Genomic DNA, 72,089 nt, shown 5'->3' on the forward strand with positions numbered 1-72,089 from the left:
GTAGATATGAACACAGCGATGATGACTATCTCTGCACAGTGGCCTTCAGGCGCTCACATCACGACAATCTCCCGCTTAAAGGAGAGACGATTACGATTTTAAAGAGTAAGTGGATAATCATGGAACACAAATGGAAATAGGTAGCCAACACAAGGCGCTCCATTCATGTTTTTAGTTGACGTTTCTTCTCAAATTTACAGGATGCAATAATAGAGTTAGGGTCTATAATATGCACGTCCTATACTCCATCTCTTAAACATACCTAGCTTATTCGTAGCTACATACCGAGTGTAATGCATCTACAAATGGCAACAAAACTACGGGGGAAAAATACACATTTTTCCAGCTCCATTCTTGATATCACTCAACTTACAGCCCTGGGAGCAATGAAAAAAAGCTTTGAGATTATGAAATTAATCAAAATGTCCGTATTTAAAAATGTTTTTTTTACATTTATCCTAATTTCATGCCATTTCAGAAGCGGCTGTTATTCAATTCGAACTAACAAGATGTGCAACTTCAGTCAAAAAAAATCACCCAAATTTTTTTTGGGGGAGGAAATCCTGTTCTGTAATTTTCCCTGAACTCTAATTTCCTCCGATAATAGCAATCTATCGTGAACTGGCAACCACTGTAATGGAAAAGTCCATCACACAGTTTTGGTTGCTGAGCACGTTGCTGCTGCCCCATCATTATGGAGAGTGGAGCAGATGTACTGTATCCTGCCTCAGTGCCCAGCACCAGCAGCAGCAGCAGCAGAAAAAAAACTACAACAACAATAATGCAAAGTAGCAGCTACAGCCTCCAGTCAACACAGCATCCCCATCCAGCTTGACGTTTCAATTTTGTCGGGCAACAATTCATCAGCTGACAACGCAGGCAGCGGTCTGGATACAGGACGGAGCCGACAGTGTTATCCTGATGACGAATGAGTTCAGATGGATTTGTTGACTTTCTGTTGATCCGACTGTTAAACAAACTCTCCTCGTTCAGCCACAGACGAGTTTGCTTTTTGTCCGTTTACACAGGAATTACATCGCTCACAGAGTCAATCACATCTAAACTGGTTTCAGCTTCTTAATTGGTTTTGATAGTGGGAGTATCACTGGCTTCATTTAACATTAACGATCTAAAACTTGACTTCCTCTTTTGAGTTTTGGCTGCGTGGTAGTGGGCGGGGTTTATCAATTAACACAGTGGCCCAAGGTGGGTTAAGTGTGTGAAGTAACAGCATGCAGGGGATCTCGACGCCGAGCCATTAGGTGACCCGACGTCGAAGCAACAAGTAGACGGATAAACACTACCTCCCGCTTTTGTTGACCAACTTGTAAGAACAACAAAACTTAAGACAGGGACTGTGTGCTTGGGCGCCGACTGCTGACAGGAGGTAAGCCGACCCCCTACACCACCAGCCAGAGTTTGTTTGTGTATGCACCTTGTGTTAGAGAATGAGCATCCCCTACACTCCATTCATTCTCTTAACAACTTCTTCATTTGATTATGTACTTTATCAAGATTCAGATGATATAAAATGTATAACTTTGGCCTTTATTTGGAGACAGGACAGTGGATGGAGTCAGAAATCGGGAGGAGAGAGTGGGGTGTGACCTGCGGGAAAGGAGCCAGCGACAGGTCGGACTCAAACCCCCGGCCGCCCCACCATCGAGGACCCCGGCCTCCGTACATGAGGCGTGCGTACCAACCACTGGTGCCCCATAACTGCTAATCTTACAAAAAGTAAAAGCACTAGTTGTTTCTTTCATTTGAAAAAAAAAAATAATAATAATAATATTCTGACACCTTGTCACAGGCAGTTTGACCTTTGACCCCGGTCACTGCCTGTTTTTAAATCAAACTTTGAATACCCTTTAGCTTAGCTTGAGAGTCGCCTTTCACCCCTTTTCCTTTTCATTTGAATGCAGTTTTTAAAATTGGTCTGAGTTGTTTTATTGTGTTGTGTTTATGACTCTTCAGATGATTTAGCCAACTTTTGTTGTTTTTAAATGTGATTTAAACATGTTTATATTTATTTGGATTGTCTGTCTGTAAAGGACGAGTATACAGAGGTCAACCTGAAACGACAACGCTGCTTCAAACCCACGAGTCAGTTACACCAGCGATGTGGCTTGTGAACAATCCTGTTGCGTTTCATTGTGATGGAAACTTCAAAAAGGCGGCCGCGCGTACACACACAGAAATGCATGAAGCACGCACACACACACACACACACACACACACACACACGCAGTAACCGGTACATGATCACACACCATGCTGACACCTCAGCGTGGCCACACTCTCACCTCAAACCTTTCCATTCACTGACTTGTCGGGCCAGCGGATGTTTTTTGAGGCCAGAGTTTCTTTGAAAAGACAACAGGCGGCACAAAACCTGCTTGAGCTATTCTAGATCGCCTCATTGAGGTAGATTACCTGTTCTCCTTTTTAAAGACATTTTAAAGCGTCACCACTGAAACCTTTTGTTCTAGGCGGTTTCCTGTTTGATCGTAGAAAATGATACGTCTGTAGAGAACAGGCTGTATAGTCATTAAACTATTCTCTGATATGGGTAACAAAAAGCAACATCCCTACACCATTCAAGTCAAAAAAATACAATACAGGTTCCTCTTTCCTTAAGTAAGACACTCGATCTAAACACAAAAAAAGCACACACACACTCCAACAGGAAGAGTGTGGGTGTTTGGGAGCAGCTGCATGGAGAAGCATCAGACCCAGCTTCCTCCTAGTGCAGCCAGCAGCACTATCTCTCCCCCCCCCCCCCTCCCCTCCCTGCTCTGTTTCTCTCCCTCTATCTACTCATTTCCTTCACATCTTTAGCATAGACGGGAAACATATTCAATCAGACGCAGACAGTACTGTCAGCACATCACCACGTTGAGTGGCCTCTCCACTGAAAACTGAACTCAAGACAAAAAAAAAAAAAAAAAAAGGATTCAAAGTGTTGGTAGAAATGAGTCGTCGGTGGCAACCCTACAGAAAACACCGTTTGTGCATTTGGCAATGAGAAAGGTGAACGTGTGTGTTTGGATTCTTTTTCCTGCTTCCTCATAAATTTCACACACAAGCACATCAGCTCTTGAACAAACCCAAATGTTGTGGAACACACTGTGCTGATCCCTAATCAAAGTCTTGACGGTGGCGGTAAAAGAAAAAGACCTGACTCCACTGACGTGTGGCTCAGATGAATCAGAGTGCAGACAGACGCTGCAGATTGAGCAAGAGAGAAAGACGTGTTTTGGAAATTTCACAGTTACATCTGTTCCTCAGCTGTAAAATGTCAATGGTTCGTTGTTGCACAATCATTTTTTTGTAGCGGTTTGATGATTAAACAAAATGACAAAACAGGATATGCTCGATATGTCAATGAATACATGAACGCATTTGGTTAAACATTTTGTGAGAGAGATAAAGGCCAGTGGAATCTTCCTCTTATCAAGGCAGCACAGGTGCGAGTGCGCCCTAAGCAGCTTTGTGTTTCATTTTCCTTTTCCAGTTTTCTATTCTTAACACCCTAAAGCCATTGTCTCTCCTATCCCAACCCAGCGTTCCTTTAGTCTCTGTCTTCCCCTTTAACCCCCCTCTCTCCTCAGCCTTGTTCTGTCAGCAGCACACCTCCAGTCAGTGGTTACCGTGCTGAAGACACTCAGCAGTTATTTCGGTGTTTCCTGTGTGTCATGTGGTGTTAGCTCGAGCGAGCTAGCATGGCTGACAACACACCAGGCTCCCAGGTGCAAGAGAGAGAGTGTCACAGTGTGGGCCCTCAGCCAGAAAGCCATGGGGGCTTTAGTGGGTGAGCGAGCGAGCCAACCGGGACCTGCCGCACGTGCTGCCCTCCAACCCCTACGCCCACCCTTAACTCATCGCTATTCCCGGAGGAAAGGAAAGGAGTGGAGGAACAGTCCTGGGACAAGTTCTCTGAGTGTGAGAAAAGAACAGCTCTGCGTGTATGAGCATGCCGTCATTGTCAAAGAGGGTATTGCACCAAACTAACCTGTTTGAAGACACTTTGAAACGTCTTAATGCAACAGTGATAACATACACTGTATCATACTGTAGTACTCTTCTATAAGCTTTTTGCTAGAGTTCAGGGTCAGGCCACACCAATGGAGGAAAAACCTTGAAGTGAAACTGACATTGCAGGGGCACCAGGGTTCAACTGGCTTCCCCCGGCTCACCCCCCAAGGCTGCAGATGCACCGACCCAGACAAGGCTGCATTTCTCTGGGACAGCACAGAGAGACTGCTGTGCTCACGGTTCCTGGAGCCCTGATGCTCTGATTGAGACCCTGAAGCCCATGCAGGAACCAGAGGGAGGGGAAGGGAGAGCAAGGGAGGGATGCAAACACATCTGGCATCTAAAAAAAAAAAAAAAAAAAAAAGACGCACACAACTCACTTAACATCACGAGAGAAGTGCACAGGCCGTACTGAAAAGAGCGTTTTGTTTTCCATCTGCTCTCAGAAGATACGCACACCCACACGTATATCGAGCACACAATTGTGCGCCCGCTACCTCGACATTCTAGAAAAGTAATTATGTGTGGAACAAGACAAGATGGCAAAACAATTCTCCAGCTGGTAGGATGGCACCAGAATACAAACACTCTGCTGCTGTTCTATTTCTGTGGCTCGCCAAACAATGCAAACAAATTTAAATGGCACCGCATTTGAAGAAGAACTCCCAGCAATGGCAGTCCACGATGATAAATGTATACGCATTGGGGCTGTATGTACACAGGGTGAGATCTATTAAGGCTGTCAGGGGCGAGACAAATGAAAAAAGCTGCGAAAAAGGAGGACACAAAAGAGAATGTATCAAGAGAGAGTGCAAGAAAAAAATGTTGTGTGGGTGCACGTCTCTGCAAGGTGTCTTTTTGGTGTGTTTGTTTCTTTTTTTTGCGTGGGCGATGCCTTCTTGCATTAGGCAGCGGTACAGGACGGAGGTAGAGGTGGTGGTTGGGATGTGTGTGTTTGAAATGTGTGCATGTGAAGGTACAAACAAGCGAAAAACCTTCAGCCCACTCGTAAAAACCCATTCTTCTTTAAATTTGCTAGGATATCTAAGTGGAAGGAATACGGAGAAATGACACACGGAGCATCTTTTTAAAAAGCATATTAGACGAAGATATCACGCGGCTGTGCACGGTGGTGTTGGTGCTCTCGTCAGGGTGACTGAGGATAGGCCATAGCAGCGATCTGGAGCGGTGCATGCATGCTCTTTGTGGCCAGCTGTGGGGCCATTAAAGGCCCATCTGCAGACAATAGGCTCTGTCTGAAGGGCACACACAGCCTGGTTCCTGTCCTGCCCTGCCTCACTGTGTTTGTGTATGGATGCGTACATGAGAGTACCATGCATTTCCACGCTCCATTTTTTATCTATTACAAAGGAAGACAGTGAAAACATACACTCTCTCTCACGCAGTGCAGCTACTTATAAATGTCAGACATTTTAACGCGACTACATTAAACGTGGAGATGTTAGGATCTTATCTTACATTTAATGGACTCATAATGTCAGGGTTGCCTTCTCAGAGCAATGCTTTTGGTTCAGTGAGGTGTCTCGTGAAGTCAAGACAGACGGCAGGAAAACGTCTGTGACGAGGCGATCAAACGCTCTTCAAAAAGATTATTAAAAGGTTATCTCCTCTATAATGTTTGACAAAACAACAGCACGCAAAAAATAAAGACAGGCAATGGAAAACAGCTAGCTGGCTCGACCGCATACCACTCTGTGTAGTTCGATCAAGCAAGCCACAGCTACACACACGCACACACACACACACTCACACAGATGCACACAAAGCGGCTGCTGCATGCAGACACATGCAAAAAATATCTGCCCCAATACTAAAATAGGCCCTGAGAGGTTGCACCTGCACCTGTGCCCTGGTCCACACCTACACACAGGTGTCAGGATGTGACACACACACAGACAGAGAGAGAGAGAGAGAGATAGCAGAGAGGGAGAAAAAAGCGGGGTGAATCACACTACTGCGGTCGACCAAAAAGCTTTTTCTAGATATCATCTGTGTATTTCGGAATGCTGTGATGAGTGTGATTTTCATTTTGAAATAAAGACTATCAGGTTGATGTGTTTAATAATAGCAAGAGCTGGAACGCTGCCTGTTCAGAAGTTGTCGTTTGTAGTGATATGATCTCTTAAAGGACTTTTTTTTTTTTTTTTTTTACTCATAATTATGTGTTTAGAGGGTGAAAGGAGAGTGTGTATCATATTGCATACATGAGTGCCTCTGATGTGTCACTCAGTGATAAATGACTGGTCCGAGAGTGTATGTGTGTCACAGTGAGTCATGCCTGTTCGTCCCCCGAGTGGTGTGCCGTGTCCCTTTTTGTCAAACGGGGCAGGAACAGTAGCTAATCTTTAAGATACACAAGTGCACAAGCAGAGGCATGAAAGATCACACCTTTACACCTACACACACAAAAAAACAGACATCGTACAAAATCTAAATATTTAAAAAGGTTTGTTTTAATAATGAGTGAGAGACAGTAAAAAGGCAGAGTACAGTGGATTATGATCAAGGAGAATTCATTCATATACTTTATTCCCACTAAAAAAAGAAAGAAAAGGTTGCATAGATTCAAGCTCGTATCTTTGTTTTTGCACTTCACAGAACTATTCACCATTTAAACTTTCTGCATATAAGCACTCTGAGGCATTAACAGTCAAGAGGTAACATTGTTCTGGATTTAGGATGGTCGTATTAATATGTTTAGTTGATGTTCTTTGAGTCAACCAACTTCATAATATAAACACTTATAGGGTTTCTTAGCTTAAAAATGCCTCACTAAAAAGGGAAGAAATACTAAACAGCTTGAGCTGATGTTTGATTTTGGGGAAACATCACCCCCTTGTGGTGGCTTAGTGTCCCTGCAGTCCAATAGGCCGCTGCACTGCTGTGACAAAGTTTCATCAAACCATCATGGCCCCTTTCTGAATAGCCACAGTTCAGTAGGCAGTACGTACTTTTCAGTAGGGAGTTTCAGTATACTGAACATTTCAGTATGGATACTAACTTCCGGGTTTCATGCAGTGTAAGGATCGGATGCATCCTTTCATGAAATTAATTGTATTTTACCACCCACAATGCAGTGCGAAGTTAATCGTAAATCGTCACTTCACGTGCGCCTCCAAATCAAAACAAACGAGCGTGGATTAATTTAATCTTCATTTAAAGTCCCGACTGAAATCACTACTTTTAATTAACAACAGAAAATATAACAAATGTCTGCATTATTATAAAACCTTTCCCCCTCTATTTAAATCATGATTTCACTATTTAAATGTGTCTTTATTGGTTTATTTTATATTCTGTATATTACTGTCTTTCATTTGTACTTTCCTGTATGTACTGTATGTTATTTAGTTATTTAATCTGCCTTTTACTTGTGATATTGTTTTTTTTTACCTGACTGTATATGTGCATTACTCTTCTTGAATAAAGTTAAACAAAAAAACCAAAAAACGAGTTAATGCAGCCGGTTCGGGTAACATAAATGACGCCACTTCCATACTGAATGAATCAGACGAAGTAGGAACAAATATCTGCCTACTGTGTGTGCATACTGAATAGTAGATACTAAACAGTAGACAGCATGGATAGTAGGTACTGCCTACTGACAGATTGAGTAGGTACTTTGCAATTCGGATGCAGCCCATGTCATCTTTCTTCTTATCTTTAAAGATTCTATTTTTCCAGTGTTCATATAAAGCACATACTGTTGAACAGGTGATTTATAAAGAGACAATGTTGGTACAGTAATGGTCTCTAAGGCTAAGGAAGGATATCTGCTTTGTTTTATAAAAATAAAAACTGCATGTGATTCTAGTTTCTTTATAAAAAAAAGAGTAAGAAAGATAAAGACCCGTTAAGAATTCCCTTTTCTTGCCCCCTCCCTATCTCACCACAGACCCCTCACAGTTCATCCTTTGCAGGGATCCTGGAGTAGGAGATGCAGGTTCCTTTGAGGCCGCAGTAACCTTTGGGTACCTTCTTCAGGTACTGCTGGTGATAGTCCTCAGCGTAGTAAAACTGCTGCCCCTCCAGGATCTCTGTAGTGATGGGGCCGTAGCCTTTCTTATTCAGATCCTACGGACAAGACACAAAAAAAAGAACAATCCAGAAGGGTGAAAAAAATCGTTTACGTGTAGGCGGGTATTTTTGCATAACATAGCTTTTTTTGTGTGTTTTGGCCTTTTGTACATGCAAAGTGCAAGTTTTCCCAAAAGGTGCATTTTCAGTGACCTTAAACGCATTTTAGGTCACTGAAAATGAACCTTTTTGAAAACTCCTTCCAGGGTGAAGACTTGAAAAAAAACTCTGCTTAAGGTGTTAATGTGTAGGCTGGGAAAACTGAGTTAAAGGTCACACTGTGCGCCGGTTTCTCCTCCTTTTGACGTCATTGTTTGACGCTGTACCTTTCGTTTACATGAGATAAGTGTGATGGCAGACGCAACCAAATTAGTGCTGGTGTGAAAGTTGGACTTTATACACGCTCACACATACATAAACAGTTACTGTCTCCCTCTATGTTGACGAGCAGAGACGCCTGATTGGACAACTTTGGGAAATGAAATGGTCATAGCAGAGGAATGGCGAGAAAATGTTCTCATGCGAAGGACATCATTGTTGACTTAGCGTGCTCATGATAGTGCGTTATTTGTTCCCATGTGGATGAAGATGTTTTTGAGAGTGTGTGTCGACGGGATTATTTTTTTTAAATCAGAGGAGGAGGAATCCCTCCTACGTTTGAACTCAGCCTTAGGTATTTCAAAAATAAAGACACTCATGTTCGTATTTCAGATGACATGCAGTTTGGGTTTAGAGAAATCTCCACATTTTAAGATAGTTCAGCTGATTTGTCTTCACTTCCTGTGCTAGAAAAAAAAGCATTCAGCAGCGTTCAGATCCTGCTCCCACCAACTCAGTCATGACATACATTCAAGCACCTTCTCCTCTTTCTTCTGTAACTTCCTCAAAGCGAACACACCTCTTAAATGGTTGTTTTTATTCTGCTGTGTATTGGCTGTGAACTTTTGATACCTCTCGCTAATACAGTAAAGAGTTTGTGCTCGTTTCGACGAGGAAGCGGGGTGACTGAGGAGTGACAGAAGAAAGGAGCATCTTTTTCCCTTTTCGCAGCGCAGCTTGCCTCTGTGGCTCTCTCTGTGGGACAAAGCATCAAAGGGTATCCGCTCTCTTTGAGAACTCCTTAAGACACTTTCATACTTACACTTTTAAAACACCTTGAGAAAAGGCTTCAAAGACACCAGGAAAAAAAAAGAAAAGAAAGCACGCTCGCTGACACACACACACACACACACACACACACACACACACTAAACACCTTTGACAAATATATCAAATAGCTTCTGCGCTGAGTGGTTTTCTCTATCTAATAATACAAGCACTCAGTCCTCCCTAGATCAGTGCTCCTGAGAGCTGACAGAGAACAACAAGTTCGTCGTGCACGGGGACCGGCTGAGGGCAACACGTAGCTCGCATGTAGCACGGTACACCTCAGGACGGCGTGCAGCATGAAGAGCCGTGCCTTACGGGGGCGTCGATTCACAGAGTTGAGAAGGCGACATGAAACAGAAGCTAAACGTCGTCGATCCTGGCTCAACATGTTCTTATCTGCTCCTGCGCACGCCCTCTCTCTCTGTATGACATCGCCATGGATACGGTTAGAGAATTTAAAGGAGGATCAGACTCTTCTTCTACGTGTCAGCTGGCTCACATTCAGAGATCGACGTTCAACTACAATAACCAGTTTTTACATTCGATAGCTCAAATTATAAGTGATATTTAGGTGATCGACTCAAACGCTACCGGCCCAGCATCAAACCGCAGATAAGACACGTTTAGCCATTTTGAATCCAAATGGAGTGCGTCCTCTAGGTTAGCTGCTGTGCTAACATGAGAGCTACTTTACAGCATAATGAAGTCAGTGTTCTTATTGTAGGATGATCACAGGTGTGTCTGCTGGTCCTTTTTACCCAAATTATTTCAGGAGTATTGATTAGATAAAATGTAAATGTGTAGGGCAAACACCTTTTTGTTGTTTTTTTAAAGAAGGAAGCTTCTCGAGCAGCTGCATTGTGTGCAGGCATCGATTTGAATATGAAAATTGTTCTTCCAAAAGTTACTTCCTCATTTCTATATTAACACTAGTTGATGGGAAATGTCTAACATGCCATTTAAAACACGGGTATTTAACCAGACTCATGACCACAGTTCATCATTTACACTATTTTCATCCTGACAACAGGCAGCTGAGGTAGAGTCAGTCGTCTCTTCACCGAGGGTTTGAACCCCAGCTCCTGCAGCTAAATGTCGATGAGACCCTGAGCAAGACACTTAACCCTAAAATGCTCCTGCTGCTTTGTTGGCGGTGTGTGAATGGGATAAGTTACTACTGATCACTTTAAAAACTCTACCATCAGGGTGTGAATGCGTAGGTGTGACCTGCGGTGTAAAAGTGCTTTGAGTATTCAGAAGACTAGAAAAGTTCTGTACAAGCTCAAGTCCATTTACCATTAACCAAAAGATCCAATAATCCCTCTTAATCTGTACAGAGGAGTTTGCGTTTGTTATATTTCTCCTCTCAATAATTGATGTATTCACTTTGAATTGTGAGCCCTGCACCTGTTTCAGACTGCACATTCATCTTTCTGTACTCTTTAATGAAGGTGACACTCAGTTTCAATGAGTCGTTTTTTAATCAGGACAAGAGTTGGAAATTAGCAAAAGCTATAAACTCTCTGTGCAGCACATCAGTCTCAGGCTCTGGATTGAAACTATGTTAAATTGCATTGTCCCTTTTAAATAAATACCATTCTTATTCTAATTAAAATCAGTCTTAAATATTGTTTTTGCATCAGAAAAAGCTTGATCCAGAGTTTTTTTTGTGTGACATTTCTGCTTGATTAGTGATTATAATTGAAGGTTAATTTTTTTTAGGCTTGAAAGTTTTGCGAACAATTAATTTTAGTGTAAAAAGAAAGACTTTTTAACTTGAGCATCTGAACTCAAAGCAAAAAAAAACAAAACACGAGCTAGAAATAAGACATTTTCCATGAATAAAAACATTTAGGTCATCGTCAGGTGAAGGATAACGTCAGTTTAATATAACACACAGATTAATAATCTGATGTCAATGAAGGGCAGGAGGGGAGGTAATAATCTTGTCCACATGGAGGCAGTGTGGTACCAGCTGTGCGTGTGTGCGTGTGTGTGTGTGTGTGTGTGTGTGTGTGTGTGTGTGTGTGTGTGTGTGTGTGTGTGTGTGTGTGTGTGTGTGTGTGTGTGCTGGAGGTGATGCAGTGGAGTCAGTAAATCAAAGCTCTGCGCCCCACAGAGAGAGGCTGAGGCAGCAGCTGACCTCTAAGTCCTCAGTGGCTGCCGCTACAATGTGAGGGCTCTAATCTCCCTGCAGGAAGAGCCCGAACACATCCACACACGGCAGACACCCCCGCCTCAACGCAGAACCGCCAAACCCTCAACAAGCGTGGAAATATTTACCTTTCAAAATGTGTGCACTCGTGACATGTGAGAGCGGCGGCGGCGGCGGCGGCATTATGGTGAAACCAGCCGCCGACACAAGCGTGGAGCCGTGGACATCATGGCCTAATTAATCAGTCAACAACACCAAACCAGTGTGTTAGCGAGCGCTTCGGGGCAGAGGATGCTTCATGTGCGCAGGACAACATGTCCAAGAAAAGGTCTGCTATTCTGGGCAAACATACACCCCCCCCCCCCCCGCCCCCCCCCCCCCCCACATCCCGCATGACTCCCTCGCTCTCCGTCCAGCCCTGTACAGCAGTCACAACACGGCGGCCATTTTAGATCTATAAATCAGAATGCACGGCGTCATGCCACTGTGTATAACCTTATGTGGCTTCACACTCGCGCTCTCTCTCTCTCTCTCTCTCTCTCTCTCTCTCTCTCTCTCTCTCTCTCTCTCTCTCTCACTGCAGCAGCAGCAGCGGCGGCGGCAGAGGAATGAAGGGAAGGTAAAAAAAAAACCCAACAATGGAGGAGAGAATATTTAGGAGTAGATGTACAGACATCCAAAATCTAAACATTTTGATACTGTCGAAAATGACAGATCCTGTAAAATGACGACTACTTGAGGGGGGGAGGGGAGAAGGGGGGGAGGGGGGGTTGAAGATGTGTGAGTGTGCTAAAAAAAATGGATTCTCGGGGTCATGAGAACGCGACACGCAAGGTGTAGTTCCACCGTGGGGACGAAAATCACATCAGACAGCCACATTACGGAGACCAAAACGTCCATTTGACGACAAAACGGAAACCTCAAAAGACTAAATGTTAAAATGTGAGGCTCGGAACGCGTAATTTATTTGAGAGTATGATCAGGATTAAGGTTAGCCGTGTCGCTCTTATGGTTGATGTAAGGTCAAAGGATGAGCGAATGAATGCAAGTCAATGCAATATCCTCCTTAGCGACAAAAAACATGTACGTGTGTGTGTGTGTGTGTGTGTGTGTGTGTGTGTGTGTGTGTGTGTGTGTGTGTGTGTGTGTGTGTGTGTGTGTCAAGGGCTGAGTTCACTCAGCCCAGTCAGCCCTTCCTTTCTTCACGCCTGTCGGAAAGACTCCCCTGTCAAAGACATGGCTGAACGGGTGCATCTCTCTCTCTACCTCTCTCTCTCTCTCTCTCTCTCTCTCCATGTTCTCTCTCTCTCTCTCTCCCATGTGAGCACAGACCACCGCTTTCGTGCTACCAAGTCCTTCCCCGCTCTCCAGCCAAGCGAGAGAGCGCCTCTCGCCATCGCCACCGCCAGAGAGGCGGCCTCCGGACACAAATAGGACGTGACACCCCGAGAGAGGGTGGAGGTGGACGAAGGAAGAGGAGGAAGAAAAAAATGTACTCCCTCTTCTCTTTTTTAACCCCACTGTCTTGTCTCCCTGTTAAGACTTTTTTTTTTTAACTCTGAAGGCCCTCGGCTGCGGAGAAGAGACGTGCGTTGACATCGAGTTTGTGACACCCGATGAGTCATGGCGGAGACATTTGAAGAGGGATATGACCTCAATATGACGATTTATGTAATCATACCTTTAGTCCACTCCTGAGACCGGTGTGTGGTCAACACTGTTTACCTTTTCACTGTCGACGACACTAACTGTTGTTTTATTAACATGCTCATCTCAAACGTGCTTTATAGGCTTTGCCATCATTAAACACAGCAGCTACAGCGCGTCCTCCACCAGGTGTAAATATCATCGTTCAGCAGAGGAAGATCGCAAATCGACATAGGAAACATCTTCCTCCTGCTCTAAAGACACAAATAAGTCCTCATATTCAAACTTTGACTTGAGTGAAAGTGCTAAACTATTTTTATTCTTGAAATTGAAAATGATCCAAGACACAGGAACTCATCAGAAAACAGAAGACTCTCGTTATAGGTTTTAAATTAGGAGGTTCTTCTCCATCAGTGATGAAAACTGTGACTAAAGTTTATATATATTCTTTGAGGTAATTTAACCTTTAATCCTTTGTAATGCATATAATATTACATATTTCATAAAGTGCATAATCTGCACTTTATGTTCATTTTGTAAAGCATGGCAAAAATGTGAATTTAGCAAAAAGTAAAAAAGGAAGAAATCCCTGTTGAGTAAATTTAAAGTAAGAATGAGACATTTTCTGATTTTTTTAATTGAGCTAGACTCCCTGCTGCTGCTGCTGTGGTAAGAACATAAAAGGTTGGTATTAATAGTTATATTTCTACAAACTCTGGATGTTTTTTCATACCTGAAACCAAATACTCTCTGCATCAGCACACTCTAAGGCAGAATCACCAAAAAAAAAAAAAACCTCAACAAGTTCAAAATGTACGTACACCCGAGTGCTGCAGACAAAAAAAAAAAAAAGCGACGCTGCTCTGTGGTACAGTGCCGGGTTACAGAGAGACTGGAACCTCTGGCTGAAAACACATGAAATAGTCTGACATGATACTTATCGACTAGTCCACGGCACCACGCTTGCCCTCGATGACCTCGGGGAGAGAGAGAGAGTGATGGGAGGCGAAGGAGGAAGACGGACAGGGAGAGGAAGAGACAGAGAGATGGTGCAGAGACACGCACAGGGAAGGAGAGCGTTGGAGATTATCGAGAGTGTGAAGTGAGAAGGAGAAAAAATAAAATATAGTCTGAAAAAAAAGAGAATTTGTTGCTTCTTGCTCCTTTAAGATTCAATAAAATTCATTTTTTTTGTCAAATATCTGCAGCTGTAAATATGTGAGGTGAAGGATGTGTCATATCTTGATGTGTGTGTATGCACAGAGGGCCGTATAAATATATATATTTTTGCCCTCTTTGGTTGATCTCTGTGCCTCAGCGCAGGGTCAGGCATCCATTTTAGCAGGGCTCTAATCTTCAGCGAGCGCTCCTACATTTTGTGAGCGAGGAAGCCAACACTCCTACATTTGGAGAGGAGAGGAGAGGACGCACACACTTGTGTCTTGCAGCGAGGCGGTGCGCGCACTCCTACATTTTATTTTTTTGTTGTTTTTCTTTCCAGGGCATGACGACGACAAGTAGCTCGACATCTGACGACGGGAGAGGCAAAAAAAATAAAAAATCCTCCCTGCGTTTTTTTTTTTTTTTTGTTGTTCAAAGTGATCACCTTTAAAACATTTAAGGTGCTGTGACATGGAAGGGCTTGATGTTCGCATTCTGCCCATGAGGAAAAGTTGTTTTATGAACAATATACCGTCTTCTCCGTCTCGTGGTTACATAAGAATTCTAAATACATTGTTAGATTTTCCACGTAAAGCACAAACTGTCTAGACTTTCAAATTGTAAGACCTGGGAAATGGTCCGGAGGGTAAATCTGACTTTTGAAGACTTTCCAAAAATGGGATCCTGTGTGACATGCTGCACCCCGTTTGAACAACCCCTGGGCTTCTCCTCGAGACTTACAGCCCTAAACAATCCCCCCCTGCTTTCCTTTTTCTTTTTTTTTTTTCAACCATCATCTGAACCCCTGTGCAACCCCTCCCCCCCCCCCATGCCTCCCCCTTTTCAAGCTCATTAAGTTAGGATGCCTTATCAGAGGGCACACTCACCCCTCCAAGGCCCTAAACACATGCATGTGCGCGCACACACGCAATATCCGAGCTGGCTTGATAAAACCTATTGTTCATACATGCACACACACACAATCACCGATCTCTCTCTCACACGCATGCACGCACACACACACACACACATATATATAGAAACCCCTGTTCTTCCACTTCTCCCTCCAAACCCTCACCCATCTCTAACCCTCCTCCACCTCCACCCTGAACTCTCCTCCTAATCAACTCTTCCCATCCCTTCTCCATCACCCTCCACTCACCCAAACCCCCCCCCCCCCCCCCACCCAGCTCTGGGGGGACACATTTTAGCAGAGAGGAAAAGGATGGAGAGAGAGAGAGAGAGAGAGAGAGAGAGAGAGAGAGAGAGAGAGAGAGAGAGAGATGGGGGAGACAGAGAGGGAGAGAAAGAGATGCACTCCTCCTCTCTGCTCGGCTGCCACAGCGGCTTGGCTACAGAAGCCTTTGATGTTCTGCAAATTTCAAATTTCATTATAGAGAACCCCCTCCCCTCCTCTCCTCTCCCTCTCTGCTCTCTCGCTTAAACAAGCTTTTCTGCCTCCCCCCTCCCCGCCCTCCCTCAACCCCCCCCCCCAATGCTGAAGTTAAGAAACTGAAAGCCCTGCAGAAGAGACTCTTCGTATGGGTTAATTATTCATTGGGCTGGGCGTGTATGTGCCAAATGTATGTCTGAGTGTGTGTGTGTGTGTGTGTGTGTGTGTGTGTGTGTGTGTGTGTGTGTGTGTGTGTGTGAGTCATGTGCTGGCAGTAGGGTGGAATCTGGATTTTTGTGATGCCTGTCTTATCTCTGATCGTCTTAGATCGCCTCCTCCTACTCTCTCATGTCACTCTAACATGCACCCACTTCTCCCGATATAGAGCATCGGCCTTTTAGGATAAAACACAAGCGCTAACACACAACCTCGGGCGCCCGGACGGACACACACACACACACACACACACACACACACACGCACACACACACACTGCAAACCCCTTCCTGTGTTGAGATGCCATTTTCAAGCCCTGGCGTTCCTCAGACTCAGCATCAATGCGGCAAAAGGCAACCATTTCAGGACAGGAAGCTGCCATTTTGGTTCAGAGCGTGTCAGCGGCTTTTGAGGAGCAACGTGTCCCAGTGGCCCCTCGGATGAAACTGGGGTGCCAGTGAAGTGGTTGACAGATCGACGGTGTCAGCACAGCGATGCCGGGGTGAGAGAAGGAGGAATGAGACGGAGGGCTGTTTCTCCTGTGGATGTTGGTAGACGTTGGTGTGTTCTGTGAGCGCCGGCTGTAAACTGGGTTAAGGTTCTCTGCCGTTTTCTTGGCACAGAGGCGACAAGAAGACGATATTTCAAGCCTAGGCTGTCGCAAAAAGATAATAAGATCATATTTGGCGTAGTTGGTACATGTCAGACAGACATGCATGCCTATATCTTTATTTTCAGGATATGATGATCTACTCCTTAATCCCACTAGAAGAGACGTTTCAGGACATTAGACGACAGAATATTTTTAGAACATTTTAATATTTTTGAGGTTTTATTTGAAATTTTCAAATATTCTGAACATGCAGCATATATCTGTATACTTATTAAGATAAATCATAGATGTAAGAGTGTACCAGGGATGTATCAACCACATACACACAACATTGTGAGCAGTTGTGGATTAAAAAAAAAATACTATAAGGGCACCTGTGGTCTAGTGGTTAGTTTGTGTGCCACATGTACGGAGGCTACAGCCCGGGTTTGAATCCGACCTTTGGTGCCTTGCCCGTCTTTCTCCACTCTCTCTTTTTGATTTCTGACTCTATTCACTGTCATGTCTCTCCAATAAAGACACAAAAATCACCAAAATAAATCTTAAATAAACTATTGATAGAGTATTAAAAATAATTTTTCAAATATTGAAGGACTCCGTTCCTTGTATGCTCGTCTCTCTGTGAATGAAAGAAATCACCTCAATGTGCATAATGGTGTGTTTGTTGACGTGTAATCGTAGATCGTTTATCATCACTTATTGTCCTGTTTGCTCATAAGTGGATTACAAAGTCTGCTCAATAACAACCTTCTTTTAAAATCTAACAAGTTACTCCCGTCATAAATGTAGTTATATTATCCAATAACATCTTTATATAGAAGCAGGTGAGATGGTTTTATGCTCTCGTCAAGTCTGAACTTTGAAACGTTTTTATAGCAACATCATCAAATCTGAGCGACGTGTACAACCAGATTATTTAACTCAAATAATTTACGTTTAAGTCCTCAACAGAATCTAGTAGGTAAAATAAAAATGTGTGTGTGTGTGTGTGTGTGTGTGTGTGTGTGTGTTTGGGGTCACTGTCAGTTGATGGCCTGTCAGTCATGGCCTGGTGATCTGATTGCCCTCCTCGTTTTCTCTTCCTCCCCCCTTTTCAGCACCTTCCTGGTCCCAGCTGCCACTCCTCTCTCACCTCTGACCCAGGCCCAAGGCCAAGGTTGGGAGGTTGTTGCCATAGCGATCCGAGAGCCCTGTGGACCATGATTGCTGACCTCTGGGGTCCCTAAGTAACCATGACAGTGATAATTTGCCTCCCCCCTTTCACCTCCCGCCGGCCTCTCCATGAATACCATGAAGAGAGTTATGAGGCGAACAAACCAAAGAGACCAAACGGATAGATGGACTAATGGACAGACGGACAGAGGGATCGGCTCAAAGAACAAAAGAGCGGCACGTGTGCCACTGACGGCTTTAGAAATGAGTTTTGTTGACCTCTCGACCCCGCCAGAGAGAGCCACCGATTGGATGTAGATGGGATCAGCTTAACAGAAGTGGCTTTTCTTAACTAAACAGCATCAAACTCTGAGAGGTCACCACTCCAGAGACGGGCTTTGAATTGTTATTCAAATACCTGGGACAACTCCAAGCCCTGCTCGGCTTAACGGAGAGAAAAAAGTCATTTGAATTGATCACAAAATAATGCTTTGTTGTGCCAATTTGTTTTATGTTTCCCGTCAAGACTAAACAGCAAATAAGAGAAAAACAAAAGTTACACTTTTTCAAAGGATGCTGCAGACTGTCTTACACTTGGTGTTTGTGTGTGTTTACCTGCTGAAAGGCCTCTTTGGACTTCAACACCAGCTCCTGTCGAGCAGAGCTGGATGTGTAAACGACTGAACGATACTGGGTACCATGGTCAGCGTGCTGCTTCATACCTGCAGAAAACACACAAAGAGAAAATGAGACACTCCACAAACAGGAATAAGAACCACAACCACCAAAGACACAATTTGCATGTAAAAGGTTTTTTGATGTCATCATCCTGCATCTTGAATTCATGCAGCCCAAATGAATTCAGAGATCACAGCAGATTTGGGCTTTTCATTAGGGGAGGCCCTGCGGTGTGTAGGTGTATGTGCTTGTGTAGGTGGGTGCATTTCCTCCTTCTCGTTCTTTGTCAGCCACGTGGCACTGTCGACATTTTTCGTCAGCTTTACATCAGTGTGTGTTTTGGAAGAGGCCCAGGTCTGGAGTACCTTGATGAGGAGGCCAAACAGCTGCCGTCACTTTGCTGCTTTTCAGAAGATCTGGCATCCACAGACCACTACATGGACAGGATTCTATCTCTCTTTACGTCTTACTTTCTCACCCACTCTCACCCCTTGTTTCTAATATTTACTGAACAAATCTGAAATCAGCATTATGTTGTTCTTGTATGTTTTTACAATCTCCTTCTCTACTAAGGGTTGTGTTTGCTCTGTAAGGCTTTTACTGCTCTGCCTTTCTGATCGCTGAAAAAAAACATATTCATTCAAAGAAAGGACAATGAGGGAGCAGTGGTGAGTGATTGAGGAATAAAAAGAAGGAAAGAACATCAGCTGTAAAAATACCATCACTAGTTTGATCTGCAGTGTCATATTAAACTATTTCTGTTATTGGTGTCATGTCTGTTTCTTTCTTGATTTTCAATGGACTGTCGTCAAGCAATAAAACAAGCTGTCAACACACCTATCACCTTATCAAACTGATGTGTGAAGGTATAAGCGTATAAGACTTGTCTTTGCATGAGACTCAGAAACAACCCCCCCCCCCTCCATCTGAATCATTCACGATCCATTTGGCTTGGTTTTGGTCTCTACCAACACCAGAGGGAAACGCTGTATTCGTCTCTTTGGATGCCAAATGAATGCCAGGGAGAGTGTGGAGTGTATTTTCTTTCTTTCCCACTGCAACTGAAAACAGGGGAATCTGGAAAGATTTCAGTGACATAAAAAATGTTTTAGGCTGCAGGTTGTTTGCACCAAAACAATGAGCTGAAAGATGCCAAAATCACTTCATGAGCTCAGGCCATGTGGAGTCGCAGGGAAACCAAGTTTATACGTATGAAACTGAAATGATATCCTTAAAACAACCACAGAAAAAAAGCATCGTTCACCAGGGACGCTGCTTTGGCTCAGTTGGTAGAGCAGGCACATGGACTCGTCCTCTTCACACTGAATGCAGGTTTGACTCTCGGTCCCGACGCTACAGTATTCAGTGCATGTCACCCCGGAGCCTGACTCTCTCTCTCCCCCCATTTCTCCCCCCACACAGGCAAACCCCATACGTATTTTCATGAATTCATTCATTTTGATAATTTTGTGGATATATATTTGAATTGTGTCAACCATCTGAGAGTAATTCTTCTTTTAGGTTTGTGAAGCTGTAATACACATGTTTAAGAGACCTCATAGCAGCAGAGTTATATCTGGATTGAAGTGTCTGTTGTGAGCTGAGAAGGAAATGTGACTCTGAGACTGAAGAAATGTACATGTCTGATATTTACGAGTCAAGGTGATGTCTCCTTTCTAGCCTTTTAGAGATGAACCGAAGCAGCCAGGAATTTATGGGCTGTACCTTCTAGCAGAATATAAGCAACACTGTGAAGATGAAGATTTGGCCACTTTGTCAATGATTGCAAACAATTGTGAGATCTTGGTCAGCGATGGTCCGCACTTTGTCAGCCATGTGTGTTGTGTTTCTATGTTGTCCGACCATGGCTGAATAAATCTAAGATGATCCACAATCTGTTTCACGATTTCAGCATTGTTCATCTACTATAGAAACAACCCCCACCTAACAAATACCCAAAAAGTGATTAAAAAAAAAACACCAAATCATTATTATTAACCAATCACACAGGCCACCGTTAAGCCACATTGTTCCTTAACCAAATGCGTTGCATTCGCCTAACTGCTTGTGAGCTGAAGTCTGTTACACTGTTTTACATTTTGTCCAGATACATACTCTCTGTTACACTCACAAGTTGTTGTTTGTTACACATTGTGGGAGACCTGAGTCTCAATAAATATGCATCTGGCATATCTGAAATAGGCTTGTCTTCTCCCTGACAGTGATCAGCATATCTTGTTCTCCTTAGATGAAATGTTACCTTACATCATGGAGTGTCACAACCTATCTGTGACACAGTCAGTTCAGATGTAATGGCTGTAAGTATTCATCTGGTCCTCATTCAAATCAGAGCAGACAAGCAGACGTCGCCCGCTCTCCAGCACACACTGAACGCCTCAGAGAATTTGCTTCACTGAAAATTTCATCAACAATATTAAATGCTTGAGTTGTTCAAATATGATTTTGGAGAAAGAGTGCTGTGGAAGATTACCCCGTCGAACAAAGTACATGCATACGAGTCTCTGTTCAGTGCAGAGCTTTTCCTGGAGTATCATTTAAATCAAACCATGCAATATATGTAAAGAAATCTTTCATGACAGCCTTTATTAGACTACTGGACGGAGAAGAAGATTACTCTAAATTTGACAGATAAAAAGGCCACAACATCATCCAACCCTTAATGTCTTTGGCTTTTTAAAAAACGTTTCCAACTCTCTTGTTGGTCAACGGATCTTAACCTCCAAAATAAACTAGATTTAGACTCCATTGTCATGTCATTGGCTTTGCTGGGCCAACACCAAGCACAGCATCATTTGCCAACATGCTCATGAATGTCAAAATAAGTAGCCACTTGTCATTTGTTAATGTTGCAAGGCTTTGATTTGGTCGCTTTCACATGTGAAGTTTGGTGGACTCGGTGCGACTAAGGGATGAAGTTGCAATGCACCAAAGCATGTTGTGTAGCGTAGCAACCGGCCGCTAGTTGAGGCTGTATCGCCAATTAGCGGTTACTGCCGTCTGGCTGATGCTGCACTATGACCTGAAAGTAAACAACAGGACAGTGGAGGAAAGGCATCCTGTATTGCGTCGCAGTTCGGCAGTATTTTGATCTCTAAAAATGTAGATGAAGTTTTATGTCGGCTGTGTCAGGTTAAACTGGTATATCAACCTGAGCGATGTGTCACCACGCTTTGCACAGGCACATGGACGTTCACCAACAAGAAGGACTGGACTGAAGCAATGCTGACTTTAGCCACGCTAGGCAAACCTAACCTTGACATTGTTTACAGACGGCCAAATTCAACCCACAATGCACTGCTTTTGATTCACTTCCTTTGTTTGGTTCGGATTGCGTTCTCACCCACGACAAACCAAACTCTGTTGCACTTGGAGGCGAACTGAGACCCCCGTTTTCAAGTGGATCAGAGTTTGGCTCTTAAGTCAGCACAAGAGTTTTGTTTGAGCATTCACACCACCCCATTCAATCGGACCCCCTCACCTTTACCGTGTCAAAAACTCAGCAAATCTGTCTTTCCATCTGGCTCTATTTTCAGAACGCTGTGCTGCAGCTTGTGCTGTGCCTGAATGCATCGAACGTGCTCATATCTTTGGTGAGCGAGTACATCTGGAGGTCATGAGTGTAGTTCACTCTGGAGAATGTGAAAGACTTTCTCCCAGAGTTGTCGAGCACTGTGTGCCAAAGTCAGACATGCAGCACCCGGCAGGTATCAGACATGGCGACGGTTTGCTTTTCAAAGTAAAAGCATACTCTGTTTTTACTGAGACTACCCGCGATTTCACACAATGCTTTTATTCTGAATTTTGTCCAGGACAGTTACTCGGTGAACAATACTATCGCAGGTGGTTTAGCCATACTATCATTTCCTTATATGCTAAGTAAACATATTTCACAAAACTTGTACTTCTTCTAATCGATTTTCGTCCATCAATTGAATTAGTCTAACTCTCTGCATCCATCTCTACTCTCGCCTTCTTGCTCTACATCTCTGCAGTGTTGGATGTCGGCCATCTTGCCCCCAGCACTGTTGTTCAGTGATGAGGCTAATGGTGGCCCCTTCATCAAAGGCCACCAAGCCACTCTGCCATTGGCCGCCTGGCAGAGCCTTTGCTCTGATTGGCTGGCCGGCATGGGTCTTGTGGCTTTGCTGTTCCCTCTGACCTTCCCTGCTGACCCCTGAGGTTCTGACCATCCCAACAGCGCACACACACACACACACACACAAAAGACACACAATGCAGCTATGATTGAGTGTGTATGTGTAGGATCATAGAAGGGTGAAATATGTAACTTATTAAGCGTGTCATTAATAAGAGAATCATATTTCATGGAGCTTCTGGTTTGGCTGCTTTTATTTGATTATAGCGACAGAAAAGCAGAAAAATAATTCATTCTCTACTTTACAGTGAAAGGTAGTCATTTAGTGTCCTTTAAAACTATTAAAGCTGACAAAAAGAAGAAGAAACGTTTGAAATATCAGAGGAAAGTCGAGTGAAAAACCCTTGAGTGGTGGGAGCTGCTTCCAAGACAAAGACAATTAGGATTCATCACATCTTCAGAGATCCTTTAACCGTCTGAAGACGAGTTACTCCCTAATCAAAATATGAACATCATCCAAATCATCAGCCTAGCTTTTGACTATACTAAGTCCAAATCTATCCCAGCAGCTTATGGTCCTCAAAGAACTACAACAGCAACAAATCCACTCCAGAAAAATAAAATAAAAACTTAGATTCCCCCCCCCGCGCCTCCGCCATCTCTCCCTCTCTCTCTCGCTCTCTCCATTTTTAACAGCCCTCTTCGTTATTTTCTCCATCCATCAAAGGCAGCAGTAATTATTAATGAGAGCCTCCCCATTCTCTCTGCATTATGCATGAGAGCCTTGCCTCTGAAAGCAGAGGGTAATGGGGGGTGGACAGAAGGGGAGGCGCTACCGGTCTCACACGTGCACACACGCATACACACGCCGCCTCTCGGGGTCGCTGACCTACGCCCACAAAGCCAAAAAATATTAATTAATCGCTCCCCTCTTAAATCGGATAATTTAAAAGACGACGCTTCAACGCAAACGGAAGCACAAACCAGACAAAATGGGAGGTGTGGCGGGGGCAACTCGAGTCTCAGTGGGAAGTCTCTCCAACAGACATTCATGCACAAACCTGCACACACACACACACACACACACACACACAACATATATGGATTCACTTTTTTTTTTTTGCCTTGTTGTGTTTAAACCCGCTGAGATTTCTAGCAAGTCTGTTAAATCTCTTCCAGTGTTTATCCTCACATGCAAAAAAAAAACGTACCACTCAGCTTGTCCCTGCTGGCTGTCGGGGATAAAAGCTTACCACTTCTCCTGCTTGGAAACTTCACCTTCATTTCTTCCTTCTACAAATCGTGCTCATTCACCTTTTGTCATTGACTTTGTTTCCTTACTCCCGTCTCACTAATTTGCTTCTTTTTTTGGGGGGGGGGGGGGTACCAACGTCTATTCTTTGTTCCTTCAAGCAGAGTGTGCACATTTTTGTGATCCAGGATGTGGTCAAGTGACGGCGAAACACCAGGTGGAGTTGCACAAAGCAAAGCCAGGCTTTAAGTTGCAGGGGAACAAATATAATACATTATGAAGGTACCTTAATTAAAATAAAGAAAATCCAACACTGAGGCCAGAAAAGCGTGAGAGCATTGGACCAGAGCGTGTCCAGCTTTAAACATGTCCTCCCTTGAAACCCGCAGCCTGACCCCAGCTTATTCCTACCTTGCATCTTTTTTACACCGTGATCCTTGATCCCTTTAACAACTGTAAGAGCTGAGATTAGCTTCACCTGTCCCACCTCTTCACCTCTGTCCCGTCTTACTCTCCCTGTCTTTCAGCCTCCTCCGTTTTTCTGCAGGAGGGCGTTCGGTGCTCGGAAAAAAAAAACTTCAAAAGGAAAAAAATAAATAAAGATTGCAAATGAGGCCCCAAAAACCAAAAGTATTTAATAACAGAGAGAAAGGAGTAAACATTTCACCAGTCAAGCTATTGTCAGTGTCCGCAATTAAGAAATGTTTCTGCATAATTGGTGACTTTTTTTGCTTCCTTCTGGGCGTCTAGAAAAAAAAAAAAAGAAGAAGAAGAAGTGAGTTGTTAATTATTGCAGTTGGAATTGCGTCCCAATTAGACCGCATCCGAGTGAGGTCTCATGAACAACCTAATTTTGTTCTTTTCTGATTCTTCACTCCTTCTCATAAACTGCAAATGTCACAGTGTTATACTTGTTCCCCCTTTTTCACATACGGGATTATTTGATGTGTTCATGGCTGATCGAGTCTGCCCATCAGTCGTTGCTTCTACAACTCTGTGGAAAAAGTGCAACACAAATTTTAAAAGAAAAGCTATAATGGCTGATAACTGCAGTCTTTCCTCTGTGTGTGTGCGTGTGTGTGAGTGTGTGTGTGTGCGTGATAGTACTCGGGATTGTGCTGTGCCCCGCGGTCCCGTTACGACTGTGTGCGTGCCAGCAGAGCCCTCTCCTCCTCTCCCCTCTCAGCTGCTATTTTTGCCCTGTTCTTATGTAAGCCACTCCTGACGCGCTGGAGACAGAGGCAGAGTACGGAGCGGGGATGGTGAGAGCATCCCCAGCGGACACACACATACATACACATACACTCTTCCCTGCACGTGCAAACACACACACACACAGATTATATATACTAAGGGGAGGGAATGTGTGACATATGCAAACATACAGAGCAAAAAACCGCCAAGCGATGCTCTGCTGGCTGTCAGTTGGTGACAGTACACACAAGGAGGCATCCTTAAACCAACAGCAGAATGGTGTGTGCCTTGGCAACAGCACTGTGCACGTGTGTGCGTGTGCGTGTGTGCATGTATGACTGTAAGGTATACATGCACATCAGTTAGATTACTGCAGTAACTATCATCATCTCAAAAAAAAAACCAAACAAAAAACAGCTTTATCTCCCGTTTTATTTCCTCCACAGGAGCGGTGCTCTCTAACATGATCACTTCATGGTTTTTGGGCATGTTGTCAGAGCACTGAGTTTCTGGCCCTTACCATGTTTATTTTTAGCTGCGTCTAAATCGAACGAGAAGAGCTCGTTCTACGGTTCAGCTCAAATAGTGGCGAGAGAGTGTTTGTATTTCCCTGCATTTAAATCTGCAATCAAATGTGAGAATATTTGTCCGAGAAATACTTAAATTCTCATCTCATTCACATCAGCTGATGGTGAAAATATATGTGGAACACTTCAATCATAACCTTATATATCACTCTTTGATTTCAGGAAAGAGTTCAACATTATTTTAAACACAAATCTGATGATCAATGCTTCAAATTCTGTAACAATATTACAAATAATTTCTTGGATTTTATGTCAGGAGTTAAGTCAGGGGTGAGTTGTACTTCCATGTAGTCAATGCATCTTTAAGTTTGTGTTGCACATTTTATTACAGAGCAAAGGTCATTTTTATACTGGTCATTTATTGTGATGGTAACCCAATTTTCCAAATGCTCAGAAATGAATTTCAATAGTCTGAAACTTGGTATATTTCTTAACGCTGTGCGTTAAGAATTTCTGTGTTTTATCCATCGATCATTATTATGCTAACACCCAATATAAGAGGCGGGAAAAAAAATCAATTCATGTAAAAATTTAGATTCTTATCTTCTGAGATTATAAATAGATTCTTAACTTCCAAAAAACTTTTTTATTGGTTATCAGTCACTCTCTGCTAAGTGCTAAGACTAGCTCTTTAACTCAGTAGTATGCCAAACGGAGCAGCAAGAAATTCAGCCAGTCTCACAAATGACTGAAGTACATCCTGAAGTCTGCACTGATTCATAAATAGACTTTGAATCATGAATCCAGAATCGTTTTGAAGTGAATCGTGACCCCAAGAATCGAAAGCGGATCAAAGGGTGAGACACCCAAAGTTTCCCAGGCCTACCCAATATGCCATCTCTGTCTCTAATCAGGTATCAAAGCTCAGGTTGGGATCCAATGTTTTTCTTTTCTGAAGTTGTTACAATGTTTTTGGTTTTTGCTCCTACCTAACACTTCTTTAAAAATAAATGTTATTTTGCCAATTTTGTTCCAATGACGTTCATATCTGTGCTCGTAAATCTATTTCCAAGCAAGGTGAAGGAGAAAACTGAAGTGCACAAAACATGCTGAGTTGTGTCTAAAGAAAGCAGAAAGACTTGTAAAATAAGACCGATGGGTTATATAATATATACGGTCGACGTAATCTAAATGACACACAAAACTCAACCCCCACAGCGTCTCACACGTGCCGCAATCTCCATAAATTAGGGCCATCAGTGTGTGGAAGGGTGTAATAAGTGACACCTGGTAATGAGCAAGCCTTTTGCAGCCAACCAGTGCAGAGGGAAGGGGTTTGGTTAGGAGTGTGGGGGGTGGCAGAGGTCACAGATCAGAGGTCAAGGTCACCTCCTGGGAGGGTTTTTGGGCTTTAGCGTCACTAAATTGAGGGATGTGCTGACACAGAGGGGGAACCTGGGGGTACCCCATCAGGGAATTGACGTGTGTCGCAGCCAGCTGGGGTGGGGATTTGAAAAAGGAATAATCATGCTCAATTTAATTGAAGAAAGTAACCGCAAACAGCATGACTTGGCAGGTGGAAGATGGATGGAGTTTTGTCTATTTTGGGATCTGAAATTAAATCTCTCACTCTATATATATATACGCATGTGTGTTTGTGTGATAAGCAGTTTTTAAACTCCATATAATTAGACAGAGAATACATTATATGTTGCATCTAAAAACAAAAAGGGCAACTTTCCCTGACTTTTAAATGACTTGTGAATATTTTCCACCAACATGTACACCTACATTTATACCTACATGGGTGGGCGTGCATGTGAGAAGTCACTAAATGAACACAGCTTTGTATCTGAGCGTTTGTGTCTATCTGTGTATACATGTGATGCCTCTTCACTGACGCAGCATCAGCAACCCACACCGTGAAAACTGCACGGCCTCAAAACAGTGAGGATGGAGGTAACAAGGGAAGAGGAGAGGAATAAGAGTGCGAGGAAACAAAGAGGAAGGGGGAAAAAAAGCCTCGGTTTGTTAAGAGGAAGGGCGGCGGAGGGGAGGAAGGAGGAAGGGAAGACAAGGAAGAGATGGGAGGAAGGGGAAAGGGGGGGGTAGGGTGAGGTGCAGGGAAGAGAGAGTGACTAAGAGATAAAAGTGGAGCGAGTGGATGCGAGTGCGTTTGTGCGATGAGCGGATGGCCTCAGGGAGCGGTCGACTCACTGTGCTGCTCTGCGGATGTGCAAGAGAGGCTCCGGGCCGTTAGCTTGCTCTCTCTCCCCCTGCCACTCGCCTGCTAAGAGGACAGGGGTTGATGGGATGCAGGTGAGACAGTTGAGGTTGGGAAGACGGTTTATTGGGAGTCATCAGGGAAACTGAAATAATGTGGGAAAAACTATTTTGGGGAAAGACTGAAAGAGGAAGACGGCAAATCACAAAAAAAGAAGAAGAGCTGATGTAACCGTATTTCAAATTAGTTGAGGAGCAAAAAGGGGATTGATGGGCAACAAAGGGAGGAAACTGAGTTGTAAAAGTGGCCACATATGATGCTTCTATCCTCCACCAGGACACAAGAGGATGGGGGATACGGGGAAGGAACTGGGCCTGCATTTTGTAGCAGGGATCTAACGTGCCATTGGTGACGCTGTGTGCATCCTCTCCATGCCCGGTGCACGCGTGTGTTCAGCTCATCTGCATGTACGCACAAATGGACTAAAGCAGCGCTTTGAGTAGGCATGATGAGCACTTGGGCATAATGTGAAGTGAACAGTATGCTTGTGTATGGAAATGTGGGGGGCGCAATTGATCTGCAGTGTGTGAAAGAACAGCGAGTTGTGTTTGCAAATCAAGAGTGAGCGTTCTAAATACATCATATTGTTTTTTTCTTTTTAAGCCCTGACGATGAAACAAGAGCTGCTGTTGCCCTCTGACATGCAGATGTCCCTTTGACTGCTGAGAGTTCTTCTGTGCTCAAGTGTTTCCACACACACACACACACACACACACACACACACACGCACGAACACACACACACGCTTCGAGGTATGTTACCGAAGAGTTACTTTAACGCAGCTGTAAGGAACTTATAATTTTGGGGAGAGCGTTGAATGGAGGGTCTTTATGCAACATCCCAAGGAAGCCAGCAGATTGAGACTAGCATTGCTGAATATGGAAAGAGGGCACACAGCAAAGGCTGCTGGGAGTTTCTGATTGGCTGCTAATGTTGCTATCCAGGCTGGGATTGGTGGAGCTGACGCAGCCCGACATCACGTTGTCGGGACTAAACCCTTTTGAACTGAGGAAAAGCAGAGAGGCACAGATCTCAAAACACACACACACACACACACACACACACACACACACACACACACACACACACACACACACACACACACATATGTGCACGCACACTTGCAGATGCACACCCACATACACATATTAAAAGAAAGCATTGCATGAAACTGAATATGCATCTGTACATGATAGCTCCACATGCACATTGAGCGCATATAAATATAAACCAGGATGTGTGTTGATCACGTCAGGAGGAAAACAGAATTCCTAATGTTCCCGGGCTCGTCTACATAAATGATGATCTCTGGTGACTCTGCTCAGTTGAAAGGGAAAAGAGCAAACTTCCCTAATTTCTCCATTCTCTTTTAAGCCCCGCTCTAAAGGTGGACAGAATAAATTGGAGCTTAAGCATGCGTGAAGGCACAGCCAACGGGCCCCCTTTCCACCGCTCCACGCCACATTTGTCAAATCAGAGGAGTTTTTCTGCTACACGTGAAGCGAGCACCGGTGGAAAAGAAACGCACGGATTCACAGGAAAGTCACATTTGGAAGAAGCAAGAGAAAAATGTATATCTGAGTTTGTGTTTTTTTTTTTTTTCTGTATATGTCGCCTGGACTTAACTGTGACCATAAAAAAAAAGAAAAAACAAGTAGCGGAGTGCATAGTCAATGAGCTGCATGCTATTAATAATACATAAGATGAGACAGGGCGGTGAGTCAGGGGAAATGCATGACTACTCCTTTGGACTCAGTGCCTTTGCCCTGTGGCGGGTCGGCTCCACTCTGCTTGTGCCTTTGCCCGTAGTGAGACGTGTCTCTGCCCTCGACTACGGAGAACAGGGGTAGAACCGCATCTGATGGTTCTTGGACGAACCTCAGGACAGTCAGGGTCTTTTGGATTGTGCTCCTGGTGAGGTGGACAGTGAAGACAAATCAGAAACAAACAGCTGATCTGCTGTTTTTTTTTTGTAAATGTACACCCATGGCTACTATCTTAGTGTGACAGATGCTAAAGAGATGATATGGGTGATGTCACCGAGTGTGTGTGTGTGTCTTTTAGAAGACTGAAGTCCAAGCCCATGAATCTTTGATCCATCTCTTCCCAACTTGTCATGCCCCCCCTCCCTACATTCAATATGAGTGAGCAGAGTACCTCTTTGCCTGTCCTCTCTCTCTCCCTCACACACACACACACACACACACACACACACATACACACACACATCCTCCCTGTGCCCTCCCGGTGCATTAATGTTCTTACATCACCTCCTCCAGTGAGCACAGAGAACAAGAGAGCAAAAAAAAAGACTGGAAGAGATGGAGTGATGAGTTATGGGGGGATGGGGTTCTTGTCGCTGCTGGGTTGAGAGGGGGGGGAGAGTTAAGAGGCTGGCTGGGAAGAGACATGTCATTAAAAGAGGAGAGGTAAGGGAGCAGGATTCAAATGCTATGAAGCTGAACATATGTCGCATATAAAGAGCGGGAGTAAAAAATGTAACTGATATATAACACTGTGGAATTATTTTGTGGTAAATGTTGCACCTTGAAAGCAAAGATTTACAACTTCAAAAATTGCCGTGAAGCGATAAAACCCAGTGATGGCATGCGCTTTGCATGATAAAGACAAAAATACACTCACATTGTTCAACCCAGAAAAGATTAAGGATCATCCAGGAGCTGATATTTGAAGTAAATAACAAAAGGCCTGGTTGACATTGGATGAAGACGCCATGCACATGCTCCAACGCCGCAAGAGTTTTAGGGCTTGAACATACACCACACTAGTGTGTCTCTCCATGGATGGCTGGATCTCAGACACATTAACACTGTCTGGCGTTGACTTACACCCATGAGACCACCCCCCCCCCCCCCCCCAATACCACCTCCACAACGCACACGCAGGCACACGTCTGGGCATCATCCTTCTGCTCTAATACACCCTGTGCCCTTTGGGACAGGTCTTATTTGAGGGCAACTTTTTGGGTTCTGTGTGTGTGGATATATGTGTGCGTGCTTGTTGCTACCTTGTGTAGGATCATGGTTCTCCCAGAAGCTTTTGAGCAGATCCTCAAGGCTGATGTTTGCTGTGGAGAAGACCACCCTCACCACCTCGGTGTGCCCGGTCAGACCTTGAAAAAGAAACAAAGAGGCATCAATAAAGATTAATGTGTATAATGTTCTAGCTAACCCCCCTCCTCAAACCTATAAATTGTGTGCTACAGTAAACCTTCTTCATGATGTCTGTGTGTCTTTTCAACGAGTAAAATGAAAATAGGAGAGAAAAGAAGGATTATGAATAGCCTCCTTGTGAATATGTCACTGAGTTCATGTACCAGGAGTAGAAGACACTCAGGTTGAATCCACACAGAGCTTTGTTATTGCTTGTGGCACAATGGTAGAAAGAGAGAGAGAGTGACAGAGAGAGATAATGTGTGAGAGTGAAAGAGAGAGGTAGTGATAAAGAGAGAGAGAGAGAGAGAAAGAGAGAGAGATGGCACAGTAAAGGATGGAGCTTATGGTGCAAGTTGCCAAAAGCACAGACACCTGCTACTGTCTGCAGCTGCCAGGACCCCAAAGCTTCAACATGCTGCCTGCAGGCATTCTTAAACTTGGGCATGCTTTGGGTCCCACATGCTAGTACATGCATACACACACACACACACACACACACACACACACACAAGAAAAGAACAACACTCACACACTTCAATGAAAACATGTGCATTTGTTAAATATAAATACAGAGGTGTTGTTAGTTTAGGATTGTATCAATAGTAGCCCTTCTCTTTGTCATGCACATACACACACATGATGCATGACGTGCATTGCAGACAATAGCAGAGGGGCTGCCAAATGTATGCATCTGGCCAAAGACCCGCTTTGTCTCTGAATGAAGCCCACAGGCTCCTCTCATGCCAAATGAACATGGAGGACTTCACCTGTTCAAACAGTTGTTAGGCATACTTTCACATGGTCACTAACAGTGTTTCATGAAAATCTGATGGATACCCTGTGTGTACCGTAGCTGCCTTTAATAATAGACTTGACTTCTAGTGAGAAAATATTAGAGGATCAGTGTCTGTCTGCATCTTTTTATGATGTATAAAAGGGAGTTATATTAAAAAGGACACTTCAATGTGGATGCATGTGCAGGGGAGGTGATGAATGTGCAAAAAAGCCAGCTTATAAAACCTAACACTTACTTGAGCTCTCAATCAACAGATGATCATTCTCTTCACTTCTTTTTGTGATTCACGGGGTCTACTATGTCAGCGAGTGCAAACATTTGGCTTTGGCCACAGTCAGCAGTGAGTTGGGCTGTAGGCACGCACACAAGGTGGAAAAAGCCAACAAGAATGGCAGGAAGGGGCGCTGGTGGCCTCGTGGTTGGTGCGCAGGCCTCATGTATAGAGGCCTCCAAGTGGATAGCCCAGGTTAGAATCCAACTTTTGGCTACTTTCCCACTCTCTCTCTTTATCCCTGATTTCCGACTCTAACCGCTTTCCTATCTCCCCAATAAAGTCATAAAATAAATCTTCAAAAAAAAAAAAAAAAAAGACTGGCAAGAAGCAGAACCTGAAAATCAGCTGCAAAACTGGCTGAAATGTGATGATCAAAATCATGAATTTACCCCCGAGTCCCACGAGAGGGGCTAAAAGGTGATGCTGTCCCGACACTTCAGCAGTATGGATGCAATAACCTCTTAAATCACCAGTCAGTTTTGTTCTTTTTGTCAAACTGTCCTTGTTTTGCATCTTTTGGAAACAATCATACGGGTCATTTTGTAAGCCGCTAACATCTTTAAACCTCATTTTCAGGATGAGGATTGTTGAATCCCATGCAACACTGTAGAGCAAAGTACAAAAGGTCACTGCTTCAGCTCTTGATTCTGTTCTGCAAATGCATCACAAATAAGACTACAGCGTGAATTAGTCAAGCTTAAATATGCCGATTGATAACAACATCTTCTGTCAATCTCTCAGTGTCTGTATCATGTGTCGTGTCAAAACTGATTTGACGGCACCTCGGCCTCTCCCACATATCTGTCTGTATGTCTGTCAGTGCATCCACCTATCTGCCTGTCCTTCCATCCTTCTCTGGCTCGGCTGACAATTCAATCATCCCCTTCTTCCTGTCCGTCCGTCAGTCCATCCAGCCGTCTGTCGTGCCCTGGCTGTGTTGACAGCTCCTCGGTCTCATGCCGTCGCAGTGTTCTGCTCCGTCATGGCCACTGGAGCGACGCCTGCACTCTCTCAGCCGATGGACAGGCAACCGTTCTCACACTTTTTTTTTTTTTTCTCCCTACAATTTTTCTTTCTCCTAGAAAAGTTTATTTTTGTCGTTTCCCCTCCCTTGCTTCGGCTTTCAATCTTCTCATTTTCTGTCATCTGTCTCCAACTCCATCCTCCTCTTATAGCTGACCGTCGTGCTTGCTGGGAAGCTAACAGAAAGAGAGACTTGGAGACGCATAGGAAACATAAAATCCCTTTAAGGGGCTCTACTCAGAAAGTCTGCCAACAAAACCCAAACACTTTCCCCCCCTCCACTCCATATCCCCAGTGCTGTTCCTGCACCTAGACTCCATGCGTGCCTGTACTGACACTCCTTTCAAAAAGAAAAAAAAAATCCAAAAAAACGAACAGCTCACGACTCCCAAAACACGGGAGAGGAGTACAAGACGAACTAGACTGCTTCATTGGAATTATGCACTAATGCCCTACATCAATATATTTGATGCAAAAAGAAATACATTTGGAAGTAGACGGGGGCTTTCACAGAAATTGCAACGAATTTCAAGCTTTTTATCGGCAAAATCATGTTTGCGTAATCATCTGCAAATTTGTGCCGCTTCATACACGGTAACCTCTGTTTGCAAAAAAACGCCGCAGTACAGCACAGTACAGAGCCCAATCCTTACAAGTAGGTCATGGGGGGGCGGGGATGGGCGGGGGGGGGGGGGGGTGCAGCCCATCTGGAGCAGTGCATTCTGAGTAGTTGACTGCAGATGAAGGGGAAGACGGCGAGAGGATGTGTGAGCGCTGTACTTAAAACGCCCTCTCCCAAAAAGACGCATCTTTTTCTTCCTCCCTTTGCTCCTTTTTTGGTCTCATGAACCCGAGATCTGATATCTGACGGAGAAATGTCCTGCCAGCCCCGCTTCAACCTCTGCACAGGGACGGGCACAATCATGTAAAATATATCAAAGAGAAGAGGGAGTGCGTTTACCTGTGCAGACTTCTTCGTAAGAGGGGTTTGGTGTGAAGCCTCCAGCGTAGCCCACCTGTGTGGAGAAGACTCCTGGAAGCGTCCAGAAAAGTTTCTCCACTCCCCAGAAACAGCCCATGCCTGCAAATAAGAGACAGCATGCAAAACACACAGATAAACACGTGCAGCATTACTGCTTCTGAGCTATTATAGCAGTCACAGAGAGGGCAAACACTTCTCCAAAATGTGTCAGTAACCACAAACTGCTAAAACAGAAATACATATTGGGCTGAATCGGATTCCAAAAATGTGTGATTGTGCAGTCTCACCAAACATGATGGTGTCCATGCCGTCTGGAAAAGGCTCTATGGTGGGATTCCCATTGACTGCATGCTTGTCTGTGAAGGGAAACAGTGTACAAATGTGAAATATGATCATAACATAGTGTTCAGAAATTACAGTATGTAAGAAAAGAAGGGCCCATTAGCGGCCTCGGCTAGGCCTCACAGGTCTACAGGTCGTTACAGGCTGACCCGGGCCAGCGGATCAGAGGCAGAGGCTTCAGCACTGGAAGACATTTAAGAGATTACACGGCTTGACCGCCATTCTCTCCCTGCTGTCCTCTTCTCAATACCCACAATTAAACAGAGCCACACAGTTATTTTCTGATCTCTCTTCTAAACCTACTGCTCGTCTTTGAATGCGAGTATATTAAGCACAAGGCTTGGCACCGCTAAAAGCAAACAACTGAAGACCCACACCCTGTATAACCTCAAGAACAAGCTTAATCTTCTGCTTGGTTTAAAAAAAAAAAAATCCATAAGTAAAATAAACTGGAGTACTGAGAGGTGAGGAAGGGGGTGGGGGGTGGGATGGCACTCTACTGCCAACTTAGCTGCGTGGAATTAGAGCGCTAAAAAGGAAGTGTATGTGTGTATGTGTATCCCCACAGATGTGTGAGGAGGATTAGGGTTTAAGAAGACTGAGGTGACTTAGCGTGCAAATCTCCACTAAGCAAGGCTGGTTTGTACTGCAACCACTAATATTAGTCGACAGATAAACAGGCCACAGGGCACACTAAGGGCTTAGGCACGTACCGTTAATGGATGCTTGCTCTAAGTTCAGCGTGTAAATGCTCTCTGGCTGTAAGCAAAGTGATGCGTGACACTGACGAGAATCTAAAAGAAAATCTAAAAGTGCTGTTCTTGTTACATTTGTGGATCTATGATTTGGAACATTGAGTGAAAACTGTAAAAGATAATTGGACCACAATATTGAAATGAAATAGTGCCTGGCTTGGTTCCTAAAGAACCAGAACGGGTGAACGGGTGGAGAAGAAGTTCAGAATACTCTGAATTTAAGCCCATCCAACACAGGAAAAAGTCCCTGTGTTACGATCAGTGACATGAAAACCTACTCCTGCACGTTTTGTTCTTCTAAAAATGGGCCTGTAGTGTTATCACATTGTCACTCAACTACTTTTTCTCGACTTGATGGAAGTTAGGATCACTATGAAATCCACATTAGCCAAAGAAGAGGTGCAGATTTTACAGTCAATACCGGCTCACAGACTATATTTCTATTCCTTATTCCATAGCAATGTTTAGGGTGATGTGTCCCAAAGTAACCCGTTGATGTACTTTTTTTTTCTGTATAATCGAGTAACACAGCTCTTTCAAGTAGTAGTAGTAGTGAAACAAGTCTTTCAATTCAAGTAATCATTTATTTAGTTAGATTTTCCAATAAGCAATCTGCCTGCTAATCAGATGTATTCCCTGCTCACAAAAAAACAAGAATATCTGTTTCAGTCTTAATCCTATGATCTGGTCAGTGTGCATGTGGAGCTCAGGCTGAGATGGCGGCGAGGACAGGGACTGCCGTTACGTCGAGGAAGTATTTACAACCACATCAAAGCAAATTTAATTTAGAGGTGATCACTTCATCTGTCCTTCCAACCTTCATTTATTTCATTACCAGAGAGGGGTGGCCATATTTTGTTCACGTTATTATCAGCCAGTTAAGGCAGGCAGAGCGCAGGCAGCTCTTTTCTATTTGAGTATGACCTGTCTTACTCCACCTCTGATTGGCTTACCTTGATATTTTTACCCAACCAACCAAGGGACCAATGAGTACCAACCTATTAGAGATTAGAGTAGGGCGGACCACGCCTTTGCCATACTATGAATTGGTTTTTTTGCAGCATACTACTGAATGATACGAATGAGAGGGGGTTAGGAAATTGGTATTCACAATGAAGACTACAAAATAAAAAGGTATAAGCCGTATACCTGCATAAACACTGTACTACACCACCGCCTATCAGTATCTGATACTATTATTGGTATTGGATATCTTCTGATATGGGTATCCAATACCGGTCTGCAGGAACCAGCCAGTCAACAGTGCATACCCCAATCATACCATAATTTAACAGCTGTCAAAAACTCAACTTTTCATGTGACTATAAAAAACAAATGTGCAGTTCAAAGTAATGCAAGTCAAAGCTGGTAGAATGGCAACAATCAGGGTTTTCCCACCAAAATATTGAAATAAATAAATAAATGAATGAATGTATTCCACGTGTGAAGACGAGGCACTCAGTACAAGCCTATAAATGGTCAGGTATTAGAATCAGTATCAGGAGTTAAAAGGTATAGACTGCACTGTAAGAAGCAGAAGAGGCACTTGACCTGATAGCACTTTCCTTGCTGTGCAACCTCAAGAGCACTTTCTGATACAAGCTAAACTTCTTTTATTTTTGTGTGCAGTAACAGATTGCAAAAGACCCCGAAAATGTCACCGAGGCCCTCGCAGCCTTCAGGCAGTCCCTTTCCGCCCTCCTGTTGTGCGACAGTTCTGTCTTTAAGCAGCAGGTTGTTTGGCTCTGTCAGGTCATGTTCACTGGCACAGTTAGCTACAATCAGAGTGGATTTGGATCAGTGGCTGGGCTGGTTAAATATTCCACAGTGACTTAAAGTGGTATAAGGATTGAGAAAATCTTCCTTCATCGCCTGCAAAATGTGTTCTTGTCTTCATCTTTTGCAAACTCTCTCACCCCTCTTGTTCTGCCTCTCTGGCCAGAGAGATAAAAAGCAGTGAAGTTGCCAAATGAAGGAGAGAAATTGAGAGAGTGAGAGGGAGACAAGTGTGCGATAGAGGAGGAGGAGGAGTGGGAGGAGAGATCAGCCTGCCAAAACAATAAAAGGAGTAAATAGCCAGTGAGAAGCAACAGATGAAGGAGAGCAGAAAAGGCAGTGAAGGATTCTTCTGGTCATCAGACCACCTTGCCTTTTGGGCCCCCATTTAAAAGTGACCGATCCCTTCATCCAAGAGGGAGAAGAAAGGGAAAACAAACACACAAACACATAAACAAAAAGAGAAGTAAAATGAAGACAGCCAAGAACATGCCGACACAGCGCTGTCCAGAGAAGCCGACTGTGAGCCAACCCACCCCCCCCCCCCCTCCGCTCTCCATCTTCACTTCACACTGTACTCCTCACACCACCTTCCCATCATCCTTCACTCTCCCATACAAACATGTGCACGCCCGCCTGCACTCACTCGGACGCACAGTCCCTCACACACTAACCTCTGCTGTGTGTTGGCTGGCACAGGTCCAGGTGGTGCCAGGCTGGGCTCCTTTCACTGTGCCTAACCCCCCCCCCCCCACCCCTCCCTGCCATCCCAGCGCCCCACACCCCATTCTGCCAGACATACCCCACCTTAACACACACAGGCACAGAGAAAGAACTGGCTGAATACCCTCACTATGCTGCCTCACTACGCCAGCAAAAGAATGAACAGAGGACGACAAAAACACAAGCAGGGTGGTGGGTGACTGACTGAGCTTACAAAAGAAGAAAACGGGCTGAATATGGGGGAAGGAGTCATGAAAAGGATTTTTTTTTACCAACTTGGATGAGATATGGGCGTAATTTCTTTTGTGCACCTTTGTTTTTGAGGATATCTGAAAAGAACAGTACAACGGCGGCGGGGCTAAGGCGGAAAAACTTTGGTCACCTTTTGTTGCTTTTCTAGCTTGGTTGGTTGTAGGCGGCTGGACCAGAACCAAAACATCGGACCCGGCGCTTTGCCACATTGCTTGCATCCTGGGCTACCATCAATCTGTTGCATAGCGATCAAGTTTGACATGTTTCGCTGGGTATTTGATCTTTGTTACCCTTCGATTGTATCTGTGGTCCCGTGTTTCCCACCAGCAAAGCTGAAGTCCAAGCGCTGCTGCCCCCTCGCTCAGAGGAACAGGAGAGGTACTATCCCTGGGTGCCAAAAACTGGTAACAGAAAAGGTCGATTTCCAGGCTGCTCTGTTTATTTCCTTCCAAAAAAAAAAATCCATTCTCTCTCTCTTCCCCTCCTCTCTCTCTCTCTCTCTCTCTCTCTTCCTCTTCCCTCCCTCTTCCTCTTTTTCGCTTCACACAGGTTGGCAGGGAGTCAGGCACGAGTCGTCGGAGGAGGCTGGAGCTTTATACCGATGCCAACTACCCTCTGCTGTATGGGAGGAGGGTAGGGGAGGAAGGAGTGGGGCAACAGAGGGGAGGGGAGGAAAGAGGCAAGGCTAATGGGCGCTGGTCCATTTTTAAGAACACTGAGAGGTAAGTATTGTCACACTTAAAAAACATGTAAAGCCTCCTCTGCTCAGGTTTTGGAAAACTGTCTGGACTCTGAAACAACTTTGAAGCCATCCCTGCATTCCATACATACTGTAACCTAGCAACGGAAACAGTTGCTATGGAGAAGGCTACCTACTATGGCCCTGGCTGCATTATCTCCTTTGAGCAAGATGGAGGCACATCCTGTTGAGGCCCCAGCAGCCTATCTACACTGCAACATATGGGAGGAAAGAAGAGGATGGGATAGACTGCAAAAGGCACAAATGAATAAAACGGGTCTTTTCTTTGACAACACTGTGAAAGAAAATGATCCTAAAACGACCTTTTACACTATTACTCTGCAGCTACAACATCCATTTACAATCAATCCCATCATGCATTGATGCGGGGTCACTAGATCCCGTGTCTTATTTTGGGATAAAAACCAATCTACATGAAGGATATGCACGCAGACCAGAATATGAAGGGAGGATGTTTTATCACTGAAGCAACCGTCCTTATCAGCCAACCGCAGTGTTTCCCATTCGCCAATCTCTCTTGTTTATGTAACTACTGTTTCATACTTAATTTGCATGTTTTTCCCATTCAGTTACTTACCCTTTCTTCTCCCTCTAAGCCATTTGCAAAACAAGAGGGGGGAAATCAAGGGCACCTGGGACGGCAAAGATGGGAAAACAACTGAAATAATTTCAGAAAATATATCTTTGCCGTGAACCTGCTTTGAAGAGTTATAGTCAAGCATGTAACAGAGATTGATTTCGGTCAGCTGACCTCCCCCATCCTGTTTGGAAGAAATATTGGCAGTCTATACGGCACTGACTCAAAATAATAGCCACTGTGCCCCTTGCATGTAGCAATCTGCCACTGGATCATTTTCACCAAGGTCACAGAGTACATTATAGAGACTGAAGCGAGGGGGGGGGGGACGCAGGACACCGGGACAGCTGAATAAGGAACCAGCCGCTTCTTCTGCAGAGACGCTGGAGGGGGAAGAAGAAACTTTCAAAAACTAGAGATCTTCATTGCAGAGAGGCGACCAATGTGTGTACTCACACACACACACACACACACACACACACACACACACACACACACACACACACACACACACACACACACACACACACACACACACACACACACACACACACACACACACACACACACACACACACACACACACACACACACACACACACACACACACACAGGGCTGGGACTAGCAGGGAGTATGTGAAGACAGTCCTTGCAATCCCTAAATTACTCATGCTTACTGGCCCAAAGCAATAAACAGTAAAATGCAAGCACAGACAAGAACAAGCCCGTCCCCACCTAAGCTGCACCCCACGGTGAAAGGGGAGGAACAGATTTCTGCCATGCGGTGTCTCCGAGCTGCTCCGACAGACGGAGCGGGAACTTACAACGGGGCGGAGCCTTCATGCGCATAATGCCCAGATGGGCCCCTGGACGCTGCGGCACCGCTTCCTCCTATGCACTCACACCCTGCTCCCACAATGCACTTTTTTGGGCACCTCGACTTAGTAGGTGAAGACAAGCACTGATTCAGATTGCAACATGTTTCACCTTAGTCTTTCTACTACATCTAATACTAGTAATAAAGGTACTCGTCTACAAACAAGATGTATAAATGTAAGATAGAGTTTTGACTTGTTACTATGGATGAAGGATATTGGACAAACTAACACTCTCTAGACCCCGTTCCACTTCTGACAGCAGCTCTGACACACACACATGGGGTAGATGGGGGGGAGGTGGAGCGACACATTTCTTCATAAACTTCATAAATACTTAAACGTCACCAACCATCCATCGTTCAAAGATGGAAGCTCACCGTCTTGAGCTGCCTGGGACACAAAACGCTTCACCATGTGCGCTGCTGGTGTACCTCCTATAAGTAAACCATCAGCGGCTACTTTAACCAGGGCCGGCCTGTGGCATAGGCAGTATAGGCAAAGTGCTATTTGCTGGCGCCCCAAATGGGTGAGGCAGAAAAGTTGAAGATAAGAAGAAGAAATAGAAGGACAAATGTGGTTAAATATCACTAAATATTATTTATCTAATATCATTTTCATGCTTTTATTTAGTAATGATACAAAATAAGCCATGAAAATACAACTAGGCTCCTTCACATATTTAAAAAGGCTCTATTTTCTTGCCTCCTGCTTGACCCGGCGCATCACAACACAGCTGCTCGTTACCTGCTCGCTGTGGAGGAGGAGGGCAGGTGACTTATTAGAAGTGAGTGACACTGACCGGACGAATTAATATCACGTTTATAAATGACCATGATGTAAAAAAACAACAACAAAGCCCTCCGGAGCCCAGGGACGAATCAGAAGAGGAGGAGGAAAAATGTGAAAAAGACACAGAGGTAACGTGCTGCACAGATCAATTATCTGTTGTAGTTAAGATAGCTCGTTATGGATGGATGACAGTAATGTCAGTGTTTCCTAATTCGGGTTAACATCAGTTATTTCCACTGTACTTTTATTAGGTTAAGGTTATTCATGTTAAGAAAATAACCAGTGTTAAGTAATACACTTCTTCTTTTGTTCCAATGTTGTTTGAGAAACAAAACCTACTTTTATATTTATTGACATCTTTGTGTACTTAGTTAGCTTTCACCCTCGTCGATTAAAATGTTTATTTTCCACCTCCTGTTGTCATTAATAGTTTTAAGCTCTTGCCTTTAGAGTATTGATGTCTAAGAGCATTAATGCATTTTGTGCTAGAGTTCCTCTCTGTATAGATATGTGTGCATGCTGTAGGTCTGGTTGTTAGGAAAACGTTTGGGCTCTCCTGAAAAACTATGCTGACGTTTCTGTACTGCTCTGAACAGAAAATAATATTTTGTGTTCACACTATATTATAAAATGCAGATTGTTTAACAAATGCTCATCTCTCTCCGGATGCCATTTTAAAACATTTAAAACCATCCCCTGCTGTCCCCGGGCCGCCTGTGACCACTTCTGCTCCCTGCACTGTTTGGTATTGTTTGTTCTCTTAAACTAGTTATTTGTATTTATTAGGGCCCGAGCACTCACAGAGTGAGCGAGGACCCTCTTGAAACCCAAGGAATTATTTTAATTATTTTATTTTGTGTTTATTTATAAGAAATCCTAGAGTTCTAACCATTTTATTCATGTTTGTTGATAAGTATTTTTTATTTTAAAATAAAGAAATGATGTTAAATATAAAGCTGTAAGCCAGTTTTCTTAAGTGGATGAATATAATACATTAGTGGTCAAACTGGCTGCAATTTAAGGGGCAACGGCTGAAATCTTGCCTAGGGCACCAAAATGGTTAGGGCCGGCTCTGACTTTAACACACCAAATCAACTTATATGCGCCTACAGCATTAACAAGCACAGGGATGAGGTGCGTGAATACACTCTTTTCAAACTTGTGATTGAGCGTCTTCCTCGAGGGTCGGGCCGTGGTATCTGTGAAGGCAGCAGCGTGGCCTGTAGCCTCAATACATTTTTACATTCAGGGGACACAGACTCTGCGTGCACAGCGGTCAGTTCTCTGACTCGTGAAGGTGATATCAGACTGACTTTTATTGTAGATAAGTCATGGAAACCAGAGCGCTGGTTGGTTTTGGTCCTCATCAGGCAACACAAAAAAGGCAACATGACACGCTCCAGGTCACATGATATTGCACATCCTGGGATGTGACGAATGCGTATGCAGACATCGCAAATGTGATGGTGAAACGATATATTGTTCAGCCCTAATTGTTACCACAAAGTAAAAATGGTCAAAATGACATGAAAAATGGCAAAATTATCAAAAGGCACTACAACCTTAAAATATTTTTAAAAACGCGGTGACCTAGGTGTCTCCATTTTCCGAGAACAAGCCAGAGTTAACACTAAACATCCCGTCAGACTTTTGATTCTACTTCAGATTTTGTAATAAACTCAACATTTCAAAAGACACTAAACAGGCTAAGACGTGTTACAGCAAATGTACCTTGGGCAGAAATCTTTCGTAAGACTAAGTCTGCTGAAAGATTTCCTGCAGCAACACGACTCATTTGGAGAGAGGACAGCAGGTAAGAAAGGGAAGTCTGATCAAATGTTCTCCTAATAATAAATAATACTTTTGGGAGGGCTTTTTTTTTTTTTTTTACTTTCCCACAATATACATTAACACAGACACATAGACGCTACAAAATTAAGATACACTCTTTTCTTATTTCTGTCATCTCCTGTCAAAGAAAGCACTTAAAAAAAAAACTCATGTAAAAAAAAATTCTGTGTTTCCAACTTTCATTAATTTTCAATCCATGTAGTCATTGAAGCAGGGAAGATTCCTTTAAAGGCTTTATATGCGATTTTTTGATCCAGCAGATGTCGCCCTTGAGCACCAGCATGAAACCAAAACAACTCGCGGTGCATTGTTGTGTTAGCATGCTAATGCTAGCGATCTTTATTATGCTGGTATCTTCACACTGCATGTAAATTTACCTGAAATGAGCGTGATCTAGAAACACAGTTAAGCAGTGAGTACAGTATGTTATTCTTCTTTTCTCTAGTCCCTCAATTAAACAACTTTTATACACAAGGGGAGGAGCCAGCAAGCCGTCCGGGCGATGTAAACAAACTGAAGATAGGACTCTGAAAACTCTGAAAACATCACAGACAGTGGGACTCGGGTGTTACACCCATTGTCGACAGTCATGACTCACAGCAGGGGGGCTCTCAAGTTTTGAACTGAGTTCAGAGTGAGAGTTTGGCTGCAGCGGCAGTTTGGGTAAAATCTGATAAAAGACACATAAATTCATACAAATAAAACTATTTATTGGCAACATTTCTTATCTGCCCTCCCTGGTGGGAGATTGTGTGTGATTATGGTTAGTGTTGAGAATAATCTCTAAATAATAATTTAACGTGGCCCTAATCCTCCGTCAGCAATGCTATTTATTGATTGGCTGTTGGGTAGCTATATTTATTTTTTTTGATTAGCTGGTGCGTGGCAAGCTCCTTCTGACCTCTGTGGGAAACGCACTTGATTCCTATCTGTTCCATAGTTTTAAAAAAAATAGTGGAGCAACTTGGTGTGAAAAATCACATATAAAGCCTTTAAGGTGCCAGTTCTTATAGGAAAATTGCAGACTTAAAAGCCCCAAAAATGCATTAAAATAAAGATCATCTAAAGGCTATAAGCTAAAACTTTGCCATTGGCTGTAATTGTAACATCAATGTTATATCTTAACCTACCTTTTTAAAAGACTCCCTCTGTTTCAACAATAAGGCGAATTCCGATTTCTGTCCTTAAGTCTCTTATTTTAACTCATTTTAAGTTGACTCTTTTGCTGTAAAGGCGCGAAACTCAGGCAACAAGGTGTCCTCCATCCACTACGTCACTCCGCCCCAACGCCCCCCCGCTGTGTGATTTTTAATTTACCTGCCACGACCATTTTCTCCTCTCTTCCTTTCAGTGCGCCGTCTTTGCTTGGAAGCTGATTTTTAGCCGCCATTGAGTCGAAGACAACGAGCGACACAGACAGAAGAAGCAGAAGAAACCAAACGGTGTGTTGTGCTTGTGTTTGGGAGGAGAACACCTGAAAAATGGGCAACGTCTTCCGGGATGCCTCCCTGGCGCCCCGACGTTACGTTACGTGCGGTGGAGACAGAAAGGGAGGGAGGGGTGGAGAGAGAGAGAGAGAGAGAGAGAGAGAGAGAGGACGGAGGAAAACGCCATCAATATGAATATTCATCGTGCGTGGGCAACGTCGTGCACTGCATATTAACTAATCAAGGGTTAATATGACTTTGGCACAAAAAGCCTACAGTGCGCCGTGTGCGGGAACGAAATTAAATTTAAATAAATATCCACGCCGTGCTGCATGCAAATGAGCTCGCCCCAATTATCGGGCTCTCATTCTGTGGGAGTGGGAGGTGCCTTTGCTACATCAGGGCTGGAGTGTGCGATGTATGGATGGGTATGGTCTCCCTTTTGTGGTTAATTTTTCGGGCGTGTTCTGGGTTAATCCTGATGAGTAACAGCATCAAGGGTCCACTGTTCATAGCTTACGACATGACTCAAGCCCTGCATTATACGAATTAATAAGCATCTGTTAGAGAACCCCATCATGTCCCAGTGTCTCATACAATACTCACCATAAGATGATTTTTAGGATTATCTCATTTAAAGGGGTTGAAGTGTTCAGTACTTTTTATAAACTTACTAGTCACTAACTATTATTTTTTTAAATGATTATTTAATTTTATTTAATTTAATTTTATTTAATTTTATTTAATTTTATTTAATTTTACTTTATTTAATCTTATTTTTATTTTTTTTATTTTTTATTTTTATTAGGTGCAATAGAGTGACAAAACTGGTGATATATACATAGCAAATGAGGCACAAAAAACAGACAAGGTCAGGACAATGACTCCAAAATACAGTAAAAAATAAATAAAACAAATAAAGACAGCAAAATACTAGGACATCAATATACACACATAAGACTACGACCAGCAAAACTATATGAAATACCTAAGAAGGGATACAAGAAGTGAAAGAAGCGATAGAGAGGGAGGGAGAGAAGGTGCTCACTAACTTATTTTTAAAACATCAGACCTATGCTGAAGACTATCCTATAGCTCTTACTGGGATCAATATTCTTAACTACAAAAGCCATTAAATTAAACTACATCCGTAAATGTAAATCTCAACCCTCGAGCTTCTGTTGTACATAAAACATTAAGTTCATCAGCATCAACACTTGCCTTCATCTGTGCTGTTGTGAAGACTTACAGAGAGTTGCGTATTGCCGTACAAATATCTTCATGCAGGTGTCACGTCAATCATCTGGACAACTGAGAAAACACTGACTGAATTTTGATTTTGGAAGTGCTCCAGTCATTGAAAGCTACACATGATTGTCATTCTGATAAAGATGGATAGTCAATGGACCAAAAAGCTTAAAACAGCAAAGGTAGAGCTGAGCTGACATAATCAACTGATTGAACAAAAACTTTCTTAGCAACAGTTATTTTAATGTCCTCTAATTTTATTACACCTTCACCAATTTGCATTTTCATGTTTAATGGTGCTTTAAACTGAATATATAGAGAGTTTAGGGGTTTGGGTTGGCCATAACAAGTCATTTTAAAAAGAAGAAACCGTGGATAACAGATCGTTCTTATGCAGAACAGTTCATAAAATAAATGGTTACCATGCAGGGTCATCATGTTGGCCTAGGCGTCCAGGATACAGACAACATGTCTGCACTTTCTGTTCAAATGTATTCCTCTTTTATTTTATCTCATACTCAGGCCTGCACTAGCTGGTCACTTTCTGAAGTGATTTTTTTTCTGCTTTTATCACATTTTTTCCGTTGCAGCCATGCAGACCAAACAGCTAAGTAACGAGGACGAGTATTTACGTTTGGTAACTTTTGTGCTTGCTCTGAACCAGCCAATTTACCGGTTACAAAGAATCCAGGGCATTGTTCCTACATCCTGCCAAGCCAGAATAGCATCACACCCTTGCTGCAATCCTCCTCTTCCTCTCTCTCTCTCTCTCTCTCTCCATCTCTCTTCCTCTTTTCCTCTCTCTTATCTGCCGGGGAAATGAAGCTCAATCACCTGCGGAGGAGCTGAGGGCGGCACATGGGACTTTGCAATGCAAATGCCAGGTAATTACCCGAAAGCTAGGAGAGTGGAAGCACGCAGATGAAAATAGAGCAGGCAAGAGAGAGAGAGAGAGAGATGAACTGAACAGTGGGTTCACATGCCTGTTGATGCAGGATGATTGGGGTGTTTTGTTGGTGTGTGTATGGGGATGTAGGAGGAAGAGGGGGGGAGGAGGGACAAAAAAGGTGATGAAAAAGCAAACACACTGGTGGGAGCCTCATACAGTAAATACAGAGCGCCCATGATGCATGTGTTAAGAGTTATCTGTGTCTGCATTTGTGATTTTGCGTGTGCATTCCTTGTAGAAATGATCAATACGTTGAGTGTCTGTGCTGTGGTGGAGAAAAGAATGACTTTTAATCAGCAGAGAATATAAACAGTTCCTTTACATGACTGCAGCAGCCAGTTTGAGAAAAGTGTGTATGCGTGTGCACGCTGGCATGAATAAGTGTTTCCGCCTGGATGCATTTGTGTGCATGTTCCTCTGATGGGCCCATTGTGCACATGTTGGGGTGATTTTGTGTGTGTGTGTATTGTAGCGGAGGTTTAGTGACTATGCCAGCTTGCAGATGTTTGATTGTGAGTGAGTGAGTGAGAGCGAATAGATGTGCAGATGTGTGTGAGTATCAAAGAGATTATGAAATGACCTGGAATTAAACACCGCAGTAGTTTTTTTTTTTTTTTTCTCCTGAGTATCTTTGCACGATTAAGCCCTCTTGTTAGACTGAGAGGTAGCTGGAATTCAAGCTGTGTGTTTACTGTAGTTTTATTTAACAAGTCAAAATGCTTATTTGTAATTCAATACAGGACTGTAGTGTTTGTTTGATTGTTTGTTTGTGTGTGTTTGTGGGTGATATAACCAGGCAGTATGTGTGACTCACAAGCAGTTTGCACCTTGGCTCAATTGCTACCTCTGATTAACATCTGAACAGAACAGGAGTCAGCCAACCAGAAAACTGTTTTGGCCATTTAGTGTAATTGTGGCTTTGCTAAAGTCTCACTTCGCCTAATTAGAATAATAAATCATGCCGCCTCGTTGTTTTTCAAAGGGCCCTCCATCGTCTCGCCGAAGCAGGTGGGATTGTGGGATGGTGTGAAAAAACAAAGGCTTTGATTGCTTTGGCTGAAGCTACCATCGGTTAAAAGCAGCGTGGCGCTCTCCCTGGATTCATATTCACAACTATCGTTTCATGGATGTGAGTGGGAAAATCCAACTTGACAAATTTTGATTCATACGCCGGCCCGCGCTTGACTTCACTTGACATGAATCATTTGGCTCACTGGGAAGAAGAAAAAAAAATGGAAGACAAGACTTCTTTGGGTGCATTTTTCCAAGATACTTTCTTTCTGCTGGGAAATTGGAAGCTTGATCCTAAAGGTAACTGGAGTTGGTTGAAGATCTTGAAGTTGCCTGTTGGATCAAGCTTCGACCTGAGAGCCTACACGGACATCTTTCTGCTGAGGTCATAGTACGTTGGACTAAGCGGACCTCACTCTCCCTCTATCTCTTATTTCATGACCTTAATGGACATGAAGTACAAGATCAATAGCAATGAACCTGTGATGAACAATTCACTAATTCTTCATTGTCTTGCAGTCTGCAGACTTTTTCCTGAGCAATCGTGAAAGATGTCCGACACATAGAGCCCAGGTGACCAGTAGCAACAACTGTCCAGAACCAGTTTCTGATGAACTCTATCTATCAACCCATCCATTCATCTTTGCTCTAGTAAAATCAGTATCTGTCCTGTCCCGGAATCAAGGAAAAATTCTTCTTTTGGTTGCTTTAAACTACTGACAAAAGGTTTATATGTCTTTTGATTTTTTTAAAGGTTTATATTTGGGATTTTTTTATATGCCTGTATTAAGAGATAGGACAGAGAGAGAGAAGGGGATGACATGAGGGAAAGGAGTCATAGGTCAGATTTGAACCCTTGCCGACAATTAGAGGACTGCAGTCTCCGGTCATGGGGGTGCGTGCACTAAACACAAGACCCATTTCCATCAAGCAACTCCGTTCAGTTCAGTTCGGTTTCCACTGTAAAAGTCGGAAATGGTACCAAAAAAAAAAAACCCGTACCGTCCTACTTTTTGGTATTCTTCTGTTGGGTTGGCCAAGCGTACCGATCCAACCCTTAAGGTTGGAGCTAGACACAATGCAGTGTGTTGATTGGTCGAAAGAATCTTCACTTCCCGTGCGACAGTGGTAATAAAGGACAAACAAAACGCACCATGTTTAAATATCCTGTGGATTTGGAGAGAGTCATTTGAAGGCTGTTTCTTTTTGCAGGACAACCTCGGAGATGCAGACCTTCCGAGGAATAATTGTTTTTCGTTTACTGTGTCACATTCTTCTTCTTTGTTGGATTTACTGGCTGTCTACACTATGTCCCGCCGCTGTGATTTAGTGATGTGTTAGGGTACGGTTGGCTGTGGAAACGCAAGCAAGATCAGGGTCTACCGTACCAAACCGTACTGAACTAAACCTGACCGCTTGGTGGACACGTAGCTCACTAGGCTACGTATTTATGAACCCGATTTATTTATAATAATCTCTTCTTATGACAGGAATATTACTTTTTAATTATAGAAATTTCATCTACATACACTACTCATTTCTCCTCCTCCCTGCTGCTGTAATTTTATATATTGCAAAATGATTGTCTCCAGTTTTTTGTTCTTGTCCTCCCGTATCATTTCTCCTCTGCACGTGTTTTGCATTTTGAAACATCTCAGGAAGAATATCTCTTTACATTTCCAACGACATTCAAGGCAAACCCAAGAGGAGGACAGATTTGGATGAATCTGAGAAACCAGAGGCGATATGAGTGAGATGAGTGCAGCTATATAACCGCAGTCCACTTCCTGTCCTCTCTTCGCTCTGCGGCTCCGCCCGTGCTAAGAGAGGCTGGGCTAAGCCACTCTTGCCCTACATACAGCCTAAACAGCAGATTACTGCGTGTCCCTCTAATCCCATGCATCAGGGCATGTGGCACTGTCACCATGCACCAACCACCCAATCATCCTGCAGCCACTGTCACTGTGCCTGCTGCAACCCCCCCCTTCTCCCACCCCTAACATCGTCTCTGTTTTTTTGGTCAGCCATTTTGGATTTTTTCTCGGTTTCATTTCTATCTGCTAAACCCATAAATTGAAATACTTCATTCCACTGCTGTCTCTTCCTCTCTCTCTCTGTCTTCCCCAGCAACACCCTGTCCTGTCCTCATCCTCCCAGCCCCCCCCCCCACTACCCCACCCCTCTCCCAGTTTTAACCTCCTCATGACCACCTGGCATGGGATAGCTTCCACCAGTCTCGCAGCCTCACCTAAACCACCAGGCCTGAGATTAGGGTTAATCTGGACCTTGTGTCATCCTGTATCTATCCACCACCCCCACAGCCCTATTCTTCCCTCCCTCCCTCCCTTCCTCCTCTTTACCAAAGAGGCTTTGGTTTAAAATCCTTTATTGTGAACCCCCGCTCCCCTTGCTGTGTCTTTCTGTCTGCTGCCAACTGCAACTTTTCCTCCCCGCATCACATCCTCAGCCAATCCCAACACAGATACCGCAAGAACCTGTCCCCAAGCTATGTCGGTGAGGAGATGTGAGCAAAGGATTTCTGCATTGTCTTTTCTCTTTTGAATAAATGTACAATCAGACAGGCATGAACACTCTGCCTGCTTGTATGTATGTGAGTGCATATTAGCGTGCAGTAATACATGGCTATACTTAGCTTAGCGTGCATGCAGCATGGTGTGCATGTAATGGCGTCTGTGAGCACCTTTTGTGCATGACCAGGATTGTTTGAGAGTGCTTTGTGAATTCATACAGATTCAAATAAGAGTCTGCACAATTCATCCTCCAACCCCAACCTCAACCTCAACCCCCCCCCCCCCCCCCCGGTGCATTAAACCAGCCGAGATCTCTTGCTCGTCTCACCCCTGAGGACACAGCGGAGGCACGGAGGCCCCGAGTTGGATGAAGAGACTCCACAATGGCGCAGGGAGCAAAGATGCGTATAGAGAATGAAGACAAAAAAAAAGGAGAGGAGATACAAAGTGCTTAAGCCTCTTTTTTCATTTTTTTGTCTCCAGAAATAAATGACAAATTCACCCTGAAGCCAAAGTCTCCTTTTTTTTGTGAGTTGAAAAGCCAGCAAAAAGCACTTGGCAGACAGAAAGCGTTAGGTAGAGAGGCAGCCAGAGATGTAGGCCATGCACTTAAGTGTCTTATCGTAAGGGGCAGAGGAGGGAGAGACCCTCGAGTTGGAGAACCTGCACGAGTTGAACCCCTTTAATGAGAAAACGGCATGGAGGATTCGTTCAAATGATCACAAGATGCTGAGCTTGTAACGTTAATGTCAAATTCCTTGTGTAATCACGTTCAGCGTGTTTGATGAGCACTGTTTAATTTGTTCCGATTACACAGATAGTCTGTTCGCTTATTAAAAAGTCTTGAGTGCGTGAAACATAATGATTATTTATAGGGGCGTTTGTTCATCGCCGGAGCAGAGGTTCCTCGTGAATCCACACACGTGATGTGAACCTGATGACATTATCATATATGCAGCAGGCCTTCATGCACAGAGGGAAGATTGAAGTATATATATAAAAAACAAAAAGGATAAGCAATATGGAATCAAAGTACCTTGATTTGGGTGTAACTGGTCGAGCAGGGGCGACTGATTAAAGGGGAGAGAGCGACAGAACATGCTGAGGAGGGAAAAAGTGGAAAGAAAGAGGGGCGAAACGGAGAATGTTCAAAGTGGTCGTGCAAAGAGTGCAAAATGTCCACAGAGAGCCAGAAAGAGAGAGCGAGCAATGTAGTTAATGGAGGTAAATTAATTGCTGTCATGTGGATTCTGATCCCAATAAATCAGGGTCAGTGTGGTCTCCGGTGCCATCTCTGGAAAGAGAGCCTAGACAGGAAATCACACTTTTTATATATATAAAGAGAGAGAGAGAGAGAGAGAGAGAGAGAGAGAGAGAGAACAAAAATAGATAAACATACTGTTGTTAGGATTTAATGAAAATGTTAAACAATAAATATATGAAATTTAAAGACTCACTGGGTGTGTTTGAGATTTACATACGTGGGGCTTTGTTGCAATGTCACTGCTCGACTAAAAGTAAAAATAAGAACAGGAATAAAATCTGCAAATAATCTAAAAAAAGTTGCACTACACATACATAATATAAAGAAAGAAAAACTCAAAATATATAAGACTTCTAACAAATGCTGCTGCTGCATCCTCGACATTTAGGGATCCAGCGCGCTGCACTATAGGATCCTCATGAAGAGCTTCTTTAAAAATTCAAATAAAAGCATCTCCTCACAGAATACTGGTTGCCAACTAGTGCAGACCTAACTGGGTTATAAATGCAATGTGGTCCAATGAATTAGCCATGCTTATTACTGGAAATTACGACTGCGCTTTCTGCTTAACTAGGCTGCAAAATTGATTTACCTTATTTCCCCAGTCTATGACCATCACAAAGACGTCCTGTTATTAAGAGGGCTACGAGTATTATTGTATGTGTTAATCAGAAAAAATATGTGAAGCATGTTTTTTTAATTACAAATCATACAAGGACAATTTGAAAAAAAACAAACAAAGGACTTTAAATTTTAAAAAAAACAGAGACGCACTGTGACGAAAAAAACAAATAGAATTTTCAGGGGAGGGGGAAAAAAACACCGTCAACACTGATGTTAATGTTTCCCCAATTTTAAAAACATTTTTCTTTGCATACACTTTACAGTACAGTATGCCCCCATGTTATATACACCGTGTTTTTTCTTTGAAACTGTATGCCCCACAGCAAAACACTCACATGTTCAAAACGGTAATATCTGAACATGACAGAAATGGTGCAAAATGGGAAGTAGGTCACGTAGCAATTTATTTGACAAAAAGGGGGTGGGGGTGGGGAACTGGGGCATGGTGTATGCAGAGGCAGCAGCGAAAGGGAAGGGTTTTTTTTAGGAAACGAAGATCAGATTGGGTGTTTGTGTGTGTGTGTGTGTGTGTGTGTGTGTGTGTGTGTGAGTGTGTGCTTGGGTGTGTGTAGGATCATGCATGTGACAACCTGGTGAAAAAGTTAGGCGCTCATCCAAAAACTGCTTGGTCAGAGTGAGATTGAAAAGAAATTATTTTTGCTGACACGATTGTGAAAAAATGTGGGGTATTTTCTAACACACAAACACACACACACACACACACACACACACACACTTATCTGAGGCTCCATTGCCCACTCTAGAGAAATTGAAACTGATATTGCGGTCACTGGACCATATCAGCACATCTGACACAGAGTGTGTCAGCAGCATTGATCAGCTGTCGATGAACTGCCCAGCTACCCCTCCAGCCCTGACACAACTTTACACACAGACACACACACAGACACACACACACACACACACACACACACACACACAGACATGTTGAACTGTGTGGATCGGCCACTGATATTCACAGAGTAAATACTGAAAATCCACGTAGCAATACTGTAAATACACGTATTCCCCTGCACAGACACCTACGCTCTCGTAAGCTCTGTGGCTTTTCTTCTGATCCTGTTGGAATCCCGTCATCACTGAACATCACAGCTGTGTGATTTGCAAATGCATGAAGGCCACATTTCCCATGAACATCCGTATTCTCCGCTGACCCTCAGCGCTAAATGCTACAGCTTAAAGAGCCATACTGCTAAACTAACACAGCGCTGATGCATTATGCTCTGAGACCTTTTCTTTATTTGCCTCGCGGTTCAACATGACTCTGCAGGCCATCAGCTGATCATTTCTTAGAAAGGGGGGGGAAAAAAGAAAGTTAAAATCAAAAGAAATTCTGATAAAAAGGTGAAATGCAAAATTTTGAGATTAAAAATCTGTGGAAGAGACGTGGATTTAAGTGATGCAAAAAACAAAAACGAGATTCAGTTTAGCTAGTTCCACCAACAAATACCTTCAGTTGTGTAATAAACATGTTGGCAGCGTTACTTTAGCCTTCAAAAATATATATATATATATATATAAATATCTGCATTTACCACTTCTCTGTTGTCAAAATTGGGATTTTTAAAAAATAATTAAAAATGTTAAATAAAGAAAATAGATGTCATGATGCTGAGTTTGTGTGTTTAGAATGGAATCTAAATAGCACACACACACACACACACACACACACACACACACACACAGAGATCAGTCCGTGGGGCATTGGGTTCATGTGGCCCTATTTACAACAATGAAAGACTATCTACTGTTAAAACTCTCAACACAATCTCCACAATCTGCACAGACTGCACTGAGAATCTGTAAAGCCACATTAACACATAAGAGAGGCTCTGGAGCACCAGTCTTTTCTAATGACTCGATAATCCGACCCAAATGCTGCCTGCTTGCTAATCTCTCCATCGGATTACCAAACTAGGGACGAGCCCTGTCTGTGGCTTCCCCCCCACTCCCCGCCCCCCCTCCCGCCTGTCTCTCTGCCTTCCTGCCTGTCTGTCTCTCCTCACTTGTCACTTTGTAAAACTGCTTGCTCTTGTGTTGCTCTGCATGATAAAAAATAAATAAATTAAATAAAAATCTTTGCTTGCCTCTGTGTGATCTTCCCCGCTGTCTGCGAGTATACTGTGGGGTTGCATGCCTGTTCGCCCCGCGCTCATCCTCTCATGTTTTTCGAGCTTTTAAAAAAAAAAAAAAAAAAAAAAAAATGGAGAACGGGAGGAGAAGGACATCAAAATGTAGTCGCAGATCTCCCCTCGTCTCTTCGGGCCAACATGCACGAGGGTAAACATGCCACGACTAAAACATATAAACACATACAGTACAGAATCTGTGAAATTTACGGCGTGTAATTTATGCCCATAAATAATAAGGTTCCCATTCTCCTCTGAAGAAATTGAAAAACAAATATGTGACGCAAATTTTTGGACAAGCGTAAACCTGGAAAACAAAAGAAAAAGAACCTTTTTTTTTTTTTTGCACCGTTTCTTCCATTTCATCGGCGTTTACCGATGTTCACCCTCACACTCCATCTTTTGATCCACAAGACATAAAAGGCCAAGCGCTCTCTCTCTGTCGCTCCATCCCCAAAAAAGCTCTGCTGCAATGTTACTGCGCATTTCATACAAACAGGTCCTCGCTAATGTCCTATTTGTCACACATCAGCCATGTCTGATTCTATATATTTCCTATAAAACACTGCTGCTGTTTTTTCTGCCTGCAAGGCCCTTAAAAATTGTCTCTTTGATTTTACAGAAATCACTCTGTGTCTGCCACAGTGTGTGTGTGTGTGTGTGTGTGTGTGTGTGTGTGTGTGTGTGTGTGTGCGTGCGTTTCTTTAGCGTGTTACAGGAGTTTGCGTTCATGTTTTTTTTTTTTTTAGGGGGACTGAAGCTGCAGCTCTGTCTTACAGACTGTAGCTCAAACTGCAGATGACAGTCCGCAGAAACTTTGACATTTAGCTTTTCACAAAATCACAGTTGATGCATCTAATGCTAAGTGAACCTGCCTCTGTACTATCTCCTCTAAACCCGGAACATTTTTAACAGCTTTTGTAGACAGACGAGAGACAAGAGCCGTGTTTTCAGTGAAGAATAATGTGCATCAAATTTTAGGATATTTGATCCCGTATGCATGTTCTTCTGCAAGATATTAAAACTGATATTTTATGCCTGTGCTAAAAAAAACGGGGATCGAAGGGATGTGCAGTGAATGTGTGTCAAAAAGATACAAGAAACAGCGTGCGGCTATGGACATCGCATGGTTTTAGGAGTACGAGGCTCATATCACACTAACGTAGCAAAAAGGAAATAAATACTTCCAAAAAAAGATGTCACTCCTAAAAAAAAAAATCACTTCTACTGCTTGAATGTAGAAACTAAAATGAGTGTTGAGTGTCATCTTAATGAAACAATTACTTCACTAGTTTGAAAGCCCATAACGATCCATTAAGGATTGTTTGATGTAATTCCTGAATCCTCCCACATGAAGGGGCTGAGGGTGTAATATGGAAGTGCGGTGACATTGGTCATGAGGGGGTAAAAAACTAAAAAAAGACTGAAAGCAAAAAATGTAAAAAATTTGAACTCAGGGGAAAGAAAATCAAAATACGAGCACATGAAAAAAAAATACACTTATACAGAATGCATCTCTCCCTGCACATGAATGACAGTTGTAGAAGTCGACACATTTCAAAATAATGAGAAAGGTTAGGAGCGGGAGATATCGGGATGAGCTAAGTGGTGAAGTGAGGCATGAGACGGGGAAAGAGCGATGGGAGTGCTGGAGGGAGCGAGTGATGGAAAAGGATGGGTAAAAAAAAAAAAAAAAGGAGGTGAGGCAGGCCCTCTGAGTGGCTGTGTGTGCGTGTGTGTGTGTGTGTGTGTGCAAGAGGTAAAAAAAAAAAAAAAAAAACGGGAGGTGGGTGTTACTGCGGCTGTCCATTTCCCGGGATCAGCTGATGGCCGCGGATGATGGAGCGGAGAGGGGTCAAGGGTCAGAGCCTTGCATTGTCAGCCTGGCCCTGCTCTCCCGAGGGGTTCCCTCCCTCTCTCTCTGTCTCTCCCCCCCCTCCTCCTCCTCCTCCTACATCCATCCATCCATCCACCCCCCCCCCCCCCCCCCCCCCCCCCCCGCTGCACATTTACATACATTCATCAGCAGTGTGCGTCGCTGTGACTCACTGGCGGGAGGATGCACCGCATGCATTAACGGCTGCTTACCGCGGCGGTCTGCGCCCGCTGCATGCAGCTCGTAGAAATATTTGTAAGCATTTTTATTTTGCATTCAAGCGCTGCTGCGTGATATGTGCATGAAATGTGTATGTAGACATCTGTTTGTGTGTGTGTGTGTGTGTGTGCAGGACAAGACAGTGCCTCCCATCCCCCCCACCCTCCAGTATTAGGACTATCCTCCTAACCCCTCGCCCCCCCCTCCCACCCCACCCCCTCCCCTTTACGAACACACACACACACACACACACACACACACACACACACACACACACATACCTCCCCCCACTTTGCCTGTGTAATCCCTGCCAGCTGGCCCCGTTGGCTAATCCCTCTGCACTGATCAGCTGGGCCACGCATCCAGTACGGGACAGGACAGGGACATGGGGCAGATAGGGGCGGGACGCTTTCTGTGTGTGTGTGTGTGTGTGTGTGTGTGTGTGTGTGTGTGTGTGTGTGTATTTGCGTGTGTGAGGTGGGGGGTGGTGTCGACCAGAAAGCATAAATTGAAGCCCGTGCCTTCGCCTCGGCGCAGTGTGTCTGTGTGTGAGCCAGTTGCCTGTTCCTCCTCCTCGTCCGTCCATCCCTTATCTCCTTTCCTCTTCCTCCTTCTCCCCTCTTGGATCCTTATACATATATACCCACCCGGCGTATATATGTATATTTTACAATCTTGGGCTTTTTTTTTCCTCTTTCCTTTTTGGTTTTGTCTTGAGCAGATCCAAAGGATTTTTTTTTCTAACGGTGATGCCTGGGTAGAATTTAGTTTTTCCTTTTTTTTTAATTTTTTATACATATTCCTTGACTGCATGCGTGACACCTGCCTGCCTGCCTCCCGTCCCTTCAGCCCCCCCCACCCCCCACCCCCTTGTCCGCACATCCCACCAAACCCTCCTTGTGTGCCTGCTCTTCCCCTGCTCTTCCCAACCCCAGAAGGACCTTTCTTCACAGGATGGAGCTGCACCGTCACAGCTACAACTTCAGCCAACAACAATAACAGAAATCAGGACCGGTGGACCCCGGGAAAAGGAGGAAAACTATCTGCAGCTACCTCAGCTATTTTTTTTTTTTTTGTGCATCGTATTTAGAGAGAAAGGATATATTTGATCTGAGAGAAAAAATAACTTATTTTTCTTGTGCTGCAGAATTTCTCGATAGGCAAATATAGAAAAGAACCGCGCGTGGTGATTAGGAGTTTCTAAAAGAAAAGGGATTCAAAATTTAACACTTGCAGTTTTTCTTGATGGGACTCTTATGTACCTGCAAAGAAGCTAAATTCCTCCGTTTGTATTTTCCTTTCTAAACATCCATATTTACACTTTGCTAAATTATTGGTTTGTGATTTAACAGAAGAAGAAGAACACTGTTGATATTTAGATGCTGTGTTCCAGTCTGTACATGGCTATAGTTACATGCGCAGAGTGCACACAGAGAGAGAGAGAGAGAGAGAGAGAGAGAGAGAGAGAGAGAGAGAGAGAGAGAGAGAAGAGATGGAGAGTAGGAGGGAGGGAGCGAGGGAGGGAAAGAGGGGAGATAACGACACAGCTTTACCAACTGTAATGAAGAAATGCTTGGTCTGATTAAAACCGCACCGGGCTCCTGAACAGGACCAGCAGAGGCAGCGCTACGCTGAAGGATGAGGCATAGCTACGCATCGCGGTGTGTACTCCTAAATATCTAGTCGTCATCCTTTGTTTTGCTCTGAAGGGGGGAAGATGGTCTGCAGGAATGGTAGCAGTCAGGTAGCTGGGCTGCTGCTCTCTTTATGGTGCAACAAAGGTAGCTTCGCTCGTTCGCTCGCTCGCTCTCTCTATCTCACCCTCTGTGCTCTCCTGTCTCTCTCTCTGCTGCTTTTTTTTTTTTTTTTTTTAATTCTGCTGTAGTGTATGTATACAGAGTGTGTCTTATTGTGCGCTTACATTTCTGCTTTTTTGTTCATATGATGTTGCTGTAAAAAAAAAAAACCTTCACAAACGCATGCATGCAGTCACACACTCCAGGCTGACCATTCAAAGGACTCACAATGTCATCGGCTCGTATCATGTATGTTTTGTTTTTCCCTCCCCCCCTGTATTGTCCGTATAGAAAAATCATGTTTTTATGTCGAAAAAGGAGGATGCATGCATGTGTCGGATTAGCATGCGATGTACTTTGACGTGTGAAAGGACCGCATAGCCGCCTCTGAGCACACAGGGAGGAGAGATCACAGGTGAGGAGGAGAGAGAGGGATGAGAAAAGTCTGAGAGAAAAAAAAAAACTGGATGTACTTTGAAGATTCAGAAAAGTGACAGCGTTTAGAAAACATGTTCACATTATGAACACAAAGGAGGGGGGGAAAGTGTTGCTAATGGCAGGGTAAGTAACAAGAGCAGAGCAGGATGTGAACATGAGGCGAGGAACATTTTTCTCCAAGTTTGGGTTTGAGCTCTTTGTGTTCACAGTGGACCTTGATTTAATTTCAATACAATTAAGGCACGCGGTGAATGCCAAGAGAAAAGCCACAGTCTTCGCCTTCACCTGAGACACCGACAGAGAGCCGCTGACAGGACAGGAGAGCGGCTCTGACGACTGCACACAGATGGACGCTCGCCCCACAATCCCATGAGATTAACAAGAGATGACAGTAATGGTCACACAGAAGCCGGGAGAAGAAGCTTTAGGTAAAGAGGTTATAGAGCAGCCGAGAACCTCAGACAGGTGAACAGATCTGTTTAAAGGTATTTTAACAATCATAACAGGACACAGAGAGAGAGATCAGCCATAATTACTGGGCACCAGTTGAAGTAATATACTGGTTTCCATAATGACAGAACAGACAGAGCCGTAGGCAGCCTACCAGTGTGGCTCCTGTGGCCAAATGGACAGAGGGATCACACCAGGGGGATTTGCCATGTGGTGACAGAGGGCCACTTCAAAGGTCTGCGAGTTTACGCATGAGCATACACTCGCCGAATCTGAGAGGAAGATGGGGGAAAAAAAATAAGGGTGAGAATGATGAAGCCGAATATTCCTTTTTTACTTGCTTTATCATAAAAGAAAATCTCCTGCATCATTCTCATGCACGCTGGTTTTAATATATTCCCACCATAATCATGGCTTTAAGCTTTTATTTTGAAATCTGCTACATTAAATCTTTTAATTTTTTTTTTATTCATAAGTTTTTTTGGTGTCATGGCTTTGTTTGTGTATTATGTTCTGCAAAAAAAAAAAAAAGTCTCAATAAAGAAGTGATTCCATGATCAACATCTCTATTTGTACAATCTAGTGCTTCTCTTCAAAGTAAAAAAAAAGGGCCCAAAGCAACATCGAGTCATTTAAATAATGAGCTTCATCTCAAACTCCTATAATCACAGAGCTGCGTCAAATGATTCGAGCTTTAAAAATCGCCGTAGGCAACAGAGATGTGAGTTGACCTACATCTCAGATGATGGAGGCGGAATATCAAAGAACAAAAAAAAAAAAAAAAAAAAAAAAAGAAAACACAGAAAAATCCTGGATTTTTCTCGAGTTTCATTTCGATCTATTCCACATCCTGCTGCTTGAAATCTGAGCGTAGTCTTAGAACGACAACAATCAACAGAAAAAACAATCACAGCAGCGGCCAGTTAGCGCGCTACATTTAAGCTAGAGAGATGATAAAATAAACACAGATGTCCTTTTTCTAAGAATATATATGACGCCTCTAAATGAGGCCGATATCCTCCTCTGTGTTCTGATACATCAGCGGATGACATTTTCATTATCGTCTGACATCAACCGCACAATACAAAAGTGTGCAGGGGGCAAGTGTGCCACATATGCACGAGACAGAGGTCATGGACTGTTTACGTGCGGGGGGCCCCCTTTCCCCATGTCTGCACATTATGCATTTTTGAAAAACTCTCAATAGAAATTGGGGACGCGATGAGGAACGAGGGGGTGATGCTTAATATGTCATGAGTGAACGGGACCCCTGGTGATGGCGAGCAGGTGGAACCCCCTCATTGAAGTGCTCAAAACATCTATCATCATGACAAAAATCCTAAAAAGAATGAGTATGTTTATATTAAAACACAATTTAACTTACACCGCATTTAGATATGACGCTAAATAATGCTGATGTGTTGGCGACAGGGATGAAATCAGAGGCCTAAAAAAAGCTTTAAGGAATAAATATGAAGAGGAAAATGTTATTTGTGAGATATAAGCAAGATATTATGTAACGATGCGTGTTTTATTCTTCTAAGCTATTGTTGTACTTTGCTGCAGTTTACTACATTTTTTTTTCAGCCCTCATATGAATATGAGAGGCAGGCACCAAAAAGAGAGAAAGAAATCTAATTTAGTCATGTAAATAGAGGTCGGGTTGGCGACATGGTGAAGCGTCACTAATGGAAGAAAGAGATGGATGCCTTATGATAATGAAGGGGGAAAATAAAGCAGAAGCATGACCTTGCAGTGCGATATGAACCCGACGACACCACGCACATATTGTGCAGCTCTCTGACTGAACAATACAGAACACATTTTTTTAAATTTAAAAAAAAAAAGATGCAATAATTAAAATAAAAAAAGGATTTACTGTATAATGAATGCAGGGATGGAGATGGAAAATTAAAACAAGTAAATGTTCTATTAAAGGAGTCAGTTTTATGATAAATAACCAGCAGTTTTTGTTTCTTCTTTTAACCCTGTTTGATTTTGTTTTAATTTTAATGACAGGCAAAACAGTCAGTGCAGGTGTACACACACACACACACACACACACACACACACACACACACACACACACACACACACACACACACACACACACACACACACACACACACACACACACACACACACACACACACACACACACACTCCTTCCAGGACAACTTATTTTGTTCCTCCATCTCTTCCATTGCATTTAGCTTGATCTTCTAGCATAAGTCCTGACCTCCTCCCCTCCTCTTCCTCTTCTTCGCCTCCATCCTCCTCCTCCTCCTCCTCTTTCTCCCCACGGTCCCATTTCCCTTTCTTCTCCTCCATCGTCTCTGCGCCTCTCTTTTTATGGCCATGTTCATTTGCATCCCCAGGAGTGGCTGAAAAGGCGTCCCCCCCCCAGAGACGCGCAGATAAGGGTCACGGGAAGATCCCCTCGAGGCAGCGTGTTTGCCACGCACCCTCAGCGCAGACACGACACGTGCCGTCGACCCCCCCTCCACCCCCCCTTTTCCAAACACACACACACTTTCCCTCTCTTACCAAGATCTGCACATTAATCCCAAAAAGCTGAGTGATGCTAGCCTCACATTTGGATTGAAGCCAGCTGAAGTCTGCAGCTATAGGTCTGCACTTCATCTTATCACAGATAGACTTTAACTTATGACGTAGGTTCTACTTTTATGTCCTCCTCGTTTATGCCGTCGATTAGGCTTCTTACAGCTCACAGGCCTACTCCATCTACCTGAGGCTATAGGTCACAAGCCTGCAGCTTAACAGTGTTCAATTGGACTGTAGGATTTTTTTCAAATATTATAAACGTAACTAAAATCACATTCCACATTTAACACTTAATTGCCCCACACCTCAGTCAGCATGCACAATGCAGTATGGCCTATAAACTATTATTTTTTTTGCATGCAAGTTTAGTGTCCACTTCATCGAATCCTCAAAAATAAAAACAAAACATATTGCGGATGTTTTTGAATTGTAATACAGCCATGTTGTGTGGCTTACAGCACTCATCACTGTGTAGGTTCCTGTTAAAAAAGGGGGGTTAGTGATTTAAATTGTGGCTTCAATGTAGCCTGTGTGTGTGTTTTTTTAGAAATGTGGTGAATGCCTCTTTTTTTGTGCTCTGATTTCATATCTCAGCTTCTTATTGTCTGCTGTGTTCTCAAACTTCCTACATTCATAGGCCGCGTACACTTCACGTCATATCTTGAGAATTTGGGTGATTGATTACTATTTAGTATACTTAAATTGCTTGCCACTAATGTAACAGCCCTTAAATAGAGAAACAAGCTACAGAACTTACATGAACTGCAGCTTCTGGACGCACATGAGGCCTTTCTTGTTGCTTGGAGCAGTGAGGGGAAATAATGAGCTGCCCGGCTGCAGAGCTCATCCTCCACACAGCAGAGACAATGGATGGCAGTATATAATGTTTTGTCTCCCTCTTGTGGCCGCTGCGTGCACTACAACCCCCGCTGACGAGGAGAGAAAATGGCGGATTGCAGATAGTTTCCTGGTCACACGCAGGTATAGGACAGACACGTACATGTGAAAAGCTTTCATAATTAACTGTAATGACATCGTTTTACTCTTTTACATGATGGACACATTTCAGAGGTTGCAGTGCAGTGGTGTACTCTCAAAACAATCACAAGGGCAGGATGGAAACAGGTATTTATGTTCTGTAGGGGGACAAGCAAGAACAAAAGGTACTGAAGGCCACCCGAGTGACTCGCAGGAAAAGGAGGAATACCCACACACAAGTTTGTGGAGCATCTTTATTATGCCACAAATAAAAGCCAGTAGTTCTGAAAGAGGACCTTGTGTTTTTTTGTTTGTTTGTTTGTTTGTTTGTAACTCACCAACATTGACATTCTGGAAGTGGTGGAAGCTGATTGTGATATAGTACGTAAAGTTGGCTGAGCAGTCAAGAGATGGGTAATGAGAGCGAAGAAGACGTGAAAAGCAGAGGACATTAAAAAAAATAAAAATTAAAAAAAGCAGGGTACAGTGGCGCAGGAGAAGAGAGCGGACGGGTCGAGTCTGAAGGTAAGCAGACGAACAATCATTCCCATAAACCTGTCTGGGGAAGGAACAAACCGGATGAGAAGAGTGTACAGACAACACTGCGTGACACATTTCATTACAGTCAAACAAGGGGAATGCACACCAGATCTGCTGAATATACCACATTTATTACTTTTGAACTGATTAATAGAAAGAGTGGGGGCAAGGCCACTCGCATCACTGTCTTTAGAAAACTGAGGAAAGGAGGAAAAAACAAAAACACAAGAAAGCAGCCCAAAGCAATGATGATTTTAACTTGTCCAAGAGAAAGGAACAGAGGGTAAATAAAGTCCAATGAAGACTGTTAACAGAGGGCCCCAATTTCTTTTTTTTAGACCGTAAAATTAAACACAGAGCACGGCTCATCAACTTAACATTTCTTTCCCTTTCACACTCTTCCCTCCCCGCCCTCCTTCACTACTCTCCCTCTCCAAGATCTGCCTTCACCAAAAACTCAGCCCAATACATGGAAGAGAGAAAAAAACAAAAACAAGAGGGCCATTGTGAACACCTGCAGTCTTCTCAAACAAAACATGACGAGCATGTACAGAACAGACTCGGGAGTCGGGATCGTTGCAGAAGATGAAAACTCCGTCGAGGACACTCCACTGAGTCCTGGGTGAAGATGTGGCGCAATCCTCAGAAAGACAAGCGTGGTGAGAGAGGGGGAAGGGGTGGGGTGTACAAAGAAAATGAGACAAACTGCCCATTCTCGACTTTGGGACACTATATTCAGCCAACACTACACATTTCTATTGGATTTTGTGTGGTTTTTTTTTGTGTGAGAAAAAGCAGGCTTGCTCTTGGACCGTAAAAACAGAGGATGATCCTTTCATTTAAAAAAAAAAAAAGAAAGGAAAAAGCAGCATACAAGGGGGGGGAGAGGGTATGTAGTGGAATGGGGGGGGGGTGGGGCAAAAAAGATTTCACCTAAGGATGCTATGCATTTAGTCGTAGTCCTATGGATAATTGTTTCCTTTTCTTTTTACTACAAGTTCGAAGTAAGTCTTTAAAGTCAAAAGAAATCAAGAAAGTCTTCATTTAGTTTTTTTTTTTGTCCTTGGTTAATTCTTCACCCCTATTAGAATTTCTTAGAGATCTGGATGTAATGATGTAATGATGGGGTGGATAGGGCTTTAGGGGTGGGCCATTGCAGTCCTTTTGACCAAAGCACCAACTGTTACTTGACTCGTCCTTGGCGCTCCTAGAAGGAAAAAAAGGTGAAAAAAAAAAAAGACAAGTTAGGAGCTGTAATGTCGTCTGGTTCAATCCTTAACTAAACAAACGACTGTGTAGAGTCTTAGATGATGGACTTATAAACACTCACAATCTCCAACATGTGAATGTAAAACCACAATAAAACTTAAATCAATCACGTATCAAAAGGACTATAAAAAAAAAAAAGAACTGCTACAGCGACAGGTGAGGCTATTTACCTGAAGCCTGTAATGACTCCTGTTGCTTGGGTTGCTGGGATATGGCTCACTGCCTTGGACTTCCACCTGTCACACAGAAGAGCAAAAACTGAGCACACTTGGACAAAGTTCATACAAAACAAGAGACTAGATTTAAAATCAGATCTATGGTAAGTCACAAATGTGGTCAAAAAGTTTGCCTTAAAAAAATAATAATTAAAAAAAAACCCAGAACGATGAGGAAGAGTTGAGGATTTTCAAAAGTCGTTCAACTTTGCATTAAATATCAGTTCATGATCAAAGACATAAGTTAGACTAAATCATTGCCCACTAACATACAAGAATTAGATAACAGAATCTCGCATGACAAACCTTACAAGTTCTATATTTGACATAAGACATGAAGTAACCGCTCATCTAAAATAATGTGGGAGAATTAAAAATGCATGCTCTAAATAAAGCCTTTTTGATGCCCCATATATCAAATGGAAATGGTGCTTTTTATCCACCAGTATGTCATCACAGTCACAGGTTACTTGTGGCTCTCAGGTCTGTGTTTGTAAGGAGACAACTAATAAATACATTATTCAGTTCTTTTTTAAACTGCAGAAGAAGGACCTTGAGATTCTCAGGCTCCATGAGATTGTTGTACCTTCACAAGTCTCTAAAATTCAATGATCACAGATCTTTTTGACATGAAAATACACCAATGCACCAAGTTCAAACCTGCAGAATAATTCAATTTTAACAATATCACTGACTGTTCAATGGTTGTGAATGGACAGACGTCTGGATGTCTTGATTTTAAATGTAGGTAGCAAGAACAAAACGTAAAAAAAAATGCACAACATAAGCTCAATTGTGCTGATTGGGGATCTGACCTTCTATCTTGGGTGTAAGACACATGTTTCCTTTAAGCAACCAGCCGTTCACACTAAGCGCTGCTTTTCTATAGACTTAACATGCTTTACATGACGTTTCTAAGCACAACCAAAATATACAAAGATGGCGCAAAGTCAAAGTAGATCCAACTAAAACAGTTCTTGGCAAAAAAAAAAAAAAGCTTTCTGCATTTAAAAAAAATGTAGCTACAACTGAGAGGGAGTGGACAAATATTAGCAATTGAGAAAACACGTTTGTTTTGTAGAAGCCAAGCAGGTGTGATATCTTGGCATCATTTTCCCTGAATGTGTTCCTCTGTCACATGAAATCCTGTCTGGTTTTATGTGTAATACAGCGACATAGGCCCTTGATCCCAAGTATCAAACAGTGACCCTTTCATGATAAATAAGTCCTGAAAACAATTCAAAAGGATTCTCACAATTTGGAAGCTAAAATGCATATTTACTGTTCTATTTGTCTCCATATGTTGATGCTGTCAGTGCCACAATAAAAAGTCCTAAGAATGGATTTCATTCACCTTAAAACCAGAAATATAAGTCACACCAGAATATAAGAAGCAGTGTATTTTTTTTTTTTTTTTTGGGGGGGGGTCTCCCAGAGGGACAAAATGATTCAACCGTCTTTCTGCAAAAGTGAACTTCTGTGCAGATGTGTAGCTCTTTCTAGAAGCATCATTTTCATCGTGTGGAGAGTCTATACTGTTGGCTACTGGTACGGTTGTCCAGCTCTCTGTCTGAAGTTACATCGACAGTTGTGAAGTACAGATACACAGACCTGCTGCCAATTAGCCCAGAGTGGAGCTGACCAGATCCGCTGGTCGCTTTGTTTCTTTAATTGAGGAGTCTTTCCAATCAAACCAGCGTCCATCCCACAGGGTTTATTTACTCAACAGTATGCCAACATTTCCTGAAATGCATGATTATGACCCAATGAGGGAGACAAGCTGTTATAAAGTGGCATCGTCAGCCTGGTACCCGTCACCATGTATCCCAGCATGCTTTGTGCAGCAAAGCGGCCTCTTACTATACCACAACAAATAGGTGTTAAGTTGCATGCAGCAGGTTATGGAGGTGGCTGCACTTTAGGTCATGACAGTGCATGTCTGTGACAAACTTCAGATAGAACCATTAAAAACCCTCCGTTTCATACTGGTAGCAGCAGTATAAGACTTGTAGGGAAAATAAGGTAAAAAAATTATGTCTTGAACACCACATTTAACTGTATTTTTTTTTACATTTTTAAATTCTATTTTATATATTGTAATATCTTATACTGTATTATTTGTTGCTAGTTCTGCTTTATTTCCTTTAGTTCATTGTCTAGCACCAATACACCAAGTCAAATTCATTGTATGTGTAAATGTACTTGGCAATAAAACCTGATTCTGAATATAAAAAAGTTAGTTTGATTTCTAATATTAAATGACATTTAATGCTCCCCTGACAAAAGTTTCAAATGGAAACCAATTATTTCACTTATCAGATTTGTACTTGAGGAATCATCTGATATTGTCATTTACAAAATAAACATTGGGTGAATATCCTGCACCAAAATTATTTCTGAAGTTCATTCTTCAATTGACAGGAAAACCGCACATCACAGTGAAATAAATCCCAATATTCTGTTTTGTTTACAAAAAAAATTCAGGAAACGATGTCATTTCAACCGTGAATCCTTCACATTTTCCAAAAACCCTTTGCATGAAAAAAACAGCTTTACATGCATACAAACACCCAAACAAGCATCATAGACTGAACCCTTTCAACATCAGGTAAGATCATTCATCATTTACATTATTCAACTGTAACTTTGTTACCTTTTTCACACACTCTTCCTCCTCCTGACGCTTCTCGTAGTGAGAAAAGTCATCAAAGATGGAAGTGGTGTGTTTGTATCCAGCGATGATCTTTAGCACCTGCCTGGCTTTGTCCAGCGGTACCTCTTGTGTGTCCCGAGAGTTGGTCACAGGCTTATTTTCGTTGTTCTCCAGCCGAATGTGCCTAAGCTGACTGTTAGGAACGTCCTTAACGAAGATCCAGCGCACATCGAAACGACCCTTCCACTTGTCCTGTGACCACACGCCAGCAGACGTGTTGTAGTCCACGGGTGAGCGCATTTCTGCTACACCACAGAAGTGCCCGCTCCCATTGACACTGAACAGAAGATAAAGCGGCCCTTTGCCACCCAATGAACGGTAAGCAGCGTCCAGCCTCTTGTTGCCATGCTCCGTGCTGCACCAGATGTTGTACTTGATGGAGCGGTGGATGTCATCCTCGGAGTAGCTCTTGATGATAAACACCCTGCCCGCCTTCGGGTTCCAGTCAAAGTCCTTGGGGTTATAATTGTTGACCATGCGCAATTTCTCTAAGACTGGATGTGGCTCAGAGGGGACCCCAGGAACCACACCCACACCAGAGGAGGTGGGAGGAGACTGGCCTGTACCATTCCCACTGCCATCCCCAAATCCATTTGCCCGATTCCGTGGAGGAACCCAACGAGTAGGTTGAGAGGGTTGCTGCTGTTGGCTTGGTGGAGTAGGACCCTGGGAGAGAGGAGGCTGGGGCATTTGACCCATACCTGGTTGTCCACTGGGTGGAAGGTGATGCTGCCCCATCTGGGAAACAGGCGGCACCATCTGTCCATTGCTGAGGGGCATTTGTGGGTTCCCTGCTGCAGTAGCTCCAGGTTGTGGGGAAGCCTGGTTGGGCGGCTGCCCATTGCTCGGAATAGAGGGCACCTGCTGAGGGGCGGCAGCTTTAGGCATGGTGCCCTTGTTGTCCCAAGTGCCGATGTCCATATTGTGTTTAATGGGCGGAGGGGGCAAATTGGCACCTGCCATGCCACCCTTAGTTTTCAGCTTGGGTTGAGGCTTTGCTGGCTTGCTGGCAATATCGGCCCAGGAGGCGGGCTTGGCAGGGGCAATTGAGACAGGAGGCATGATTGGAGGTCCTACAGATGATACAGGGCCAAGGGGACCCCCACCAGATAATCCAGAGCCCACCACCTTAGGAGCCATGTCCCCATTACCACCAGGAGCAGCGCTGCCGATCTTAAGCCCTGCCATGCCCTGGTCAAGGCTGTTCATACCAGGTGCCTTGTTCAGGGGCTCATTGGCAGCAGGTGGAAACGGGGACTGTCCATCGATCATAGCACCTCCAAGCGAGCTAGGAGCATAGGCATAGCTGCTGCTGTAGCCAGAGCTCTGCGGTGTCCCCGACTGTCCCTGAGAGCTGTTATTGCCCCATGCTGAGAAGTCGATGCCACTGGGGAAGAAGTTGAAACCATGCTGGCCGAGGAAAGGGTTGTTCCCCAGGGGGCCTGGCTGGCCAAACATAGCGTCCGGGAGGTAGTGGGGCTCTCCATTGCTTAGCTGTCCATAGGAGGCCAGGTAAGGCATAGGAGGGTCCCCACCTGTGGACCATGCTGCCTCGTTTAGGGAGTAGGAAAATCCTATGGAGGGGCTGTAGTAGCTGGGCATGTACGAGTCCGACATGGCCGTATAGGCATTGCTCTAAACAGGAATAGAAACAAATAATTTTAGAGAAAAGCAAAACGAAGCAAAACCAACAAAATCTTTTTTTTCAATAAACACTTAAATTCATTCTGTTATAAAACATTAACAATGTTTACACATAACCTTCTGTTTGACATACTGTATGTATACCTGATTCTTGTAGATCCAAAATGCTACACCAAGATTAAAGATAAAGATAAACTTTATTGATCCCCCATGGGGGGAAATTTTTGCGTTACAGCAGCTCAAGAAAGATGAAAAGATGAGTATAGTTAGCAACATAACTTTGTATTTTAATTATAATACAGCAAGAATTTGCCACACAGTATGAGGCTGTTTTTATACCCCTTTAACCCCCTGCTGTCTGATGTGTAAAGACAAGAAAAAGTATCACAATATCTTTAACCAAAGGACGGTGTATTCCTCACAGTGGAGGGAAATGTACACTCCACAGGCAGAACCTGCTACCACACAAGGGGAACACCATTTTTACAACATAGTTTGAGGCAAATAAAATCCAAGACCACTCGATGACAAAGTGTGCACTCCAGCCGCACATCCGTACGGTTCTGCTGTACTACCAGGTAATGCAAATGCAACGTTGTGAACTCAGAAAAAGAAACATCAAGGCCACTTTTTTGACACAGTCTACAAAACTCACTGAACAAACCAAGAAATTGATGGGCTTTGTCATGTACTGACTCAGTACTAATAATATGCTGCATGTGAAACATCCTAGACAATCCCCTACCTCCACTAAATATTCCCACTATTTATCATGTCAAAATAGCCTTTAAGTATGAATGATGCTCTGAGTGAAACTTCCAAATCAGTATTTAGATCACACAAGCATTTAGGAACTGACCCGGGCTAATATTACAGACGACTGTGGACACATGCTACTTAGATTAAGAAATCAGACGCCTTATCTTGTGGCTCTACAAAGATTATGACTAACCATGAACCTAAACTAATATAAAAGTGCTTCAGTCTTTTGATTACTAGAAGTAAAGAAAAAAAAAGTGACTGAAAAGACATCAACACAAACATACCTGTCTGGCCTGAGTGTTCAGGTAAGGCTCAAACTCATCGTCATTCAAAGTATCCTTTTGGGTCACAGCTCCGTTTTGCACTGGAAAAAAAAAGAAAAAGGAAGACAACATTGGTGTAAACAGGAAGTCCAAGTCCATGTGACATTACTTTATCTGGCCATTTAACATCAGCCTTATCACACCTGTTACATAACAAAACCACTCCCTGTAACCATTTATGAGTACACGAGGAAAAGCACTCATGCATGGGGCATGATCAGACAATCACACATTATAACTGATCTATGTGCTTCAGGTTACCCAACTTCAGCTTTCATAACTGGATGAATCAGCCAAAGGGAATATTTAAAAAGTGCTCATTTAATACAACAAAATGCAAGATAAAAAAGAACCCCTAGTTAAAATATTCATTACCAAGAGATGAGCTGATAGCACATTTAATACAGGAGAAAGCAGTGTTACATCATTAGTTGTGCTCTCTGTTGTGACTGGTGTTTCTAATGTTTGAGGACCTATTTGAACCGCTTTCCTGCACAGGGAAAGGTCGGACAAAGTACCCGTATGTACAGTAAATATACGCTGTCTTAATTCAAAAGTCTGAAAAGCACGATGACGGGAAAGTGCGCGGCCCATTCGGACCCACATGTCGGAAGACGTGTCATTCTCGGTGGGTTGACTTAGCACACAGTTAGCATGTTAGCTCTGAGGCTAGCTGCGTGCAGTGCGCAGCGTCTCCGTGTTAAAACGAAGCGCCAAGACTCCGTTCAACATGACGGGACTTTCTGCTTTAAAAAGAGGGGCCAGGTGTGATGGAGGGGGGGGCACCTGTGGCTCTGCACTGCAAACATGTGCACATTAGACCCGATTAGAAAGGAAGTCAGTGCAACGAAAAAAGGCTGATGCATGTGCAACCAGGAAAAAAAAAAAGGGGGGATGCTGATGTGCATCATGTTGCCATTCAATGCTAACTCAACAAGGGGGAGCTAATGCTAACTGTGAAGCGCAGTTTCAGGGATAAAACGAAAGTATTGACTACAAGATAAAGGTTGAAACACTGTAGTGACACGTGTGGTAGTTACACGTCGAGTCAAAGTCACGTATTTGAAGCACAAAAAACACACAAGGCCTGATTTTCAAAGCCGCACCAGTATGTAAAAAAAAAAAGACCCGCATTCACTGAAGACAATATTAGCCGCTTACCTTTATTAGCTTGGCCTTTCGGTCTCTGGATTGGGTCCAGGTGATTCATGAAGGTTTGATTTATGCGAAGAGAGGAAGGGGAAAAAAATAATAGATGAAGGTGATGATATATTTGAGCAGTCGGGGGGGGTTTCCTTTTTTTTTAAAGCAGGTGGTCAGGCCTATACTGCTGCACTACGGAGCCACGGCCGCTGCCTCGGAGCTAAGCTAACCTCGCTAGCCGTCGCGACGCTGAGAATTTTTTTGGCCCTCGTAAGAAAAAAAAAAAAAAAAAAAAAAAAAAAAAAATAGGTTCAGTGAATACCTTTCTTTACCTGCTGAAGAAGGCTGCTGGCTGACATGTCTTTCCCCCCCGGAAGCCTGTGTAACTTTATTAACTCCTTAAAAAAAAAAAAAAAAAGAAAGTGGTGGAATAGGTCTCGGTGTTAAAGAGTTTTAGCCAAGCGCCCCTATCTTCTCTACAGTGCCTGCTTTCTACACAATGGCGGGCTGCAGTTTGCTTGACAGACTCCTCAACATGGCTGGGCGGCCCTGGTCAACCCACGAAGGCATTTATTCGCAGCGGACAAGCGCCCCCTAGTGGCGCGGAGGAGCAAGTGCTCGGTCAATGCACGGCAATATGGAACCACATGTAAAAATATGAGGGACAAAAAATGACTAAAGTATAAATAAATAAATGTTGGGAGAAATGCATACCATAATGTATAAATAATTAAATAAATGCATCAATAAATATATATATATAAATGTAACAATTCATGTAAAAAAATACATAAATAAATATATTCATATATTTATTTATGTATTTCTGTGTCCATGTTATACGGCCACATGAAGAGGCCAGTGGCAGTAGTTCTAAATTGTGGCAACACATAAACAAACTAACTAACTCCAGTAAGCAAAAGCACCCCAAAATAAACTGTCTTAAAGTCTGTGATAATTTAATTCATAGTAACGAGTCTATTGCAAATGTTTTTCATAGCTTTTTTATTGAGAGTGTACAAGAGTTAGCGAGTCATTTCAAAACTACAGAGTCATCTCCCGAAGAACCTGACCATGATCGCACAGACTCCTTTTGTATCACATGACAAAGTTAAAAAGATGATTTCGAACATGAGTAACTCCACGTCAAAGGATATTCATAACCTTCATGCTGCATTAATCAAAAAACACCAGAGCTATTTGTTGGAGCCAATTACTTACTTAGTCAACCTGTCAATACAAACAAAAAAAATCCCAGATAGCTGGAAAACTGCAATAATTACCCCAGTTTTTAAATCAGGAGACAAGGACATCAGCAAGTAATTACAG

General features: G+C 43.4%; 2 protein-coding genes across 4 annotated transcripts; both read right to left on the bottom strand.

Moving 5' to 3' along the window:
- Positions 1 to 6,487: 6,487 nt before the first annotated feature.
- Positions 6,488 to 44,138, bottom strand: msrab (methionine sulfoxide reductase Ab). Of its 3 annotated transcripts, none has more exons than XM_020642729.3 (6): positions 43,943 to 44,138; positions 34,210 to 34,278; positions 33,902 to 34,021; positions 30,700 to 30,804; positions 18,235 to 18,341; positions 6,488 to 8,130 (listed from the first exon to the last, which is right to left on the bottom strand). In XM_020642729.3, the coding sequence occupies exons 1-6, from the start codon at positions 44,013 to 44,015 to the stop codon at positions 7,957 to 7,959; spliced, it is 648 nt and encodes a 215-aa protein (XP_020498385.1). In that variant the 5' UTR covers positions 44,016 to 44,138; the 3' UTR covers positions 6,488 to 7,956. The 3 variants fall into 3 exon arrangements, with proteins under 3 accessions (XP_020498385.1, XP_065822616.1, XP_020498384.1); XM_065966544.1 differs by lacking the exon at positions 43,943 to 44,138 and adding an exon at positions 43,756 to 43,889; XM_020642728.3 differs by lacking the exon at positions 43,943 to 44,138 and adding an exon at positions 37,901 to 38,128.
- Positions 44,139 to 62,387: 18,249 nt separating this feature from the next.
- On the bottom strand, positions 62,388 to 71,275 carry ythdf2 (YTH N6-methyladenosine RNA binding protein F2). Its single transcript, XM_065966264.1, has 5 exons — positions 70,779 to 71,275; positions 69,579 to 69,658; positions 66,829 to 68,523; positions 64,131 to 64,196; positions 62,388 to 63,898 (listed from the first exon to the last, which is right to left on the bottom strand). The coding sequence occupies exons 1-5, from the start codon at positions 70,825 to 70,827 to the stop codon at positions 63,875 to 63,877; spliced, it is 1,914 nt and encodes a 637-aa protein (XP_065822336.1). The 5' UTR covers positions 70,828 to 71,275; the 3' UTR covers positions 62,388 to 63,874.
- Between the last annotated feature and the right edge of the window lie 814 nt (positions 71,276 to 72,089).

This window comes from Labrus bergylta, chromosome 18 (assembly GCF_963930695.1).
Source record: "Labrus bergylta chromosome 18, fLabBer1.1, whole genome shotgun sequence".
NCBI classification, from domain to species: Eukaryota; Metazoa; Chordata; class Actinopteri; order Labriformes; family Labridae; genus Labrus; species Labrus bergylta.

What these genes read in the sequence shown, in the direction of transcription:
- ythdf2 (XM_065966264.1), bottom strand. Translation starts at nt 70,827, where the DNA reads ATGAATCACCTGGACCCAATCCAGAGACCGAAAGGCCAAGCTAATAAA. An exon ending in AGGAAGAGTGTGTGAAAAAG is followed by an intron (nt 64,197 to 66,828) that starts GTAACAAAGTTA and finishes TCTGTGTGACAG; the next exon opens with GTGGAAGTCCAAGGCAGTGA. An exon ending in GGAGTCATTACAGGCTTCAG is followed by an intron (nt 63,899 to 64,130) that starts GTAAATAGCCTC and finishes TTTTCCTTCTAG; the next exon opens with GAGCGCCAAGGACGAGTCAA.
- msrab (XM_020642728.3), bottom strand. Translation starts at nt 37,988, where the DNA reads ATGCAAGCAATGTGGCAAAGCGCCGGGTCCGATGTTTTGGTTCTGGTC. An exon ending in TTACGAAGAAGTCTGCACAG is followed by an intron (nt 30,805 to 33,901) that starts GTAAACGCACTC and finishes TTCTTTTTCAAG; the next exon opens with GTCTGACCGGGCACACCGAG. An exon ending in CCAAAGAGGCCTTTCAGCAG is followed by an intron (nt 8,131 to 18,234) that starts GTAAACACACAC and finishes TCTTGTCCGTAG; the next exon opens with GATCTGAATAAGAAAGGCTA.